We start from the raw sequence: 60,948 nt of genomic DNA on the forward strand, positions 1-60,948 counted from the left end.
GCCTCAGCCTTCCAAGTCCTAGGATTACAGACCTGTACCATACCCAGCCTGGCCTATTAAAAATACTCTTTTCTAATTCTCCATGACAGTTTCCAAGTCTTTTATCGGGAATGGGGGTAGAAGAGACTTATTTTTAGATAGTAATTTTCAGTGACGTAATGGGCTTTTTAGAGAGCAAGCTTTACTTATTGTTTGCAAAGCCTTGGGGGAATCCTAAATTACATGTATTCTTGTATTTTTTCCTCTACCTAATCTCAATCTGCACTTTGTTGAACTCCCAGAATATGATTAGCGTTACTCAAGTGGGTCGATGAACTCCTACTATTCTTTTTAGGAGCTTGACTATCCAGTTAGTTTCTTAACTTTCTAATCCTCAATTTCAGGGATTTGGAAAATAGAGATCTCTTTACTTCTTTGGAGTTTAATGAGTGTGATTTTCAGATGACCTATCTTTCATTATGAAAAACCATTAAAGGGAGTGGTTGGCTGTGTCAGCAGATATTACAGCTCTTGAATGGCATGACCACAGGCCCAAGACATGGTTGTCAAGAGTTTTTAGTTTGGTAATACTTCTCTGGAGTATGATTAAACTCTGGGCATTGAATTTTACTAAGCTCACAGGAGATTGATAATCAGACTTCTGAACTTTCACTGAGGTCAGTGATTATTAGCACCAAAATACTCAGCTGGTTAGAGTAATTTTGTTTACCATTATTCTACTTGAAACAAGCTAATGACTGGATGGTTGCTTTGTAAACAGAATCTGGTTAGAGTAACGGCATTTGTGGAATGTTGTCATCAAGCTCTGGTAGCTTCACACAACATTTTATATTTCCTAGGCTATATTAATGGTATATTCATGATCTTCAGAAAGGGTTTATTGCAGATTCTTTTGTAGATGGAAAAAACTTAATTGGTCTTTACTGTTCAACTTTTTCAGTATAGGATATTTTCTTTCAGTCATTTATTTCATTCTATACTGAAGAAATGTTAAGAGAACAGTTTTGCTTTGAGTATATCAGAATCATGTTTTAGATGTGTTATTTCCTGTGCAGATAATTAGTCTCAACCATTTATATTCTTATTATTTCAGGCAACTTTTTAAGGATTACTTCCTTCTATGCTTTTGACTAAACAGTCAAATCATATTTTTGTTTGAAAAAATAGTTCTACTCTCATCAGCAGAGAGGCAGTGTAGCATAATTAAATACAGCATAGTTAAGTACTTTAACTTTTAATCAGATGCACTCAAAGCCTAACTCTGTTACTTCCCAGCCTATAACTCTGGGAAAATTGCACAAACCTTTTTGGGGCTTTGATTTTCTTTGTTAAGTGGAGATAATGTCTTTTTTTTTTTTTTTTAATATGTGTGTGTATCTGGTACTGGGGATTGAACACAGGAGCATTCTACCTCCTAGATACACCCCCAGCCCTATTTTTATTTTTATTTTTATTTTGAAACAGGATCTCCTATGTTGATGAGAGTCACTTACTGAGGCTGGCCTCAAAATTGCGATCCTCCTGTCTCAAGTCTCCCAAGTACTGGTATTATAAGTATGCGCCACCATGCCCAGCCAAATGGAGAAAATTTCAACTCTGTAGGGAGAACTAGTAAAATACTAAATTTAGAGAACTGATAGTCTGAAAATAAGAGAAATCTGAGATAAGAGAAAAATAATTTGGAAGCCAAGTGAAATAAGTGTTTCTAGGAGGGAGTGACCATCCGCATGTGAAACAGATCATAAAACTAGCAAAAAACGATAAATGACCCTCCAGTATAAAAATGTGAGGTCAGTGGGTTTTTTGGTAGAATGTTTAAAAACACTAATCTGGGTTTAACTGGGAAGAGACATAGAATATACACAACTCTTGAGGATTGTTGTTGTAGAGTGAATGAGAGAAGGCTAGCAGCTGGAGGGGGAAGTAAGCTCAAGCCGTGTGAGTGTGTGTGTGTGTGTGTGTGTGTGTGTGTGTGTGTGAGAGAGAGAGAGAGAGAGAGAGAGAGAGAGAGAGAGAGAGAGAGATATGAGACGAGACATTGAACCCAGGGTTATTCTATCTCCAAGGTTCACTCCCGTCCTTCTTACCATTTTTGTTTGGAAATAGGGTCTCAGTCGGTTGCTGAGAGAGTCTTATGTTGCTAAAGCTGTCCTTGAATTTGCAAATCCCCTGTCTCAGCCTCCCAAGTACTAGGATTATAGGTGCACACCACTATGCTAGGCAAGACTGTTTTGTTTTTTAATAGCAGAAACAATACTAGGTGTATGTGTGCTGATACTTACACATAGGATATGTAATGATCCAGTAGACAGAAATGATGTGATGAGAGAAGAGAATGCGAGAGTGATGTCCTCGAATAGGCAGGATGATGAGTGGGTTTAAGTTGCACTAGTAGATTGAGTGCTAAGAGGGCTGGCAGTTTGTCTACAGTAAAAGATACAGGAATAAGTGAGAGTTCAGAGAATGGACTCTAATGCCTTTTTCTGTCTCACTGAGAAAATAGAAGTAAGACCATCAACTGAGAGCTAATATAGAGGAGTGTTAGAAGCTTGAAGAGAAAAGCCATGTAGAAGTGGGAGATAGATTAGGAATTTCCAGTATAATTTCTAGGCAGCATGAAATGTCCATTTGAGGTGATTGCTGACTGGTTCACTTTAAATTCAGATGGTCATAGGTTTTTCTTTAGCTATGCTTAGCTGTGTAGATGTGTTTAGAATAGGTACAGAGTTTGTTAAACAAGGATTACAGTGTATCCAGAAGAATAAGATAAAGAATTTCAGAGACTATGCATAGGAATGATAGTTCACCTAAGTATTTCAGAATGTATCATATACCAAATAAGGATTTAAAAAAATCAAAAGCAAACTGAGCAATACTCCGTTAATATTAACTAATATTTAGTCCATCCTTAGGTTTCTCCTATTCTCAAAAAATAGTCTTTTTAAATTTAATTTGTTCTTATTGGAACCAAATGAGGTCTGCACATTGCACTTGATTGCTGTGCTTGTTAGATCATATATTCCATTATCAGCTTCCTCTCATTCCTCTTTCCATGCCATTAATTTGAAGAAATTTGGTCTTTTATTATGTAGGATTTTCCATATTCTGCATTTGCTGGCTGTATTCTTGTGGTGTCATGTGTGTGTATATACACACACATATACATATGTATACATATATACATATATATACACAAGCACTGGGATTGCAAGCATGTGTCAACAATGCCTGTCTTTTCAAAAAAGTCTTTAGAGTTTTGAGGTGGACATGGTGGTGCACGCTTGTAATCCCAGTGCTTCAGAGGCTGAGGCAGGAGGATCACACAGGTTCGAAGCCAGCCTCAGCTACTTAGTGAGGCTCTCAGCAATTTAGTGAGACCCTGTTTCCAAATAAAGCTCAGAGGTTGAAAAATCCCTGGGTTCCACCCCCAGTGCCAAAAAAAAAAGTTTTTTATAGCTTTTAACTGCTAAAACACACATATCCTAAAACTTAACATCATAACCAAGTATACAATTCTGTTTAAATTTATTCACACTATTTTTTATCCAAATGCCTTTTTTTTTTTTTTTTTTGCGGGTTTCTGGATGGAACCCTGGGGCATTTGACCTCCGAGCTAATCCCCTGCCCCCCTTTTTTTTTTTTTTTTTTTTACTACTTTATTTTGAAACAGGGTCTCACTAAGTAGCTGAGGCTGTCTGCGAACCATGATCCTCTGGTCTCAGCCTCCTGAATGCTGGGATTATAAGCGTGCACCACCACGCCCAGCTTGCAGGTACCATTTTTAACATGTTTTCGGTATTCTTTCCTTTCTGTGAACTTTCTGAGGCACCAGATCTAGAGAGGATTGATGGGATTCAAGTTCAATTTTTAATTTTTTTTAGTGAGGGGGCAAGTTCACAAGTAGATATGTCCTTCCTGTGAATACAAGACATACAATGGCTGTTGTTCTGAAGATGAGATTGATTATTGTGCTTAGGTCTTACTGTAGCTATTTAAAATTTTTCATTTTTCCCCCTTTGTGGTTTTATTAATTATTATCATTGCCTACATTATTTTATTAGATGTTTTTATGATTTTCTAAATATGTAACTCATTTTGCATGTTTTAGCTGGAATACTATTAAGAATTTACTTATCTTTCTGCCAGAAATGCATAATAAATGCTTGATTCTTTAATTTTCTAATTTTCAGATAACTATGGTTTTTTCTTAGTTAAAATTATGAATTCATGTAAATCATACTGAATCAGTTGTCATTCTTGTGATGTTCAACAGTGGAACCCTCTTCAGGTTGTACCCCTCCACAACTTTTGCATCCTTCGTAGTGTATAGATTTGTTTGCATATATTTTATCCTGGATCTGAAATCATCTGTTTCTCCAAGGAACTCCTAGTTTCTTTTAGTGGGAAATTGTACTTACAGATCATAAAATGGTTGTCTTCTTTAAAAGAATATTGTTATTTTTATTTGTTTGGTTCTTCAGAATACTGATTGGTTTCTTTTCTTTATTAACAGGCATGCCCAAAGAAAAATACGAGTCCCCTGACCCCCGGAGGATGTACACAATTATGTCCTCTGAGGAAGCAGCAAACGGAAAGAAATCACATTGGGCAGAACTTGAAATAAGTGGTAAGACATGAAAGCGTGAACCTAGGGCATAAAATTAAGTTTTCTAGTGCTAGTGCACAAGAGGCAACTGTTTATTTTTGGGTAATGGGGATTGAACCCAGGAGGTTTCTACCTCTGAACTACATCCCCAGCCCTATTTTATTTTTCTTTTTGAAAGAAAAGGTCTCACTGAGTTGCTGAGGCTGGCTGTAAACCTGCAATCCTCCTGTCTCAGCCTCCCAAGTACTGGGATTTAAGCATGTGTCACCACTCCTGGTCAATGATTGTATTTTACTTAATTCTCTTATAAAATAGGATTGAGCTTTTGCATTTTAAAATAATAGATTTTCAGTTGGGTAGGAAATGGCTGTTATGAATAGAAGTAACAGCCTTATTTCTCCTTAATCATTTGCATTTTAGTCCCAGTGTCTAAGGATAGCATTTTTCAGAAATAAAATCTTAAGTATTTGCATCATGGCTAGATGAGGTGGCACACACCCATAGTTCCATTATATGGGAGGCTGAAACAGGAGGGTTATAAGTTTCAGACCAGCACACCAGAACTTAGACCATTTCAAAATAAAATAGGGCTAGGGTGTAGTTCAGAGATAGACCATCCCTGGGATTAGTCCCGAGTACCACAAAAAAAAAAAAAAAAACTGCATCAGATTTCAAAATTCCCTTCAATCTTTAGTGCAGTCTTGATGTATTCAAAAGAATATATGAGCTACTGAAAATATTCTTTCTTCAGTGGCATACAGCCTCTTCTTAATATTTAAGGTGGTGAGGGGACTGTGTGGGTGTGTGCGTGGTGGGTGGTATTCCAAGCTATACCTGCAGCCCTTTTTATTTTTTATTCTGAAGCAGGGTCTCCCTAAATTGTTGAGGCTGGCCAAGCATGATCCACCATGCCTGGTACATTGTTACTTCTCAGGGCAACCAGTGTTGGTGAAATTTTGTGTTAATATTGGCCTAATGTGTTTCACCATACTTTGTTTCCAGTGTGTCCTGATTTTTGCCTACAGAAATATATAGGATATTCTGTTCCTTACCCCCTGACTCCCCTTGTGTATTTTAATGCAACAAACATACAAAGCAGGTGCTGTGTGTAAAATCATTTTACTTGGCACTATCCTTAGCATTTAGAAGATAAAAAGATAGAAAAAAACACAGTCCTTGTGCTTAATAATTTATGACATATTAGGAAGTGAGAGGGAGTACATAAGTATAATAACTAGTAGACAAAGTATAACTACCAAATTTAGGTATAAAAGTGCTTTCCAGGAAGAAAAAAGAAAGTAATTATAAGAATACTCTTCCTTTGTAAGTTCAAAATTTCTGATTAACCTACTGAGTAAACATAGCATTCTCTGCTGCCATGGTAGAGCTTGGTACCCACATGAGTGCCTTCTCAGTGTGTACCCTTTTCTGATTTCTAGAGTGCTACATTTAATTAAAACAAGTTCAGATCAATAATGTAGATAAAGGTAATGGAAAGTGAAATTTCTCTCTTCTTTCCTGGTTTTTTGTCATTTGGCTTTTTGTGTCAGGGAAGCTCAAAGAGAAATATGCTGCCTTACTTAACAATTACTGTCAAAGCACAGGTAGTCATTATTACTGTTTAATTTCCATAGCATTAGTGTTTAACTGTATTTTTGTTTCCTTTTTCAGTTTGTCTTAGCAGTTTTGGGATTACAAACAAATTATTTGCTTAGTAGGGAAGTTCCCTCCATTTTAGAACATCAGGGTAAGCTACAAAATACTCACTTTGGCCACTGAGTATGTCTCTGAGGTTGAGGGGGATTCTCTTCTATTCCTCCTTCCACCTCATGCTGGGAATCAGAATCATTTTGAATTATCTTTTTTTTTCCATTTCCTGAGCTATATTTGTAAAAAGTTTTTTGCATTTACTGTTTGATTACCTGATGTACAATTTGTATAGGAAAGGGAAGAATGCTTGTTTTTTTCCCTTTTATTTACTATTTTTCAAGATAAACAGTCATCCTTTAAGGTTACCAGTTAAGTTTTTGTAAAGTACTAGTATAAACTAGTGTATTTTAAACATTTGGGGTTTGAACATTTTTAGTAAGTTGCAATTATAACTAAATTGATACTAAAATTGTCCTACTCTTGGCTAAGGGAGAACCTCGTTAGATGACTTCTGAGTTATTGACACAAGCTTAGTTGCTTTTGTTAGCTTCCTTGCTATCTGATATGACAAGATTTTCTTGACTCATATTTTTTACCTCAAATCTAAAATAAGTCACTTTTCCCAAGAAATCTGGTTTTGTTATTTCAAGACCATAAGCTAGGAAATAGGTTTTCTCTCCCCTCCCTTTCTGTATATACATGTGCACACACATGTATTCAAATAACATTTATGAATAAATGTTACATACTACTAAAAGGATGAAGTATGTTGACATATACATACTTATATGGTAAATATGACAAGATATTTTTAGAATTAAAATATATCTTGTATATTTAAAGTTAAAATAGAAAAATATTCTGATACTTTGGATTTAAATTTAGGATAATAAGGTTTTTTATTAACTTCTATAATTATATGTCTCCTTTCATATTAAACGTCTTAGTTCTTAGGGATATGGGATGATAGAATTTGAGTATCCCATAATACTTATTTGCATTATCCCATATTAAACACACAACAGTCTCAGAATAACAATGCTAATAATAACTTGAAGGGTTCCAGGGGAGGAAGGAGACAGGAGACAGCCAACAGCAGTACAGGCTTTATTGGGTAAAACCTATAGAGAGAATCTCCAGGAAAGGTTGGAGCCTGTGTTCACTTACAGACTATAGGCTTATATAGGTTATTTAAGGGGAGCTTCTATGGGACAGGAGTAGTGGTGGCTGTGGTGGTAAGTCATTGCTAGGGGGGCTGTTAAGGGGAATTAGTTGTGTTGTTAGAACTGGGTTAATCATGATAATGGGAATTTTTTGTAAGCAGAGGGATGATACCATAAGCAAAAGGCTTGTCGGGCACATGTTAGACATGATGTTGGGGACATTTAGGTAAGTAGGGAAATGGGTGTATTTGAGTAAGATTTGGGGCTTTTCTGGTCAGCAAAGAGGCCTGCAAAATGACGCATATTCACAAGATGTGGCCACTTTAGTTCAAGACTCTAAAAATAACCACCACCATTATAATTACTGAGAGCTGATAAAATTTTACTGCATGTTTACCTGTCTGTGCACACCTTGCTTTTTTAATAGTTGTACTATGTCTATACTGTTGGAGTATGGTATATATCAGCTTTCCCATTTAACCTGCATAAACCCGTATTTAAACTTAGTATTACATTATACATGAAATTGCCCAGCTCACATGTCTCTAATCATTTTGGTTATCTGGAAGCTTATTCTCTAGATTCTTTAGAAAGGGTCTTTTTGCATATTAATGATTTGTGCCCTTTAATTTTAAAAATCATTTTGCTGAATGTAAAATCCTTGACTCATACATTCTTTCCTTAAATATCTTAAATACATGTTACTCCATTTTTTTTCTTTTCAATACAACATAATGCTTTACTGTAGGTCTTAGGACATTGTAGTTTTCTTTCTTTTTTGTTATTTGCTCTTTTTTGCCTAGATGCCTAGAGGATCTAAATTTTTATCTTAGAATCAGTAAGTTTATTACACTATCTAATGTTGGCTTTTCTACATTATATTCTCAGGTGTGTAGTGTGTAGAATGTGGTGCATGTGAATATATAGATGACTAGATGAGGGAGTACTGGGGCTTAGATCCAGGGAGCATCCTGCCTCTAAACTACACCCCCATGCCGGGCGTGGTGGCGCACGCTTGTAATCCCCGCGCTTGGGAGGCGGAGACAGGAGGATCGCGCAGGTTCGAAGCCAGCTGCGCTGGCGTAAGAGACCCTGTTTCAAAAATATAAAATAGGTCTGGGAGTGTAGCCCGGAGGAAGGAGGGCTTCCAGGAACCCCAGTACCACCAAAAAAAAAAAATAAATAAAAAAAAATAAAAAAAAATAAATAAACTACACCCCCAGCCCTTTTCATTTTTTTCTTTGAGACCTTGTTTCAGGGTCTTATTAGGTTGCTGAGAGTCTCACTACATTGTTGAGGCTGTCCTGGAACCTGCATTCCTCCTCTCTCAGCCTCCTGAGTACTGGGATTACAGGTGTGTACCACCATGCCCAGTTTCCCCCTCTCCCAATATGCAGCTTGAGGGTTATTTTTTTAATGCAGGAAATTTTCCTTGAAGTATCATTTTTGGCATTCTAATCCCTTTGGTTTTCTTCAGTGGTCTATTCTCTAAATATTTATTGCATATTTCTTACTCTCTTTAAAATTTTCTCCTTTAAAAACTAAAATAGCTGAGACAGGAGGATTGCAGTTCTCAGACAGCCTCAGCTAGTACTTAGTTGAGGCCCTTTGCAACTCATTAAGACACTGTTTCAAAATTAAGAATAAAAAAATAGGGCTGGGGATATAGCTCAGAAGTAGAATGCCCCCTGGGTTCCATTCCCAGTACTGCAAAAACAAACAAACAAACAAACAAACAAACAAACAGTAAAAAATAGCCAGGCATGGTGGCACACATAATCCCAGCGCTTGGGAGGCTGAGACAGGAGGATCGTGCAGGTTTGAAGCCAGCCTCTGGTTTAAGAGACCCTGTTTCCAAATAAAATAGGTCTGGAAGTGTAGCCTGGAGGTAGAAGGCCCCTGGGTTCCATCCCCAGTACAAAAAAAAAAACAGTAAAAAATAAAAATACCTAAAATATAATTTACATATAGTGAGACTTTATGATTCTTTTACACATAGTTCTCTTCTACCACATTACAATACAGAGCAGTGTCATTACCCCTCAAAACTTTTCTGTTCCCCTTTGTTGTCAAACACCCATTCTACCCCTAGATCCTAGAAACTACTGGCCTGTTTTATTCTCTTATTTATTTATTTATTTATTTATTTATTTATTTATTTATTTATTTTTGTGTGTCTGAGGATGGAACCCAGGAGCATTTGACCTCTGAACTACACCCCCAGCCCTATTTTTTATTCTTTATTTTGAAACAGGGTCTCACTAAGTTGCGGAGGGCATTACTGAAGTAGCTGAGGCTGTCCACAAACCGCGATCCTCTGGTCTCAGCCTCCCGAATGCTGAGATTAAAAGCATGCACCACCATGCCTGGCTTGTTTGTTTGTTTTTGCTTTTAAAACATTTTTTAGCCGAGCGTGGTTCAAAAATAAAAAGACTAAAAAAAAAAAAAAAAAAAAAAAAAAGGGCTGAGTGTCGATTGGAGGTACAGTGTCTCTGGGTTCCATCCCATCCCTAGTATTGCAACAAACATACAAAAAAACAACAGATTTTTATTTTTTGGAGCAGCTTTATTTTTACAGTAAAATTGAGTGGAAAGTAGAGAGTCCCATATACCACTAATCCCTACCCTTCCCCCTGCCTGGCCCTCCCACACTATCAGCATCCTGTTACCCTTAATACATTTATACAACTGAGAAACCTCCATTGACACATCATCCACAACCCATATATTGCTATAGGGTTCACTCTGTTCTGTTTTCTATAGGTTTTAACAAATATATAATGGCATGAATCCACTATTACAGTACACAGAGTAGTTTCTACATTGTAAAAACCCTCTATTTTAGCCGGGTGTGGTGGCGCATACTTGTAATCCCAGCATTTGAGAGGCTGAGACAGGAGGATCACAGTTCAAAGACAGCCTCAGCTACATAGTGAGGCCCTTTGCAACTCAGTGAGACCCTGTTTCAAACTAAAGAATAAAAAATAGGGCTGGAGGTGTAGGTTAGGTCAGAGTTAGAATGCCCTTGGGTTCCATCCCCGGTACCTCAAAAAATTTTAAAAAACCCTTTGCCAGGTGTGGTGGTGCCCACTTGTAATCCTAGCTTGGGAGGCCAAGGCAGGAGGATTGCACAGGTTCGACGCCAGCCTCAGCTACTTAGGCTCTCAGCAACTTAGTGAGACCCTGTTTCCAAATAAATAATAATAAAAAAATAGATCTGGGAGTATAGCCTGGATGTAGATAAGCCCCTGGGTTCCACCCCCAGTAACACACACACACACACACACACACACACACACACACACCCACCCCTCTATTCTGCCTGGTCATTTCTCCTATCCCCCAGCCCCTAACAACCATTGAGGTTTTTACTCATTCCATACTTTTGCCTTTTCAGAATATGATATAGTTGCAATCATACAGCATATGGCCCTGTCAAATTGGCTTGTTTCACTTTAATAATAGGCATTTAAGGCTCCTCTATCTTTTTTATGGCTCACTAGCTAGTTTCTTTATCTCATTGTCTGTATTTACCACGGTGGTTTGACTGCTGATGCAGTTTTCTAATGGGGTATGATATGGAGCATCTTTTCATATACTTACTTGCCATTTGTATGTCTTCTTTGATGAAGAATCTGTTCGGATCTTTTGCCCAGCACCATAAAAAAAGGATATATTTGACAAAGGACTGTTATTCAATTTATAAAAAATCTCTAAAACAACGAAAAAACAAAAACACTATTTAAAAACATGAGGCAGATCTATATATTTTGAATAACAGTCCTTTGTCATATATATCCTTTTTTTTTTTTTTTTTTTTAATGGTGCTGTCACAGAGCCCGGTCCCCAGTTAGATGTGTTCTTGTGGGAATATTTTCTCCCAGTCTGACTTGTCTTCTCATTTTCTTGACTGTATAGGGCAGAAAATTTTAATTTAAATGGGATTTTTACTTAATTGGTCTTGCATTAAGTTGGGAAGAGCTGACATCTTGACAGGAATGGAGTCTTTATTCATTAATGTGTATTACCTCTCCATATATTCTTTGATTTCTTTTATCAGATACTATAAAGAAGTACAAAGTTTTTTTCTGTCAAACAGGTTGGCCAGACTGCAGCCATTTTATTTTATTTTTTTTATTTTTTTTTTTTATTTTTTATTTTTTTTAACTTTTATTTTTATTGGTGCACTGTATTCATACATCATAGTAGGATACATACTTTTGTAGACATACATGCACACTTTTCCCAGTCAGCCCCCACCCAATCCCCACCCCATTCTCTCCCTATCCCTCCCTCCCATGCTTGGCTTAGTAGTTGACATCTAGTATTATGGCAATTTATCTAAAATTAAAAATGATAATCTCACATAACAGTTTCATTTGTCTGATACCAAGCTTTTGATGACTTAAAGATAATATTTCAATATTTCTTTTTGCTTTCTTTCTTACCAGAGAATATTTTTTTTCTATTTTTTAGGTGAAACTATCATATATTTATATATTTATTTTTCAGAAAAAAATCTATCCTAATATGGAATATGGACTCTAGGTACCCAAAACGATCTTGAAAAAGAACAAAGCTAGAAGATATATATTTTCTGATTTCAAACCATATAAAGCTACAATAATTGAAACAGTGTAGTACTATTCTAAAGGCAGATATATAAACCATTGGAGTTAAATAAAAGCCTAGAGCTAAATTCTTCCCTATATTGTCAAGTTATTTTTGACAAGGTTTCCACGAACATTTGGTGGTGGAAATATTAATCTTTTAACTAAATATTGTTAAAAAAATAATTACATGGAAAAGAATAAAATTGGACCCTTACCTAATCCCATATACAAATATTAACTCAAAATAGATAATAGACCTAAATATAAATCTTAAGACTATAAACTTTTAGGAGAAAATCTGGGTCATTAAACCTCACAACATTGAAATTGGCAGTGATTTCTTGGTTATGATTTCAAAGGCACAGGCAACAGAGGAGTATACAAACTCCCTAAAAAAAATTGTATATCCAAAGACAATGTAAACAGAGTTAACAGTTACTAATAGAATGGGATAAAATATTTCCAAATGCTATATCTGAAGGTATATTAATATTCCAACTAGGAATCCTAGAAATTAACAACAATAAAGGCAAACAATACCCTTTAGAGATAGGTAAAAGACTAACATAAATAATGAATCTCCACAGATAACCAATCTTAGTTGTTTGTTGGATGGAAAATCTTGTTTCTCTAGTTCTGGAGTGTGTTACCTATTTCTTCTTTGTAGTTAATCTCTTTGAGTATTTTCTCTAGTGCTGGTTTTGAAGACATAAATTCCTTCAGTTTCTGTTTGTCATGGAAGCTTCTTATTTCTCCATCTAATTTGATAGAAAGTTTTGCTGGGTAGGACATTTTTGGCTGGAAGTTGTTTTCTTTCAGAGTTTGGAATATGTTACTCCAAGCCCTTCTGGCTCTCATAACTTGGTTTGGGAAGTCTGGAGTGATTCTAATTGGTTTGTCTCTGAATGTCACTTGGCCCTTTGCTTTTGTTGCCTTTAAGATTCTCTGCTTGGCTTCCACATTGGTCATTTTGACAATTATGTGGCGTGGGGATCCTCTTCTCCGATCCTGTCTAAAGGGAGTTCTATAAGTTTCCTGGACCTGTGTATCGACCTCTTGCTCTATGTCTGGAAAATTTTCTGCTATTACTTCCTTGAAGAGATTGTTGATCCCTTTGGTTTCACTTTCTTTTCCCTCCTCTATTCCAATTATTCTTAGGTTAGCTCTCTTAAAATGGGCCCATATTTCTTCAATATCAGATTCCTGCTGTCGGATATTTTTTTCTAGATTAGAAACTATGTGTTCATTTTTGGATTGCTCATCTTCTAAGAGCGAGATTCTGTTCTCCATGTGTTCTAATCGGTTGTTTATGCTTTGAATTGAGGCCTTTACTTCATTAATTGCATCCTTTATCTCTTTTTGGCTCTCTCTGAGTTCTTTTCGAAGCACCTCTATTATTTCTACAGTTATTTTCCTGATTTGATCTTCTAGAAATCTCTGATTTTCAGTTTTATCGGGTTCTGATGTTGTGGGGTTGTGGGCATTTATTGCTCCAGTATTATTCCTCTTTCCCATGATTTTGGATGTTTGTGCCTTCTCTGGGTTCTTCCCTTGGGTCACTATGACTTCACTTAAGGTGCTCTGGATCTCGAGTCAGTAGTATCTCAGACTCCTTTACTGGGTTGTATCACAGAGTCTCCGACCCAGAGAGTCGATAGAGGCTGCTTTAGACTGTGGGGGGTGCCAGGTTGCACGTTCTCCTATGGTGTGATATCTCTGCCACCGCCCCTCCCCCACTGGGTCAAGTCCCAGGGAGTACAGTACTGGGATTTCTCCTCTGTGGCCCGCAATTTGACTCACTGTTCTTGAGTACGCAGATGTAGCTGTACTGGCCTCGCTGGATTCGGTGCTGCTGCCGCCGGTGGCAATATGACGCCGCTGCTACGCCCTCGGCTGTGGGGCTGGTGTTTTTCTTCTTGGTTTTGGTTTCCACTCTGAATCCCTGCAGCGTGTGCTGAGCTCGGCCACTGGGAACTTTAGATGCTCTCTGCGCGGAGAAATCCCGCCTGGCTGTTTCGCAGTGGCTCACCTCGGCTTGCTGTAGCCGTCCCGTGAATTCGCCGGCAGTATGGCGCTGCTGCCGCCGCGTTTGCCGCGTCCTCGGGCGATAGGCCGGTTATCTCCTCTGTGGCTCTGTTCTCAGTCCGCTTTCTCTCTGGAGCCTGGTGATTTTTTGTTTCACTGGTGATGGTGTTTTCTGGCTATGAAAGGCGCTGATTTTGTGGTAATGGAGGTTTGTTGTTAGCGGGGCTCTTAAGCCCCGCTTTTCTCGGTCGCCATCTTCCCGGAAGTCCAGCCATTTTAATTAAAACCATCATTTTAGTTCATGGAACTTTGTTTCCCAGAATCTTAACAGTTTCTTTGCTAAACCTTGAAAGTTAAAAGCCTGGCCTGTCTTTAAATCAGCCAGTCTTCACAGTCATGACCTCAATCCCTTACCAATCAGGCAAGACTTCATCAAGGATAAAACCCCAGCAACTTCCCCACTCAGTATGCTTGCTCATTAGCTTTTTGGCAGTTGCATACCTTTATGCAGAAGTAAAAATATTTTTGCCTTGCTGATAGACTCTCATTTGCAACATTTACTAGGACTGGTGCCCTCTTAAATATATCATGTTCCTTTTTTTAGTGCACATATAATATTATGTTCTCAAATTCTAGCAATTGATTACTGATATATAAGAGTGTGATTGACTTTTAATCTTTAAACTCATTTATTTATGACTTCAAATTGTGGTCATGTTTGTCTCAAAATACACTTATTTTTTCTTTAAATAGTCAAGCAATAAGAAACATTATTTTTATATGTTTTTCCAATGTTCATTATTTTGTGAGTGCAAGTTTCTGCCTATTACAACTTTCGCTTCTCACTGAAAAATTTGTAATGGAAGTTGTGGGGCAGGGTACTCAGTGAAAGACTCCAGGGATTGGGCAGGGGAGAGGTGTCTTCAGAGCTCTTTTTCTTTCTGTGTAGCTCTCTCCTCTTTGGCACTCTGTCCTATGAACTCTAGCTACCTTGGCCTCTCTAGACTTGTGACTTCATCCCTCTACCCTTAATAAACCACCAACCATCTCTCAGCCCACTGTCAAGAAAATGTCTGGGCAGTATTCTGTGCTGCACCCTCTCCCCTATTGTTTTAGTAAATCTGGTCCACTACTTTATCTTGTTTTTTGTTTTGGGTTTTTTTTTTTTTTTTGGTGGTACTGGGGTTCCTGGAAACCCTTCTTCTACCTCCAGGTTACACTCCCAGACATATTTTATGTATTTTTTTATTTGGAAACAGGGTTTCTTAAGCCAGCAAGGTTGGCTTCGAACCAGCACGATCCTCCTGTCTTCGCCTCCCAATCGCAGGGATTACAAGCCTGCCCCACCACGTCCAGCGTTTTTTTTTTTTTAAGTCTTTGTCTGATAACTTTAATATCTGAGTCTCTGGATTGAGGAAGTTGTTCTTTTATTCTGGTCTTTAGTCCTTTGGTTTGACAATTTTTATTGAATGGTGGAAATGGTAGAATAATTGAGTGAATTTTACTTGTGTGTTTTTCAGATGATTTTAGTAGGGGTGGATGACATTGATCTAATCAGAGATTCATCTGATTTAAAAAGATCTTCAGTGTTTTGTAAGCATTGGCTTATTGATAGGTCTAACCCCCCTACCCCCCATATTTTTAACTTCCAGCTGACATCTTGGTGGTTTAACCAGGGTCGTGGGTCCTAAAAGGCTATTTTGTCTTTGAGGTTATATATGAGTACTTAAAGTCTTGTTTACGCTCCCAGCCTCAGCTTTCAGCTCTTCTCCTTACCTCTTAGCTGCTGCCTGTAATTCTCATGTTATTCTATAGGTAGAATGCTGTGCTAGAAAGTGTCCTGTTTATTACCTCTTTGTATTTCCCTTCTCTCTAGGTTCTTTGTCATGTCTTCACTGCTTTGTAGTTTTCCAGCACCGCTATTAATTAATTAATTAATTTTTTTTTTGGCTATACTGAGGATGCAATCCAGGGGCATTGTGCCTCTGAGCTATACCCCCAGCCCTATTTTTTAGTCTTTTTATTTTTGAAACAGGGTCTCACTGAGTTGCAGCGAGCCTCTCTTAAGTAGCTGAGGCTGTCGATGAACCGCGATCCTCCATTCTCAGCTGCCCGAATGCATGCGCCATCACACCCGGCTCTCCAGCACTTTTAATTTTTTTAAAATTCATTTCATGGTTTTGGTTTGTTTTTGTTTTTTTTGCGGTACTAGGCATTAAGCCTAGGGCATTCTACCTCTAAGCTATACCCCCAGCCTATTTTTTATTCTTTATTTTGAAACAGAGTCTCACTAAGTTGTAGAGGGCATCACTAAGTAGCTGAGGATGGCTGTGAACCTACAATCCTCCTTTCTCAGCCTCCCAAGTACTGGGATTACAAGTGTGCACCACTACGCCCAGCTTGTGGATTTTTTTTAAATGTAATTTTTCTTTCTCCCAGTGGAATAATTGGTCAACAACAAAACAAGTCTTATTACAGGAATTTGAAGCAGATGTTTGAACTTCAAAATTCTGCTTAAGGATCTGAAGATACCAAACAACTCTAATTGTCTTTTTGTTTCTACTGTATGGAGTATGAACTCTGATTCCCTACTTTTGAGATACAGGTGTATTGCTTGCAGGCTCTTGAGATGATCCTGTAGTGCAAGGAGAAGTGTAATAGTAAACCAGAGTCACACTCAGGAAAGAAACTTCAAGCAATTGCAGCTTGGGTTGGAATTTCTGGGTATTTACTAAAAGGTTTTTTAATTGGGTGCCTATGCTGAGGCCACACATTAGTCTTTGTTTACTTTGTGACATTCTTCAACATTTTGAACACTTAAATTGACTGAGGTACATTAGCTATGTTCGGTTATTTTTTCATGGAGATTGATAGATCATGTCTCGTTCTGGACTAGGCTTTCTGATTTTTGGGTTTTTTGCAAGAAAATATTACACATAGCTTTTTGATAGTCATAAGTTTAACTCAGGAATCAGGTAGCTTTCATTATATTATCTTATGAACAAGGAAAACAATCTTTTTTGTTGACAAGATCACACAGAAACTGGCAGGCATCCATTTAGTCTCTATGTTCCACTCCAGGATATACTAGTTTTGTGTTTCTCTTTTTGTAAAATCTGCTCAGTGAAAACTAGCTCTCCAGATTAAATAGTAAAAGCCATCCTCCAACCAAGAGGGAATGGCATAGTGGCCTTTGCATTATAGAATAAAAAGCTGAGTGGACCTTCCCCCTCCCCCAGTGTGCTTGCACCCTTCTGTGTGGAAGTAAATTGCCTTGCTGAGTTACTTATTTTCATGAGTTTTTATTTGTGGCTTCTCTAAAATTGGTTTCTAACAGTTTTGTGCAGCTGCCTGCTCTCTTAATATCTGCTTTATGAAAATTAAAAGTAAAGTGAGTAGAGAGAAGGGAGCCCCAAGTGGAGATACCTAGTGTAGTTCTGAAGCTACCATTTATTCATTGGAACTCCTTTACATTTATTCTGAAACTTCTAATGTGGCAGATGATTAAACAAAGATTTCAAGAATTTCACAGCGTTTATGAGGAGACTCCTACAAGAAGGTATTTGATAAATACACAACAGGAAAGTATGAATTATCTTTTTTTTTTTTTTTTTTTTTCTAAGAAGGGCTTAACCAGCCTTCTAGGATCAGGGAATGCATACTAGAATAGCTGCTTAATGAGTTAATTAAATTAGCTGAGTAAAACTGGAGAAGGGGACACATGGAAATACAAAAAAGAATGTAGTGATAGTTTCTTTTTCTATCTGCTGTTACACCTCCTAGCATGTATGTGTCTGTGTACATGCATACACATAGTGATTTCTTTTGCATGCTTCTGGAGTTTCTTATATAAATATAGATTATCTGCATATTTTTAATACAAAAGTAGTACATATATTTCTGCATTGTCCTTTTATCACTTAGAAGTACTTATTGATCTTCAATCTGACAAATAGTGCTGCAATAGATTACTTACATCTCTCCTGATATGTCTCTGGGAAAAAGTATTATATGCATTTGTAATTTTCACATTTGATACTTGGCTATTTTCTTCTATTTAAAATAAAATTCAGAATTATCTGGTCTTTTTTAAAATTATGTTATAAGTTAACATGATTTATGGTATGTCCTTCTATTTTTTTCTTTTGTATCCCACAGACTAATATACTTATTGCTCCAAGGGATTTTACTTTCTTTGTTTGTTTGGTTGGTTTTTCTTTTATACTGAAATTAAACTCCAGGGACTTGCATGAACTAGGCAAGCACTCTTACCACTTAGCTGCATTCCCAGCCCTTTTTATTTTGAGACAAATCTTGTTAAATTGCCTAGCCTGGCCCAAACTTCCTGTCCTCCTGCCTCAGCCTCCTGAGTGGTTGGGATTACAGGCATGCACCCCTGCACCCAGCTGTATGACTGACTTGGTTATTATAAGTATATACAAATTGTTTTCTTTATGTTAATGTATTTTATATGTTAACTTAGTGACATTCTTCTTTATGCCATGTATCTTTTCTGTAGTTTTATTGAGAGAAAGCCCATTGTGTATACAATTTATTCATTTGTTTGTTTGTGGTAATGGAGATGGAACATAGAGGTATTCTGCCTCCAAGTTATACCCCCAGCCCTGTTTTTTATTCTTTATTTTGAAACAATGTCTGACTAAGTTGTAGAGGGCCTCACTAGGTAACTGAGGCTGTCCGATATCCTCCTGCCTCAGCCTCTCAACACAATTCACTAATAGGTAAAGTTAAATGGATTTGTCTATTCACAAAGCTGTGCCACCATACTAGTAATCTACTTTCTACATCTATAGATTTGCCTCTTGAATGAGATCATACAATAAAAGGTCTTTGGGACTGTCTTTTCACTCAGCATGTTTTCAAAGTTCATCCATGTTATACCATGTATCAGTACTTTGTTCCCTTTTTTTTTTTTTTTTTTCCTGGCAGTACAGAGGATGGAACCCAGGGGAATTCTACCTCTGAGCTACACCCCCAGCCCTATTTTTTTATTCTTTATTTTGAAACAAGGCCTCACTGTTTCAAATATATACATGGTTACTGTATATGCTTTCAAATATATACATTAATATATACATGGTTATTTGAAATGATGTATTGACATTTACATTTGGGTTATAAGATTTTGGTATTTCCAAACAAAGCTGGATTATTTAATAAGCATGTTCATTTGAAAATTGTTTGCTGGGCTTTTTCTTTTTTTTGTACTGGCGATTGAACCCTGGGGCATTCTACCCCCTGAGCTACACCCCCAACCTTCCAAGCCTGTTTTATTTTTATTTTGAAACAGGATCTCACTAAATTGCTGAGGCTGGCCTTTAACCTGTAATCCTCCTGTCTCAACCTCCCAAGTACTGAGATTACAGGCATGCACCACCACATCTGGATTGCTAAGCTTTTAAAAAAGGTGTCGGAAGGTATAACTGGTTTAGATTCATTATTCATTTTGGAATAAAAAATTTATTTTCCTAAGATTAAATAGTTACTTAATGGAGGAACTGCTTCATAGTGAAACACAGATAACCTGTGTTCTACCTGCCATGACTGAGAATATCATTCTTCTGTATCATTGCAGTATTTATTTATTTATTTACTTATTTATTTAGCAAAGGTCTTGCTATACTTCCAGGCTGGCCTTGAATTCCTGGGCTCAAGCATTTCTCTTGGGTCTACCTCCTAAGTAGCTGGGACTACAGATGTGAGCCTCCATATTCAGCTGTTGTGCTCATTAATTAATTTATATATATTTTTTGTGGTACTGGGGGTGGAACCCAGGGGCTTTTCTACCTCCGGGCTGTACACCCAGACCTATTTTATACTTTATTTGGAAACGAGGTCTCACTAAGTTGCTGAGATCCTCACTAAGTAGCTGAGGCTGGCTTCGAACCTGTGCGAGATCCTCCTGTCTCAGCTCCCAAGCATTGGGATTACAAGTATGCGCAACCACGCCCGGCGTGCTCATTAATTTTGAGCATAATATTCTTTTCTCTCTTTTTGTCCTTTTCCTAAAACTTTTGATCTTATTGTTTTCTGGTGTTATAACAAAATACTTGGAAACTGGGTAATTTATTAAGAATAGAGGTTGATTATCACTCCTGGTTCTGGAGACTGGGATGTTCAAGTGCATGGCTCTGGCATCTGCTTAGTTCTTGGTTAAGACCTTCTTGATGTATTATGGTACAGGTTATCATATGGAGTCAGACATAAGAAGCCACATTCCAGCCATGGAGGCCTCACCCTGAGGACTTTAATCCTAATGTTACCTCACCAAAAAAAAACCCCCACTTCCATATACCATCAACATATAAATTGGGGGTTGTTTTTTCAGCACATGAAATTTGGGGGACAATTGAAACCATAGATCTTAAATAATCCTTTTATTCTCAGATTCTGGGCTTCCTAATTTTAGTTCTAACTTTTTTTTAATTTAAATTAGTTCTGTTTGACCAGGTGTGATGGTGCTTGTCTGTAATCCTAGTACTTGGAAGAGCGAGACAGAAGGATCACAGCAATTTAGGAGACTATTTCAGAATAAAATAGGGCTAGAAGTGTAGCTTAGAGGTAGAACACCCCTGGTTCATTCCCCAGTATTACCAAAAGAAATTAGATCTGTTTGATTAGAAGAAGTTGTATCCTTCCGTAGGACAGTTCTTCCCAACCAAAATTCATATGCCTTTACCATTGTATTTGCCTTTCAGGACTGACACACCATTTGTTAATTGGTATGCTTTGGTACATTAAGTATGTTTCCTCCCCCATCAACTTTACTATTTTAAGTTAAACTTTATTGTGACATTTAGTCTGCCTCTTGATCCAGTTTGCAAATCACATGAGAGTCTTTCATGAGGATGCAGTTTCCCTTGCTAAGAATTTGAAGTTCTAATCCTTTACTTCATCAGGAATTATGATTTAGGGAAAGTGCAGTTTACCACATTTTCCAATTATCATTTATTTTAATTATTTATGGTAGTTGGGGCCATTGTTAAGATTTTTATTAACTGATCAGTAATACGCTTGTTTTATACATGTTTCTGTTTAAAGGTCCTTTATTTAATATATATTAATTGGCTCATTAGCATTGAACTTGTGACCAGCAAGCAGCACTATAATTCATATCTGGAAGAAGTTTATGTAACAAGTGTATTTTCTTAGTAATAATCATTACAACTTTCTCATGTTTAAGAACTGCAGACCTGCCGGAGGTGGTGGCGCATGCTTGTAATCCCAGTACTTGGGAGGCTGAGACAGAAGAATTGCGCGAGTTCGAAGCCAGCCTCAGCTACTTAGGCTCTCAGCAACTTAGTGAGACCCTGTTTCCAAATGAAATATAAAATAGGTCTAGGAGTGTAGCATGGAGGTAGAAGGCCCCTGGGTTTCATCTCCAGTACCACAAAAAATAAAAATAAAAAAAGAACTAGAATTCAGCGTTATGCTTATAGGCCATCATAAATAGCAGAATTACCAACAAAATACAAAAACATTTCATAATGAAATGAAATGGCAAAAGGGACACTTGTTTATAGTATAAGAGCTGAAACAAAGACAGTGTCACCTTGTTGGACCTCAATTGGGAATATATGCACTGGGAAACTAATTTTTTCTTTAATTTTCTTTAATATTTTTCTCATGTCTATGAATGAATGATTTGGGAGTACAAATATAAACTTGAAAGAATTGGCAAACAGCAAAGATCAACTGTTTCTTCTAAAATGTCAGAGCTTTAGGTTTCCAAATATTTTTATTCATATATATATATATATATATATATATATATATATATATATATATACATATATATATATATTCTGTCTACTGGTGTTTAGCAGTAAAATGTTTTGGAAAATCATTTATTAAAATGGGGCTTATTTATGCCTATAATCCCGGTACTTGGGAGGTTGAGATGGAAGGATTGTAGGTTTGAGACCAGTGCAAGGCAATTTAATGAAACTCTCTCTAAAAAAAATTTATAAAGGGCTGGGGTTGTAGCTCAGAGGTATTATGCCGTGTGTTCAATCTTCAGTACCATAATGAATAAATGAATTAATTAACTAAAGTAGACCAGGATAATCACAGCCATATTTAGGTCCTGGACTATATATAGATGATGGTGGTTCCTACGATTATATCACCTAGTGACACTGTATCCCTCTTGATTTAAATAAGTACACTCTGTGATGTCGCACAAGAGCAAAACCACCTAACAACAAATTTCCCAAAACATACCCATTGTTGAGCAACATATGACCTAAATGTACAACTTTATCGGGTAGGTAGATAGCATCAAGTTTTGAAGAGACTTTTTGCTCATTATCCTTTTCCAAGTTAGTAAACTTAATTTCTTGGTTTCACCAATAGTAATTTATCTCTCTTTAATATATTACATTCTTTTGTTTTTATAACTGATATTTTAAATTATTGTTTTTACACAAATATAGTGCTATAATTTTTTTAAATTGGCTTTTTTTTTTTTCTCTCTTGCTTTTGTTTTGGTGGTACCGGGGTTCCTGGAAACCCTTCTACCTCCAGGCTACACTCCCAGACCTATTTTTTTATACTTTTTAAATTTGGAAACAGGGTCTCTTAAGCCAGCGTGGCTGGCTTCGAACCTGTGCGATCTTCCTGTCTCTGCCTCCCAAGCGCAGGGATTACAAGTGTGCGCCACCACGCTCAGCTCTTGCTTTATTTTTGAGAGCATCTTTGATATCATATTTAACTCTTCATTCTGAAAGGTAATGGGTATAGAATATCTTGTGAATGAATCATTATCTCCTATTAATGATCATTGGTATAATTTTTAATTTTCCCCTCTACCAGTAACATATATTGGCATGCTTGAACAAGTATTTTTGTAAGACAATTGTGGAATTGTGATGGGGCAAAGGAGTACAGATCTAAAATTTTAGTAAAATAATACATTATAAGATTGGCTTCAAAATATACTTCTATTTTCCCATAATGAATGAGTGTGTTTGTTTCCTATTTAGCATTGTCATTATTGGATATTAACATTTTTATTTTGGTATTTGCAACAATAGAAATGAATAGTCAGCCCTTGTATTCTGGGGTTCAGCATTCATGCCTTCAGCCAGTTGAAAAATAAAAATATTCAGGGGGAAAATTATACCTGTACTGAACATGTACAGACTTTTTTCTTATCATTATCCCCTAAGCAATACAGTGTAACAGTCATTTATATTGTATTTATGTTGTATTAGGTATTTAAGTAATCCAGACAGATTTAAAGTAGAGGGGAGAATGTTTGTAGGTTATAGGCAATTACTGTGCTGCTTTTTTTTTTTTTTTTTTTTTTTTTGCAGGTCTGAGTATGGAGCCCAGGGGTATTCGACTTCTGAGCTACACCCCCTGTCCCATTTTTATTCTTTATTTTGAAGCAGGTCTCACTAAATTGCGGAGGGCCTCACTAAGTAGCTAAGGCTGTCCATGAACCACGATCCTCCTGTCTCAGGCTCCCAAATGCTGTGATTACAAGCATGCACCACCATGCCTGGCTATACTGTGTCATTTTATCTAAGGGACTTGAGTGCTTATGGAGTTTGGTATTTTCAAGAGTGTTTGGAACCAATACCCCAAGGATGTTGCAGGGTGTCTGTTCTTTAAATCTGTATATATTTTATTAATGGCAATGTATACTTTTTCATATGGCTGGTCCTGTTTCTTTCCCTTTTTCCCAGAGGTATTTATTTATTTATTTATTTATTTATTTATTTATTGCAGGTGTGGGGATGGAACCCAGTGGCATTTGACCTCTGAGCTACACCCCCTGCCCTGTTTTTTATTCTTTTATTTTGAAACAGGGTCTCACTAGGTTGTGGAGGGCCTCACTAAGTAGCTGAGGCTGTTCGCAAACCGCAATTCTCCGGTCTCAGCCTCCCAAATGCTGGGATTACAAGCATGTGCCACCATGCCCGGCTTATTTATTTAATTCTTTTATAGCAGTTGCTTAGGAACCAACACATTGCTCCGTGTATGTGAGGCAAGCAGTCTTATCACAAACCTACATCCCAGCCCACCCTTTTTTGGGGGGGAGGGTGGTACTGGGGTTCCTGGAAACCCTTCTACCTCCGGGCTACACTCCCAGACCTATTTTATATTTTTATTTGGAAACAGGGTCTCTTAAGCCAGCACAGCTGGCTTCGAACCTGCTCGATCCTCCTGTCTCCACCTTCCAAGCGTGGGGATTACAAGCGTGCACCACCACGCCTGGTGCACCCATTGTTTTTTATGTAACTGCCTATAATTTTACATTGTTCATCTTTCTGTTGGTTGTCTTATTTTCAGTTTTCTTTAATCCTTCATTATAGACCTCATAAAAAATTATGAGGGCAGGGATATATTTAGATTCCATTGTATTCCACATGAGCATGGTAGATGCTGAAAGTTGATTGGATTAATGGATCTCTCTGGCTTCTCTACATGTTGGTATCTGCCATACATAAGTTTTAAATTTTAATGAATTCAAATTGACATATTTTTAGATCTTAGGATTTGAATTACACTTAGAGATAATTCTCTTCCATTACTTTTCTCTCTCTCTCTCTGTGTGTGTGTGTGTGTTTCATAATTTATTTCTTTTTTATCTTACCAGAGTATGGTAGAAAATCCAAGTCATCTTGGTTCATCCTTTGAACCCATTTATGATTGATTGATTTATACATGAAGCCTTGAATATGAGGGCTGAAACATACAGAACGTGGTAGAAACTTAATAGTTTTTTGCAGTAAATAGTTTCTTTATTCATAATTATTATTTTCAGTTATATGAACTGGTGATTAAGTGAATAAATTTTATTTTACAAATAGTATATGCTGTAGGCTCTACTCTATTATTATTTATTATTATTTTCCGTACTAAGGGTGGAACCCAGGGCACTCTACCTCTGAGCTACACCCCAGACCTATTTTTTATTCTTTATTTTGAAACAGGGTCTCATTAAGTTGCCGGAGGCCCTCACTAAGTAGCTGAGTAGCTCCTTCCTGTCTCAGCCTCCCAAATGCTGGGATTACAAGCATGTGCCACCATGCCCAGCTTCTCTAATTATTAATTATTAGGTACAGATACATTCTTGGATCAAGATAGCCTTTATTACACAGTATTATTAAGGTATAGTTGAGACGCAAAAATCAGCATATAAATAATTTGTGTGTGTGTGTGTGTGTGTGTGTGTGTGTGTACACTGAGGATTGAACGCAGGGACATTCTACCTCTGAGCTATAGCCTCAGCCCTTTTTATTCTTTTATTTTGAAACAGGGTCTTGCTAAATTGATAAAGCAGGCCTCAAATTTGCAATTCTCCAACCTCTACTTCTCAAGTACTGGGATTACAGGTGTATGCAACAATGCCCATCTAATGTGAACTATTTTGATATATGTGTACACCTGGAAACCATCACCCTTATCAAGAATGAACATATTCATTATTCCTGAAAGTCTGTGATTCTTCCTTCACCCCTCTCCCATCTTTTCAATTTCTTTCCCCATTCCCAGGCAACCATTGTTTCTTTTTCTATAGTAGATTTGTTTGCATTTTGTAGAATTTTACTCTAAAGGGCACCATACAGTACGCACCTTCATGTTTTTTAGTCGACTCTTACTCTATATACTTTGAGGTTAATTCATGTTATTGGTTCTTAGTTCATTTTTTAGATGTGCTTAAATTTGTTTATTCATTTCCCTGTTGAATATATTTCGATTTTGACAGTATTTGACTTTTATAAATTAGCTCTGAATGTTCTTTGTGTGGGCACAGCTTTTCTCTTGGATAAATATTTAAAAATAGAATTGGTCCTATGGTACATGTGGTGGTGAGTTTGTTTTGGTATTGGTAATTGAACCCAGAGTGTTCTACCTTCAAGCTATACCCCAACCTGTTTTATTTGTTATTTGAAAAAGATCCTATTATGTTGTTGAGGCTGAGTATCCTCTTAGCCTCCCAAATACTGGGATTACAGGTGGGCACAACTACACTTGGCTGTATGTTTAACTTTTTAATACACTGAAACTGTTTTGGGAAGGGATTTTGTTTTACATTCCTGCTAGATACCTTTGATTCATACCCTCACCAGCACTTGACATGGAGAATATTTTTTGTGTGTGTGGCACTGGGGATTGAGCCCAGGGGCGTTCTACCTTGAACTACACTTCCAACCCTGTTTTATTTTTATTTTGAAACGGTCTCACTAAGTTACTGAGGTCCCCACTAAATTGCTGAGACTGGCCATGAACCTGCAATCTTCCTGTCTCAGCCTCCCAAGTACTGGGATTACAAGTGTTGCCCACCATGCCTGGCTTCCTGTGGTTTAAATTTGTATGTCCCTAATGACTGCTTGTGCTGAGTATCTTTTCATGTGATTATTTACCTGTGATTTGTATGTCTTTAGTGAAGGGTCTTTTCAGATGGTTTTTACCTATTTTAAAAATTGTTTTAGTGCTGGGCGTGGTGGCGCACGCTTGTAATCCCCACGCTTGGGAGGCGGAGACAGGAGGATCGCGCTGGTTTGGAGCCAGCCTAGCTGGCTTAAGAGACCCTGCTTCCAAATAAAAATAGGTCTGGGAATGTAGCCCGGACGTAAAAGGGCTTCCAGGAACCCCAGTACCACCAAAAAAAATTATATTTTGAAAATTTATTATTTTAGTCTGCTTTATACTGCTTTAACAGAATAACCCAGACTAGATAATTTATAAGGAAAAGATTACTTGACTCATGGTTCCAGAGGCTACAGTCTAAGATCAAGGGGGGTTGGGCTATATCTGATGAGGATATTCTTGCTGTGCATAACGAGATAGAAAACATCATATGGCAAGAGGGCACATGCTTTGGGGCAAGAGAGAACCACAGTACCTTTTATATAAATCCACTCTCAAACTAACATTAAGCCAGGTGCAGTGGCACACACACCTGTAATCCGGGTACTTGGAAAGTTAAGACAGGAGGATCACAGGTTCAAGACCAGCCTCATAATCTCAGCAAGGTCCTTAGCAACTTAGACCCTGTTTCAGAATAAAAATACAGGACTGTGGATGTAGCTCCACTGTAGGATGCCCCTGGGTTCGATTTCCAGTACACCTCTACACACATACTCAAAGTTAACATTTATCACATAAATTAATAAACACCTTTCATTAGGCCCCACCTCTCACCACTGTTGCATTGGGTATTAAGTCTACTTTGGGGACACATCGAAGCATAATGTTTATAATTCTTAAGTAAGGTAGTGTTAGCCCTCTAGTTTTGTTCTCTTTCAACTGGGGATTGAACTCTTGTTAAGTATACATTCTACTACTGAACTACATCTCTAGTTCTACTACTTAACTACATCTCTAGTTCTTCTGTATGAATTTTGTAATCTGTTGGACATTTTTAAGCTTGCTGTCATTTTTTATTTGGATTGTGTTACCGCTAGACCATTTGTGGAGATATGATATTTTAGAAATATTCTTAGTTCTCTGATCTCCATAGCACTTATTTAGGACTTGAATTTTTTTCAGAATTATTTGGTAGTTTTCAGTGTACAGGTCCTGTACGTATTTTGTCAAATTTACCACTAAGTAATTTATAATTTTGATGTGGTAAATGGTGTTATTTTAAAATTTTGACTTCTGATTGTTCATTGCTAATATTTAGAAATACAACACTTCTTTGTATATTGATCTTGTATCCTTTGACCTTGGAAAACTCACTTGGTGGGATTCCTGTCCATGCCCTGTTGATGTCTTGACTTCTTTATCTTGGGATGCCTTTTTTTTTATTATTATTAATTCCTGGTAATTTTTGTTTGTTTGTTTTTTGCGGTACTGGGGTTCCTGGAAGCCCTTCTACCTCCGGGCTACACTCCCAGACCTATTTTATATTTTTTATTTGGAAACAGAGTCTCTTAAGCCAGCGCCGCTGGCTCCGAACCAGCGCGATCCTCCTGTTTAATGCTTTCTCTTTTTTATTTTGAATAGTGTCTCTTGCTATGTTTTCAAGTTAACTAATTTTCTGTAGTGTCTAATATGCTGTTAATCCCTCTGGAGTTTTTCATTTTACATCTTGGGTTACCTTTAGAAGTCAGTTTGTGTGTCTAGAATATCTATAATTTTTTATCTCTAATTAACATGGTTAGTCTTCTAGCTGCTTGTCCATACAGAGTACAGTTGTATATTATCTGCTTATTTTGTTATTATCTCTTCTTGACTAGTTTTGATTTTTTATGGATTTTATTTTTCTGTTTACATGCTTGGCTTTTATTATTGTTGTTGTTGATTTGTTTGATGCAAGAGATTGAACCCGAGGATATTTTACCTCCAAATTAGACTACCAATACCTCTTCCTTTTTTTTTTTTTTAACTTATTGTTTTTGGTGGTACTGGGAATGGAACCCAGGGGCCTTCTACCTCCGGGCTACACTCTCAGACCTATTTTATATTTTATTTGGAAACAGGGTCTCTTAAGCCAGCTAAGGCTGGCTTCGAACCTGCGCAATCCTCCTGTCTCAGCCTCCCAAGCGCGGGGATTACAAGCATGCGCCACCACGCCTGGCTTTTTTTTTTTTTTTTTTTTAATAGAGTCTCATTAAGTGTTTGAAGCTGGACTTAAACCTGTGATCCTCCCAGGCTCTCAAAGTACTGGGATTATGGGCCAGGGCCAGGCTTATACCAACACACTCAGCCTGAGGGTGTGTGTTCGTGTGTGTGTGTGTGTGTGTGTGTGTGTGTGTGTGTGTGTGTGTTTTATTCAGTGTGAATTATTCTTTGTTGAGTAATGCATACTTTCTCTATTTCTATAACTAATCTTGAGTATTGTTAGGCTATGCAATTAAGTTATTAAAAATAGTTTGGAAAATAAAAGTAAAAAACCAGTTTGATTCTTTTAAGGCTTGGTCTGAAACTTTGCTTGGGAAGACTAGAGCAGCCATTAGCCTAAGGCTAATTTTGCATGAATAATAAGGCCAGATGCCTTGTATATTGAGAGATTTTTTTTTCCCTCTGACAATTGAGAACATTTTCTAGCCTTGTTGTCTAAATATCTGGGTGTTTTTTTTGCCCTCTTGACTCAAGCAGTTTCTCCCATATTTTTTCTGATCAGTTCTTTAGAGGTAACTTTCAACTAACAGACCTTTGTTCATTTCTGTCTAGTCCTCTGCCTACTTGAATTCTAGTCCCCTTTATTTCCCTAGACCGTCTCTCTTTCTCAAGAATTCAGGAATGATCACTGTTCCAACAAGTATCCCCCTCTCTGCTCTGCTTCTTGCAAGAGGTTTCCAGGAAATAAACTGAGAGATTGGGAGGTGTACTTTGTTGGTGTCTGATGCATTTGTTGCAGGTGGGATGATAAATGTAGCTTCTGTTACCTGTATATCTTGATTTGAAGTAAAAGTCCCAAGGTTGCTTTTTCAGCCTTTAGAAGATTAATCAATTTTCAAAGACTGATCTATTTCCATTACATCTCTTTTGTTTTTATTCTCAGATTAGATCCTGAACCATTAAGATTATGGAGACAAGTTCTTAGATCTTATGAACTCTTGTCCTCTTTTTCAAGAAATGCCAAAGTACATATTTAATATTGCATTAAAAATATTCTGTCCTTAGCTACTGAATCCTGTCTACTACTCTTTGATTATGTAGTTAAAAATTACCTGAAATGTTTCTGAGCAAGTATTTTTACTTATACTTACGGAGGACAGATTTTGCTTATTTACTTGGTTCTTGTTGCAGTTATCACTTGGACACTCTGGACTTAAACTCAGCTAAATGAGAATATCTTGTTCTTGTTTTGCATAAATCTAAATCGATGATGTTGGAATATTGGATATATTTTTATTGTAAATTATTCATACTTTTCCACTAATCATATATGGTCATTTTATAGAATAAATTCTTCTTTGTGCTTTTAATAAATAAAGGTAGTCTAAGTATTGGTACATTACTTTAAATTTTTTTTAATCTGCTACGTAGAGAGTTTATGACTTTATATAACAGTGAATTGTTGTAGAATAGATAACTATTTCTTCTGTTAACACCTGCCCATAATTTTTAGGGTTATAATTTAAATTGACCAAAACATCTAAATCTTACCACAGACCAAGTTGTATGGATCAACTGTATAATCCTTGAAACCTTTTTCTCTTTTACAGGAAAAGTAAAAAGCTTAAGCTCATCTTTGTGGTCACTAACTCACTTGACAGCTTTGCATCTGAGTGACAATTCTCTGTGCCGCATTCCTTCAGACATTGCCAAGCTTCATAATCTGGTGTATCTGGATCTGTCCTCTAATAAAATCCGTAGTTTACCAGCAGAACTCGGAAACATGGTATCACTCAGGTATGCCAATTTTTTAAATAGACATAAACTATATACCCAGTGAAACAAAATATAGCATTTGCTATATATCCATTAGATGGTATTCAAAGAAAAGTGAACATAACTATATCTTTTATTGAAAGGTTTTGGGGGGGGATTGAATGGTGACTAATACATAATTTAGTAGATCCATTGATTGAATTTTCTTTGCTATTTTGTGTAGTATGATTTTTTTTTTTTTTTTTTTTTTTTTTTTTTTTTGTGGGGTTCCTGGAAGCCCTTCTACCTCCGGGCTACACTCCCAGACCTATTTTTACATTTTCATTTTGGAAACAGGGTCTCCTAAGCCAGCGCGCACGGCTGGCTTCAAACCTGCGCGATCCTCCTGTCTCTGCCTCCCAAGCGCGGGGATTACAAGCGTGCGCCACCACGCCCGGCGTGTAGTATAATTTTTAGACAGAGTGGAGGTAAACAGCTATGAGGCGCTTGCACTGTCCCATATACTCACCTATGACAAACATCTCTAACATTAGGTCCAGGAAACTGATTGGTGAGACCGTTTTTTTGCCATCCCAGGGCAAAGCCTAAACATGAAAGAAGCTAATAGTTACTAAATTTGGAGTCCTTACAGTATAGTGCATAGGATTTGGAGTCACACAATATTTAGATTGGATTTTTTTTTTTTTTTTTTTTTAAGTAAAGCCTCACTAGGTTTTGAGTCACTATGTTGCTGAGCCTGGTCTTGAACCTACAATCCTCCTGTCTAAACTTCTAAGTACTGGGATTGCAAGTGTGCACCACCATGGCCAGCTCAAGTTGAAATCTTGACTTTGCCATTGTGAGTTGTGTGCTCTTGGGCAAGATTCTTAACCTAGGTTAGGAATAAAAATGAGTAAAAAGCTACTAGCACCCTGCCTGGCACATAATGGTAATTAAAATTTTATTTTCCTCTCTTTTTTTTGTGGCTGAATTCCTTTTTTTTAAAGGCAGAGCAAATCTGCTTAAGTTAAATATAAAACCAAATTCCAACTATTATGTTAATCCCAAATCATGTGCCTTTCTCCTTGGTTTCAGTGGCTTTTCTGCTGCCTTCAAGTAAAAAGGAATCCTTATTCCTTATATAAGTTTCTGTGCTTCTGTTGCTCCTATGCCAGTCTTTTGACGTTTTTCTAAATTTGATTATTGATTAATCCCCTGAAACAACAGGATCTCTTTTCCCTTGTAATATATTTGGAAATAACCTAATTATTAAAAATTACCTTGCTCAGTTTATGGCCTCATGAACCTTTGGTTTGCCCAGCAGTAATCAGTGTTCATTTAAATTTTAACAAGGAATACATAAGTAGCTCTTCACACTTAAATTTTCATAAATGAAATTTAATATAGGAAGTTACCAGTATCTCAGTGGGAGTCTTTTTTTTTGTCTTGAAGATACTTATATTGTGGTTATCTATACAGATCATTAAAATAATAATTAATAGGCTAATAATAATGCTCTAATTTCTAAGTGAAACTTTAGTAAAAAACTTAGAGAAATAACTATAAACTTTAGTGAGTAGCTATCACTGAGCTCTTTTGAGTTGGCACTAAATGATCATTTTAAATTTTATCTTAACAATTCATGTGTTAGGCCTAATTGATTCCATTGTGTTACGTATATAGTAGAGCACATGTGTGCTGGACCGGTGCTGCTTCTTGTGGTCTGTGGACTGGTGCCAGTTTGCAAGCTGTGTGCTTCACACACAGTGAGAAAAAAATACTGCAATTAAGAGTAATATATCTATTGACTTTAACAATTTCTAAAATTGAAGCTTATATTTTGTCTTTCATTTTTTCAAGTAATTCTTCTTTTCCTATATTTTAAAAAAGTATTGGTCTGTAGCAGTTTGTGATTCTGTGTTTGTATATGTATCTGTGTTTTATCTACAAATAGTTTGAGAAGTCCAGTGCTAGATATTGGAATATAATATAAAACTTTGTCATTCTTAGGTACTTAGATTCCTAGAAATTATATTGTTGATTTAAACTATTAAAGGCTAATATATCTTATGTCTTCCTGGAATTTTACAACAGGGAGCTCCATTTAAATGACAACCAGTTACGAGTTCTACCTTTTGAGCTGGGAAAACTTTTTCAGTTGCAAACTTTGGGCCTGAAAGGTATGACTTCCATATTTGTGTTCCTTTTAGTTTCATTTATGTCTTTTAATATAAAAAAGCTAATACAAGAGAATTCTTTTACCTATCAGGGCTTTTTTTTTTTTTAATGCAGGTTCAGTTTTCCCCAAACTTTATCAGTTTCTTAGATAATATCCTAATGGCCTTCTCACTTGTCTGTTCAGCTGTATATTAGTCTTTGTATTCCTTTTTGCTCCTGGCCTACGCTTGCTCTTGTGGCCTATGTTTTAATGAACTCCGTGTCCTGGTGATACATTCCCAAGGCCATACTTTTTTATTTTATCATATCATAAACAGCTTTTCAAAGTTATGTTCAAACCAAGCATATGGTGCATGCTTCTGATGGTGGTACCTGGGAGGCTGAGACTGGAGGATTGCAGGTTCTTGGCCAACCTCTGCTACTTAATGAGGCACTCAACAACTTAGTGAGACCCTGTGAGGGCTGGGGCGGAGCTCAGAAGTAGAATGCCCTGGAGTCCGATCCCTCGTACAGCAAAATAATAATAGCTGGGTGTGGTAGCGCACGCTTGTAATCCCCACGCTTGGGAGGCGGAGACAGGAGGATGACACAGGTTTGAAGCCAGCCACTCTGGCTTAAGAAACCCTGTTTCCAAATAAAAATATAAAAAAATAGGTCTGGGGTGTAACCCGAAGGTAGAAGGGCTTCCAGGAACCTCAGTACCACCAAAAAACAAACAAAAATAAATAAAAATTAATAATAATAATAATAATAATAAAGTTCAAATCTCATAAAATGGAGATGATAAAGTACTACAGAAAAAAATAAGAAAATTTTAATCCATTGGGACCAAATCAAAACAGTATTTGAGGCTTTTTTTTTTTTTTCAAAACTTGATTTTTGAAGACTTGATTAATATGTTAGAAACTGGGGGCATAATTGACCCCAGTAACTTAAATAGTAAGAACTAGTGTGTGTGTGTGTGTGTGTGTGTGTGTGTGTGTGTGTGTGTGTGTGTGTGTGTGTAATACTGAGGGTTGAACCTTATGGGCATTCTACCTCTGGGCTATACTCCCAGCCCAATTTTATTTTTTGTTATGAAATAGGGTCTCACTAGGTTACCAATGCTATCTTTGATCCTGTGAGCCTCTTATCTCAGCCTTCCTAGTACTGGGATTACAGATGTTTGCTATCATGCCTAGCTACAAAAGATTTTAAACCAGCAATATTAAAAGTTATACTTTAACAATATGTCAAGACCTGTACAAAATTTTTTGATCACATTAAATCACTCTTCACTAATCTTAGGCACATGTATAATTACTTCCTAAAACAAAGGCCTCTAGATAAAGTTTTCAAGAGTTGTACTCGTAGTTCTTAAAAATATAATTATAAAATGAGGTTTAATTCTGATAGGTCCATTTTGTATGTCATAAAAATAATTGTATTCAGAAATATAAGTGAAAAATAAAAATATACATGATATCATAGTAAATATCAGCTATGTAAATGGTTCTTTGGGAGAGTTCTTTGTGTGTGGACTGGACTGGCTCAGGTTTTTTAAGATAGGCTAGTGAAATATAAGTTGAAGGTGCCTTTTTCTCTTCTTTCTCCCGGCCTATCTCTTTCTTTAGCCTTGCTTTATTTCTACCCACAAACTTTGATTCGTTATCATTTTCACTAGCTCAGTGCACGTGCATGTGTCTGTTTACTGGGGATTGAACTCAGGAGCATTCTACCTTCAAGCTTCATCCCCTAGTCCCAGTCCTTTTTTGTGGGGTGGGGGTGGTGCTAGAGATTGAACCTAGGGGCATTCTAACTACAAACTACACTCCCAGTCCAATTTTTTATTCTTTATTTTGAAACAGGGTCTTACTAAGTTGCAGAGGACCTCACTAAGTAGCTATGGTTGGCCTTAAACCCATATCCTCCTGTCTCAGCATCCCAAGAACTGGGATTACAAGCATGGACCACCAAACCCATCTTATTTTTTATTTTTGAAACAGTGTCTCATCCCTAAGTTGATGAGAGCCTCACTAAATTGCTGAGGCTGTCCTGAAACTTCCATCCTCCTATCTCAGCCTCCCAAGTACTGGGATTATAAGTGTGAGCCACCACACCTGGCTAGCTCAGTACATTTTAAGATTTTTCTTAAGACTTCCACTCTGATCCATGGAGATTATTTAAAGTTTCCAAGAATTTGGTGATTTTCCCATTGTCTTCAAGTTACTAAGTATTTTCTTATTTTTTTATACTTTTACTTGGTGTGGTATAATTATACATCATATTGACATTCAAAGTGATAAACTCATATATGCACTGTAGGTCTTAGTTTATTTCCCTTCCATCCTACCCTGCTTCCACTCCTTCCTTGCCCTGTATGTTAGTGAGATTGATAGTGATACCTTTGTATATGGAGATAAAATTTAACTGTTCTCTTCCTCAAAGCTCATTTCTCCCTTCCCCACCTTAACCCCAGTTCTCTTCCACTATTTTACTAGTGGTCTCTCTCTTCATTTATCCCCTTTCTTTTCTCTGTTTTCTCTTTACCTTCCACATAATCACCCTTGACTTTCTGAAACTGGCTGATCACTTAGCACAATATTCTTTAGTTTTTCCATTTTCCTGCAAGTGGCATGTTTTTTTATGTGTGTGGTACTAGCAGTTGAACCTAGGGGAGTACTGGGATTACAAGGCAGTGCCACTATGCCTAGCTACATTTGTTTTTCTTTATGGCTGAGTTAAATTCCATTATGTGTCTATCTACCACATACTCTATCCATTCATCTGTTGATAGACACCTAGGTTGGTTCCATAATTTGGCCTTTGTAAAAACATGAATGTATGTGTGTATTATTATTGTATTTTAACTTTAATTCCTTTGAAAAGGTACTGACAAGTGGTATAACTGGGTCATATAGTGGTTCATTCCTATTTTTTTGAGAAATCTTCATAATAATCTCCCATAGTGCTTGTACTAATATATAATTCCACCAACAGTGCATGAATTCCTATTACCTTATCCTCGTCGGCATTTATTATTGTTTGTATTCTTAATGATTGTCATTCTAACTGGACCAAGATGGACTCTGCAGCGTAATTTTGATTTACATTTCCCTTATTGCTAGTGGTGTTAAACATTTGTTTCATATATTTGCTGGCCATTTGTTTGCCTTTTGCCTTTTGAGAAGTATCTATCCATTCATTTGCCCTAGGTTTTTTGTTTTTTCTTTTTCTTTTTTGAGGTACTGAGGATGAAACCCAGGGACATTCTACCTCCAAGCTACACCCTCAGCCATATTTTTTATTCTTTATTTTGAAACAGGGTCTCATTGAGTTGAAAAGGGCCTCAACTAAGTAGCTGAGACTGTCCTCAAACCACAATCCTCCTGTTTTAGACTTCTAAATGCTGGAATTACAAGCATGTGCCACCATGCCCGGCTCCAGGTTTTTTTTTTTTTTTAATGTAAAGTTTTTATAAATTCTAGATCTTAGTCCTCTTTCAGAGGAGTGGAATAGTTGGCCAAGATTTTCTCCCATTCTGTAGATTCTCTCTTTATATCCTGAATTCTTTCCATTGCTGTACAGAAGCTTTTTAAATTTAAGCCATCCACTTATTGATTCTCGGCTTTATTTCTTGAGCTTTAGGGTTATTGAAAGAAGTCTATACAGTGCCTACATGTTGCAGAATTATCCTTATTTCATCTTCTATTAATTGTGAAGTTTCCAAATTAATTTCTACGTCTTTAAGCCATTTTTTTGGGTACTGGTGATTAAACTCAGGAGCATTCTACCTCTGCTAACACCCCCAGGTTTATTTCTTTTGAAATGAAGTAAGTTGCTGAGGGCCTTGCTATGTTGCTGAGGCTGGCTTTTAACCTATGAGCCTCTCATCTTTTCCTCCCAAGTACTAGGGTTACAGATGTGCACCACTATGCCCTACTTCTGTGATCCATCTTGAGTTGACTTTTCTGCAGGATGGGATCTAATTTCATTCTCTTTATCAATATCCAGTTTTGCCAGCACCATTTGTTGAAAAGGTTGTCTTTTCCCAACTTATGTTTTTGGCACCTTTATCAAAAATCAACTGGCTATGTATGTGGATTTGCCTCAATGTCTTCTATTTCATTGAAATATGCATCTGTTTTGATGCCAGTACCATTTGTTTTTCTTACTGTGGCTCTATCGTATAATTTTAAATTAGGTATTGTGATGCCTCTAGCATGGCTTTATTGCTCAGGATTGCTTTGGCTATTCTTGGTCTTTTGTTTTTCCATATGAATTTTAGGACCATTTTTTCTAGCTATGTGAAGAATGATATTTTCGTTTTTGGTTTTGGTTTTGGTGTTTTTTTTTGTTTTGTTTTGTTTTGTTTTGGTGGTACTGGGGTTCTGGGAAACCCTTCTACCTCCAGGCTACACTCCCAGGCCTATTTTTATATTTTTATTTGGAAACAGGGTCTCTTAAGCCAGCAAGGCTGGCTTCAAACCTGTGTGATACTCCTGTCTCCGCCTCCCAAGCGCGGGGATTACAAGCGTGCGCCACCACGCCCGGCATGACATTGGTATTGTGATAGGAATTACATTGAAACTGTCGGTAGTTTTTGGTAATACGGTCATTTTGAAAATATTTATTCTGCCAATCCAAGCACATAGGATGTCTTTCCATCTTCTGAGGTTTTCTTTATTTTTTCAGTGTTTCCAATAATTTTCATTATAGGGGTTTTTTATTTCCTTGGTTAGATTTACTCCTGAGATTTATTTACCTACTTTTTTTTTTTTTTTTGTGGTACTGGTGATTGGACCCAGGAGCATTCTGCAAGCTACATCCCAACCCTATTTTTTATTCTTTATTTTGAAACAGGGTCTCACTGAGTGTCACTGAGTGTCAGAGGGCCTCAAGAAGTAGCTGAGGCTGGCTGCAAACCTGTGATCCTACTGTCTCAGCCTCCCAAGTACTGGAAATAAAGGCATAAACCACCACACCTTTAAGATTCCTTTAAGATATGGTCTCTTAGTTCATCATTGAGAGAAAGTCTGTATTTCTCCTTCATTCCTGAAGGATTTTTTCCACTGAGGATAAGATTCTGAGTTGACAGTTTTTGTTTTGTTTGTTTGTTTTCTTCCTATACTTGAAAAATATTGTGCCACTTCATTCTGACCACCATAATTTATGAGAAATCTGTAATTCAATATCTGCCTCCCAGTAGCTAAGGTGTTTTTCTTTAGCTACTTTCAAGATTTTTTTCTTTGTCTTTTCAGAAGTTTATTTATGATGTATTTTGGTGTGGATTCCTTGGATTTGTCCTCTTTCGAGATTGTTCAGCTTCTTAAATCTATAGGTTTGTGTTTCTTATCAAATTTGGAATTTTTAGCCATTTGTTTGAGTACTTCAAGTACTTCTTCAAGCCTTATTCTCCTTCCAAAATTAATGACCTGGTGATTTTTTTGGGGGGGAATTCATACTTAATTGCTTATTAGTTATGTCATTGCACACATTTTTAAGAAACAGACTGAGTATTGACTGTTAACAGATGATGGCCATATTGATGAAAATGTTCCAAGTATATCACACAAGGTAACAAGAGGCACCACTGCCACCATGACCCCTAGGCATTTGTATAATCATAAAAAGAGTAAAAATAGTTCACTAACATTTAACTAGCATTATTCTTTTTAACCTGAACCATGAAAAGTCTGAACAATTTCAGAATCTTCAGAGCAAAACAAAATATTTTTAATTACTAGATGTGTCTAAAAAATATAAGCAAAGATACCAGTATAATAAAAAGTTACATACACTACCCTGAAAATACAAGCTGGCATATTTTATTAATTTGAATACTAATTTTTTAAAAATGGAATTTAGCTTTTGAAAATAATATTAAACTCTTTCACTGTTATTATGCTTACTTTATAATTAATTTTGTAAAAACCATAGAAACATCTAAAATTACTCTTATGCTAAGGTAACTTCTTTAAAAGTTATTCTTTAAAACCTCATAAAAAGCTACCCAGGTATAACTTGACATACTAACAACCCTTCGAGCAATAGTTCTTAAAGCTTGAGAGCATATACAAAGTCACTGTAAATTACACATCAACACCAGTGACTTTTCCTAGTAAAACTATATCAGTAGTTTTCTCTATTAATGAAGAAAAAAAATCAAGCACATATAACAGTTCAGCATTTGAAAGACTTCTGTTTATTTTACTAAAGAGGCTGAGAAATACATTTGAATACTTGAAGGCACTATAAAACTAAATGTAGTTTTGTATTAAACCCATTTAAACAATTCATTTATCCAACAAAACATCACAATAGCAAATAAATAGGAGTTTATTAAAATTATTGTCTCCAACAATACAAAAATTAAGGCATCTTCTGTTCTCATCCTGGTATATGCAGCAAAGAGAAAATTTTTAATTAAGAGCCAGCATATACTCAAATGGTTTCCAATGTATTTGGCAGATTTATTTTAATCTTCTCCTATCACATTTTTTTTTTTTTTAAGTAGTACTGGGGATGGAACCCTTCTTCCTCCAGGTTACACTCCCAGACCTATTTTATATTTTATTTGGAAACAGGGTCTCTTAAGCCAGTGAGGCTGGCTTCGAACTTGCGCGATCCTCCTGTCTCGCCTCCCAGCCGCGGGGATTACAAGTGTGTGCCACCAGCCCGGCCGTGACACATCTTTTTGCTAAAAGCATTCAAGATCAAACATGTTGATCCAAATCAAGAGAAAAGTTTAAATAGATCAGTTTATTAAAGAGAAGCAGTTCACCACTGAAAAATAAAAGGAGCTATAAAGAATATCATATAAAGTTCAAATACCTGTGTTTAAATTTTTGTGAAGCAATTTATGCTTCAGTAATTAAGCAAAAGAAAGATTTAAAAATGAGAATTAATATTAATTATGCTATCTAATAACCATACACTTAACATTTTGCTCTATTGGGATGGCAGTTTGAAAAGGGCTTTATATTCCTTTAAAAACTGTTACATCCACTAGAATAAGATTATATAAATTAACACTGTTATTCCTCATATTTGTCCATATATATATATAGCTCAATAGGCTCCATAAAGTATACTAAACAGTAACATTTATACCTTTTATTAGGGCAAATTTGTGAAAATAATTCTTTTTATGATCTTACTACTGACAGTTTTTATGTTAGAAACATACAGAAAGACTACATTTTGTAAATAGCCACCTCAATACCAGAAAACAGTAATGAAAGTTAATGAACTTTTTTTTTTTTTTTTTTTGGTGGTACTGGGGTTCCTGGAAGCCCTTCTACCTCCGGGCTACACTCTCAGACCTATTTTATATTTTTGAAACAGGGTCTCTTAAGCCAGCGCGCTGGCTTCGAACCTACGTCATCCTCCTGTCTCCGCCTCCCAAGCGCAGGTATTACAAGCATGCGCCACCATGCCGAGCGATGAACTTTTTAAGAATACTCTTTGTTTCAAAATATACCACATGCTATTCATCTTCTTTAGAGCCAGTTTTGCTTAAATGCTTCACAGCATCACATCATCCCAGTTTCAGTCTTGAAGTTCCCTTTTATGATCTGTTTTCTCAGCCAACTTCCATTTCTGGGCTTTTGAAAGTTATTCTTTTGTGCCTTTTTTTCTTACTTAATGGGGGTGTACTCTACTAGGAGTTTCAACTGAGATGATATTGTTTAGGGATGTTGTAGAATTAATGGGATGGTGATTCTCCATGAACTGTTCTTTATTGTCCTTGGCATATTCAAACAATGTAGAGGTCACAGCAGTTCTAAGCAGCAGATTAACTTCCACTGCTTCCTGTAACTTGTCTAATACACATTACTTTACAGTTCATGATGTGGCATTATTAAAGCATTCATAGATATAATTGGAGGTGTTTGGGGATATGTTTCTGTCCAGAAAATCTCTGTTAAGGCTTTGAGATCACTGTTTTCACCTATCCTATATTGTAGCAGATTAACTTCCGCTGCTTCCTGTAACTTGTCTAATATACATTACTTTACAGTTCATGATGTGGCATTATTAAAGCATTCATAGATATAATTGGAGATGTTTAGGGATATGTTTCTGTCCAGAAAATCTCTATTAAGAAGGCTTTGGGATCACTATTTTCACCTATCCTATAGTAAAGTGAAACTGAATTCCTAGAAGCTTTCATCTCCTTCATAAATAGAACATAATGCTTCTGACTCCATCTCCTGGTCCTCATTGACACTCATCACATTGGACACCTCCCGGATGAACAAAATTCAGGACAGCCAAGAGAAAATGAGGGCAGTGGCCCCAAAGGCTGGGGTGATTCCACTGCAGGGCTGGGAGTACAGTCTTCACAGCCATACACAGTAGTTCTCACACACATACCAGCCCTTGGCAGAGCCCAGAAGGGAGTGATAGGGTATGGGCTGGGAGCCTGAGCTGCAGTAGGCTAAGCTACATGGTATTTTGGGATAGTCTGTCTCAGGTCCTTCAGAATCTGTTCATCTGTTTTCTTTTTGTTCACATTAGGTCATTTCTGGTCTGTCTTCTAATTCACTCATTTTCATTTGTCCTACTATTCAGCTCTTGAATATATGCACTGAGCTTTTATTTTTAATCTCTCAGTTCTAATATTTTCATGTGGTTCCTTAAATGGTTTATTACAACACTTGCTTTTGCTAAATCCTTTTTCATTTATTTTTGCATGTTTATAATTTTCTCATTGAAGCGTTTGTCTTAAGACTGCTTTATCTTTCTCATATAAACCTACCATTTATTATTAATCATGGTGTTGGAATCTTGTTTATCTTTTTTCCATTTGAATCTTTCTGATTATCGATGTGATAAGTGATTTTCATTTGGAAATTAGACTTAATTATAATCCAGCCATGCATGATGATACACACCTAGTATCCCAGTACAGGGAGGGTTGAGACAGGAGAATTGTAGGTTCAAGGCTGGCATCAGTAACTTAGCAAGACCCTGTTTCAAAAAAATAAAAAGTAAAAGTGGGGGGATAGAAGATCTAGATCAGAGGTACAAAGACTCAGGATTCAATTTCTAGTACAAAAACAAAAAAGAGAAAGACTCTGGATCGTAATTAAACCTTTTAGCTGGCTTCTAACATTGTTTTTGGCAAGGGAAGCAGGGGCACTATCTTCCTTCCTACAAGAGGAAGAATAAATTCAGATTCCAAATAGCATCTGTTTACACCTGGGAGTAGGAACTCCTTGTTGCTGCTGAGCATAGGTAGTAGTTTTGGCTCTCCATGTGATTTCTACAGACACTGCATTGGTGTGGCTTTATTACTGCAGGGAGATGGTGAAAGTGCTTGCTCTACTTGGTTTCCTCTGACACCACTCCCAGAAGGGAATGAGAGGGAAGCCTCATTACTGATGGAGGAAGAGGGTACCAGGATGGGATGAAAGTCTTGGCTCTGACACTACTCCATCAGAAGTACTGGGGCATCTCCTGCTTTCTCCATGAACGTAGAAATCTAAGTTCCCCACTTGGTCTTTGCTGGCATGGGACAGAGAGAGAGAGAGAGAGCGAGAGAGCGAGAGCGAGAGCGAGAGAGAGAGAGAGAGAGAGAGAGAGAGAGAGTGTGTGTGTGTGTGTGTGTGTGTGTGTGTGTGTGTGTGTATTGGTGTACTGTAATTGTGTACCATAGTGAGATTCAAAATAAGTAAAAAGCTGAGATTCATAGTGATACATTATATATGCACACAAGTTTTATGTGGTCTGTTTCCCTCCCCAAGCTTTTCTACTCCCTTTTATTGCTTAAATTTAAGGGAATGCCATAAAAGTGAGGCAAATACACTAAAGTAAACCTTTAATCCCAGCTACTCAGGATGCTGAGGCAGGAAGATGCCCAGTTCAGTACCAGCTTGGGCAATAGTGAGATCCTGTCTCAAAATAAAATTTAAAAAACATATAGGGAAATAGTTTGGCATGCAAGACCCTGGGCTTAATCTCCAGTACTGCAAAAAAAAAAAAAAAAAAAAAAAAAAAGCCAGGCTTGGTGACACACGCTTGTAATCCCAGCGCTTGAGAGGCTGAGACAGAAGGATCACATAGGTTCAAAGCCAGCCTCAGCTACTTAGTGAGACCCTGTTTTAAAATAAAGTATAAAATAAGTGAGGGAATAGAGCCTGGAGTTAGAAAAGCCCCTGGGTTCCATGAACCCCTAGTACCACCAAAATTTAAAACTTAAAAAAAAAAAAAAGGAATTACAGCGCTGGGCATGGTAGTGCACTCTTATAATCCCAGGGCTTGGGAGGCAGAAACAGGAGGATCATGCAGGTTCGAAGCCAGCCTCGCTGGCTTTAGAGACCCTGTTTCCAAATAAAAATATAAAAATGGGTCTGGGGGTGTAATCCAGAGGAAGAAGGGTTTCCAGGAACCCCAGTACCACACACACACAAAAAAAGGAATTCCAAAAAGCAAATAGAGCTGGGCATGGTGGCGCATGTTTGTAATCCCTGCGCTTGGGAGGCAGAGACAGGAGGATGACGTAGGTTCGAAGCCAGCGCGCTGGCTTAAGAGACCCTGTTTCCAAAAATAAACTAAGTCTGGGAGTGTAGCCCAGAGGTAGAAGGGCTTCCAGGAACCCCGGTACCACCAAAAAGAACAAAAGAAAATAGATATGGGGAAAAATACATAATTGGGCTCTAATTGCATTTGTTAGAGTCTTAAAAGATACTTCTGTTTGGGGATAGTTGGATAGTTTTTATTTTTATTTATTTGTTTGTTTTTACTTTTTTTTTTTTTTTTGCAGTTCTGGGGATGAAACCCAGGGGCATTCGACCTCCGAGCAACACACCCTGTCCTGTTTTTTTTTTTTTTTTTTGGTGGTACATGGGTTCCTGGAAGCCCTTCTACCTCTGGGCTACACTCCCAGACTCCCAGACCTATTTTATACTTAAAAAAAAATTTTTTTTTTGAAACAGGGTCTCTTAAGCCAGCATGGCTGCCTTCGAACCTGCGCGATCCTCCTGTCTCCACCTCCCAAGTGCAGGGATTACAAGTGTGCGCCACCACACCCAGCCCCTGTCCTGTTTTTTATTCTTTATTTTGAAACAGGGTCTTACTAAGTTGCAGAGTGTCCCGTCTCTAAGGCTCCGACCAGCAGAGCCTAGGGAAGAAACACACGAACGCCGACTCGGTTGATGATGTTTCCTCTTTAATGCTTCTCCCTCAATGCACACAGCAGGCAAATATATATCAGTCTCCTAACCCCACCCTCATCACTCCACCAACCCCAAGTTTCCCACAGCTAGGGCATGCACATTTCTAACTCTCTCATAGGCGGGCTGGTGGTAGCATGAGGCGCTGCATCACTGATCATCCGTAGGATGCCTGATAGGGCTCACTGCGCAGGCTCAGGGCACCGCCAGCCTCGTGAGCCTCGTGACATGGCAACATGCCTAGGCGCCATCTTGAGCCACCGCCCTATCCCGGTCTAGCCAAGCAGGCCCCGACAGCAGAGTGCCTCACTAAGTAGCTGAGGCTGTCCTGTGAACCACGATCCTCCTGTCTCAGCCTCCCGAATGCTGGGATTACAAGTGTGTGTCACCATGCCCTGCTTAGTTGAATAGTTTTTAAAAGAAACATCTCAGAAGCAATGATCATAAGAATTTAGTGGTCACCTCTCTTTTTTTAATTTTTTTTTTCATTAGTAGTAAAAAGTGGTGTGGGGTGGTGCACGCTTGTAATCCCAATGCTTGGGAGGTTGAGATAGGAAGAATGCACAGGTTCAAAAGCAGCCTCAGCCTCCGAGGCCAGGATCAGAGCCTGCCGAGGGGTTAGGCCTGTGCTGGGGCCAGCGAGGCCGGCATCGGAGTCTGCCCTGAGGCAAGGCTGCTGCTGGGGCCTCCGAAGCCAGGATAAGAGCCTGCCGAGGGGTTAGGCTGGTGCCGGTGCCAGTGGCCGGCATCGGAGCCTGCCGTGAGGCAAGGCCGCAACTGGGCCCTCTGAGGCTGGGATTGGAGCCTGCCAAGGGGTTAGGCCAATGCCGGGGCCAGCGGCCGGCATCGGAGCCTGCCGTGAGGCAAGGCCGGTGCTGGGGCCTCCGAGGCTGGGATCAGAGCCTGCCGAGGGGTTAGGCAGGTGCCGGGGCCAATGGCTGGCATCGGAGCCTTCCATGAGGCAAGGCTGCTACTGAGGCCTCCGAGGCCAGGATCGGATTCTGCCAAGGGGTTAGACCTCTACTGGGGCCTCCGAGGCTGGGATCGGAGCCTGCCAAGGGGTTAGGCCTGTGCTGGGGCCAGTGAGGCCGGCATTGGAGCCTGCCGCGAGGCAAGGCTGGTGCTGGGGCCTCCGAGGCCAGGATAAGAGCCTGATGAGGGGTTAGCTCGGTGCCGGGGCCAATGGCCGGCATCGGAGCCTGCCGTGAGGCAAGGCCGCTACTGAGGCCTCCGAGGCCGGGATCAGAGCCTGCTGAGGGGTTAGACCGGTGCTGGGGCCAGCGAGGCCGGCATAGGAGCCTGCTGTGAGGCAAGGCCGTGCTGGGGCCTCCGAGGCTGGGATCGGAGCCTGCCGAGGGGTTAGGCCGGTGCCAGGGCCATTGTGGCCGGGATCGGAGCTCACCGTGAGGCAAGGCTGTTGCTGGGGCCTCCGAGGCCTGGAGCGGAGCCTGCCAAGCGGTTAGGCTGGTGCCAGAGCCAGCGGCTGGCATCGGAGCTCACCGTGAGGCAAGGCCGGTGCTGGGGCCTACGAGGCTGGGATTGGAGCCTGCTGAGGGGTTAGGCCGGTACTGGGGCATCTGAGGCCAGGATAAGAGCCTGCTGTGAAGCAAGGCCGCTACTGGGGCCTCCGAGGCTGGGATCCGAGCCTGCCAAGGGGTTAGGCCGATGCCAGGGCCAGCGGCCAGCAACGGAGCCTGCCGTGAGGCAAGGCCGGTGCTGGGGCTTCTGAGGCTGCGATAACAGCCTGCCGAGGGGTTAGGCCGGTGCCGGGGCCAGTGGCCGGCATTGGAGCCTGCTGTGAGGCCAGGCTGGTATTGAGGCTGGGATCGGAGCTTGCTGAGGGGTTAGGCCGGTGCCGGGACCAGCAGCCAGCATTGGAGCCTTCTGTGAGGCAAGGCCGCTACTGAGGCCTCCGAGGCCGGATCGGAGCCTGCCGAGGGGTTTGACCAGGGCTGGGCCAGCGAGGCCGTCATCGGAGCCTGCCATAAGGCAAGGCTGGTGCTGGGGCCTCTGAGGCCGGGATCGGAGCCAGCTGAGGGGTTAGGCTGGTGTCATGGCTGCTGCTTGAGCCAGCGATTTCTGGATCAGTCCCCCAGGTAGCCAGGCCACTACTGGTGCTGTCAAGAGTGGGATCGGTACTTGCAACACAAGCATGCACAGAGAAATATCGCAGAAAATAAAAATCAGATGCTTCCCCTAATCCGCAAAAACTAGGAGGAAAGGGGCAACAGGAAGAGGTCGAGCTATAGAAAGGGCCCTATAGTATGGAATAGGGGAGGATGGAGCCTCTTTAAAAGTCAGGAGGTACATAAACAAATGTATCAAAGTTAATCACCAAACAAGCATGGGATCAAGGGAGGGGGAGGGAATAGGATGGGGCCTGGATGAGGGCTAATTGGATGCTGTGTGCTTGTATATCCTCTCAAGTCTTATACTCCAATGTGATATATGATTACAAGGCACCAATTAAAAAAAAAATTTAAAAAACCAGCCTCAGCTACTTAGTGAGGCTCTTAACAATTTAGTGAGACCCTGTTTCTGAATAAAGTATAAAACTAGGTCTGGGAGTATAGCCCAGAGGTAGAAAAGCCCCTGGGTTCCACCCCGAGTACCAGAAAAAAAAGGAAAGAAAGAAAGTAGTAAAAGACAGCATCAGTTTAAGTCTGGCTAAAATGTAGTGCTTATCTGTTACTTACTTGGCATTTTGGGTTGCTAAAATTTTCTCAAGATATGCTTAACATTTACAGGTTATGTCTGTACATATCTCCAGGACTATAATTAAAAAGGCTGTGGTAGAAATGAAGATCTGTGTAAATGTGAGAACACAACTCTTATAACTTATCTTCTTGCAAAGACACATTTTGTACTTACAGTAGCACATTTTTACATTTATAATTCTTAAAATTCTGTATTAAAACTGAAAAAGATCTTAAAAGTCAAGTAACTTTGCTGTTTTTCCTATCCATGTAATGGCTATCCACGTAATAACTTCTTTGAAGGATGCTCCACTACCTCACAGTGTGTTGGCATTACACTTTAGATACTTCTAATATTTATTAGCATCTTCTGAGTTGGCCATTCCTATCAGATCCTGTTAACTTGTCCTCATTTTGTCTTTTGGGCTTATCACAGGAGAATAAAGGGAGAAAGTGCTTATATCCTTTCATTTTTCTTTGCTTGGTTTGGTTAAGATTTTTCACCATTTTATCTGCCGTCTTCAATCCATAGACTTTCTCTATAGTCTTTCTTAAATGGGGCTTTCTTAAATGTGGCATTCCCAGTAACAACTTGTGTGGCATGAACAGGCACCTGGCTGTTTGAAACACCACACTGTGCTTATTCCTCATTTATGCATAAGAAGTCCTTCTGAGAATTACTTGAAAATCTTGATTGTATTTGTAAGTCATTATATTTGCTTTTATTTTTAGCATTTATGTAACAGCTGTTGAGTTTGCCTTCTACCTTTTAGACAACCCCTGTAAGTTAACTCTTAAACGGTCTTCTTGGTCTTGTTACTTAATTCACTAGTATTCTTTAAAATCCAAATATAAGACTTAGATTTGTCATTAGGATATTTTCTTGTCAGAAAGAAAATGGGCAATTTGTGCTTTTGTGCTTGAATTTTTATTTCTCTGATTCATGATAATGGATTTTTTTTAATCCCAGCCCCCTTCTCCCCACTGTAGTTTTGTTCTCTTGATTATAGCCATCTCTGTTATTGGAAATGTTGGTTTAATGGGCTCACATCAGATATAGAGCACCACTAGAGCAATTCTAGATTGATATCACATCGTTAATATTTTTTCAGAACCTCTATAGCGTGGTATAAATTTTTGTTTTTCACATAAAAAACTGAAAAAATAACATTTTCTGTAGTTTGGCAAATCATTACTAACTATAACATTGTTATAGATGATCTGATAATTTTTAGCTATAGGTGATCTGATAATTTCAGGTTTGAAATATTTTGAAATATTTTAGTACTTACATTGGTTTCACTTACATAGTTTAAACATTTTCAGGAAATCCACTTACCCAGGACATATTGAACCTCTATCAGGAACCAGATGGAACAAGAAGGCTACTGAATTACTTGCTTGATAATTTGTCAGGTACTGCAAAAAGAAGTAAGTGGTCATTTGTTTAAGCCTTTTTATTAGGAAGATCTGTAAGCATATTGCTTAATTATATGTTTTCTATATTCAACTAGTTTCAACAGAACAACCACCGCCAAGATCTTGGATTATGTTACAAGAACCAGACAGAACAAGGCCAACTGGTTGGTAGCCTTATTTTTAACTCTTTTTTACTTAGTCTCTACATGCTCAATAGTTTCTTGGTCACCTGCCCTTTGTATGCTAAAATATAGAAAGCAAAGCAGTGCTTCTCAAATGGGAGTAGTTTTATCCTCCAAGAGACATATGACAGTGTCTAGAAATAAATTTGATTATCAGAACTGGGAAAAGTACTACTGGCATCTAGTGGATCAGGCCACAGATGCTGCTAAACATCCTGTAGTGCATAGCCCAGTCCCCTATAGCAAAGAGTCCACCCAAAATGCCAGTGATGCCACCTTTGAGAAACCTTGCCATAAAGTATCAGCGCTCCATTTGTAATAAGTATATAAAAATCTTTCTATATAAGTTTCCAAATCCTACTATATTCCAAACATATTTGACTTAGAAAATTGTAAGATAGTAAGATAGCTAAACCTATGATTCTACTGTCTCAGCTTCCCAAGAACTAGAATCAAAGGGATGTACCACCACATCCAGCAAGGTCTTAGTTTTAGCTTCCAAACTTTCTATGTGTACCTCTATAGCAAGTAACAAACACATTTTATTCTAACTTCTATCAGTCCTTTCATTTTCTATCTTTCTTCATTTCCCTCATCTTTGGCATATAGTAGCTTTTCAGTGAATATAGCTTGGAATAAATAAAGTCAAACTTAACATTTAAGTGAAAACTATTACTGAAATTAATTCTGTTGTTTTTTTTTCCGCCACGTGTGTGAATAAGTAAAGTTATCTTTCCTACAGCCTTGTTTTCTGTCATGTGCTATAATGTTCTTTGTGATAAATATGCGACCCGGCAGTTATACGGCTACTGTCCATCATGGGCACTAAATTGGGACTACAGGAAAAAGGCCATTATTCAAGAAATCTTGAGCTGCAATGCTGATATTATAAGTCTTCAGGTAAGTCATATAGAAGAGTTTTTAAATTGCAAGAATTCCCTAGCATTGACAAAGGAGGGACCAACTATAGTTTAATCATTACACCAACACATTTTAAATCCTAGCTTTAGCAGTTTTTAAAAGACTGGCTTTTTAAAATTTTAGTAAATTCTAAGAGCACTACCTACTTGACTTTGCAGCACTGTGCTGCCAAATTAAACAAGTAGATTAAGCTGCATTATAAGTATATGCAGCGACAGTTAAATATTCATCTTTCAGCCAAGTGTGGTGGCTCACACTTGTAATCCTAGTAATTTGGAAGCTTATCACAGGTTCATGGCCAGCCCCGGCTACTTGATGAGGCCCTTCTCAGATTAGTGAGAGAAACCCTGTTTCCTTCCTTCCTTCCTTCCTTCCTTTTTCTTTCTTTCCCTTCTTTCCTTCCCTCCTTCCTTCCCCTCCCTCCTCCCTCTGTCTGTCTGTCTGTCTGTCCTGAACCCAGAGGCATTCTACCTCCACACTACAACCCCAGCCTGATCTTCATTTCTTATTTGGAAACAAGGTCTCGGTTGCTAAGAACTTCACAAAGTTGCTGAGACTGGATTTGAACTTACGATCCTCCTCTCTCAGCTTCCCAAGTACTGGGATTACAAGCGTGCGCCACCATACCCATCTGATCATATTTGAAAATAAAGAATAAAAATAGGGCTGCAGGTATAGCTTAGAGGTAGAATGCCCTGAGTTCAATCCTCAGTACCAATAAATAAATATTCATCTACCTCTACATTGTCCTTGCACATTCTTTTTTATTTGGGTGGAAAAGTTACTGAAATTATGGCATTGCCTAGATAAAATTTTGCTTTACTGCCAATGTTACCAGACCTTTTTTTTTTTGGGGGGGGGGTACTGGGGGTGGAACCCAGAGGCTTTCTATCTCTAGGCTATACTCCCAGACCTATTTTATATTTTATTTGGAAACAGGGTCTCACTAAGTTGCTGAGAGCCTCACTGAGTAGCTGAGGCTGGCTTCAAACCTATGCGATCCTCCTGTTTCAGCCTCCCAAACCCTGGGATAACAAGCATGCACCACCACGCCCAGCAATGTTACTAGAATTATTAGGGCACAATGTATGAATGTTATGTATTATAACTTTGCCTTCTCCATCCAACTGTCAAATTTATACATAATCTTGGGCAAGTCACTTTCTCCTTGTGGCTCTGAAATTACTGTCTGTGTAGTTCCTTCTATTTTCTTTTTGTGTCTTCCATTCATTTCTCCTAAACAACAAAAAATTATCTTGGCAATTTATGCCTATAAATGATGAATCAGTGTTACAGTTGGTTTCAGGTAACTAACATTGAAAAAATGATACAGATTTTAATCTGCAGTTCAGTTCTTTGAAGATTTGAGTTTTCAAACTATACATACAGAGGTAATAGGTAGGACTAATTTTTGTCTTGTGAAGTAACTGCTATTTACAATTTTTTCAGGAGGTTGAAACAGAACAATATTACAGTTTTTTTCTGGTAGAACTGAAAGAACGTGGCTATAATGGATTCTTTAGTCCTAAATCTCGAGCTAGGACAATGTCAGAACAAGAAAGAAAACATGTTGATGGCTGTGCAATATTCTTCAAGACAGAAAAGTAAGTCCATTTTATTCCTTAAAAAGAAAAATGTTACCAGTATTTGCAGGGTAGTGGGCAAGTCTCTAAAAACTAATCAGCAGGTAAGAGAATGAGGCACTATGAGTCCAGGAAACAATATTCTTGACTTGGGAGGTTTTGTTTGTTTTTAGTCATCATAAATAACTTTGTTTTACAGACATACTTACAGTGCTGCTGTTTCTTCAGGTGTTTACTAGGGCTTTAACTCCAATTGTTAATTAAAATACTATGTACTTAACCTTCCCTCTAGGATGGTAGAGGGATTCTTAAACCCATGCTTTGCAAAAGAATTACTTAAAAATTACAAGATGGGAATATTCCAACATTCTAAACGAAAGATGACTGCATTACATTAACTTGTAACAGTACTTTAAGATGTTATATGTATCAGCAATAGACTGAAAACAACTTTAAATGGACCTGGGAAGCTTTGTGCTAAGTGTGGAGTATTTTCCATAATGTGATTTAAGTGCCATATCTGTTTAGGAAGTTTGGGAGAGCTATATTTCCCACAAAGCTATTATCTTGATATTCCCAATTCTATGTTTGTGTGTGTGTTTTTGTTTTTGTTTTAGATTTACTTTGGTTCAGAAACACACTGTTGAATTTAATCAGCTAGCAATGGCAAATTCAGAAGGGTCTGAAGCTATGCTGAACAGAGTCATGACAAAAGATAACATTGGCGTTGCAGTTCTGCTAGAACTTCGAAAGGAATTGATTGAAATGTCATGTGAGTGACCTTTTCACTTCCTGTAAAATTGACCTCCAAAATTTAATAGTTCTGATTAGATATCTTCAAAAGGAATTATAGCAGAAATCTCATTATGTATTAATGGTCTTATCCAACACCTGAAGAAACTCAGTGAGAATTTATCTTTTCTAAAATACCACAAAGCTTAAGACAAGAAAGCATTGCCCAGAAAAGTATCACAAAGCTTGAAAAGGTATAAAGCTTTAGAAAATAAATAAAAGTAAATTTCTTTCCTTCAAGAATTTTTCACGTAAAAGAAATGTTGTATTAGTAGTTAAAATAACTGTTCAGGGATACAAATGCTGTACACTTCCATGATTTCTTATCAGCAAAGAACTTTTTTCCCTGGTTCATTTATAATAATGTTCACGGTCCTGAGCTTTGGGAAATCGTCCAATTATTTCAAATTAGAGTGACTGTCATGCTGAGAATTGAATCTTCTGTCCTTTGAACAGTTAAAATTGGGGGGTTTTAATGTGAAGGGACAGTAATGATGGAAGATAGAACTTAACAGCTGTCTTACATATATCTAAAAAAGAATGTTTATAGATATTTGTTTATTATGGTGTTGAGGATTGAACCTAGGGGACTTCTACCACTGAGTTATACCCCAGCCCTTTTTATTTTGCAATGGGGTCTGACTAAATTACTGCATGCTGGTATCGAATCTTAGATCCTTCCATCAACCTCCCAAGTACTAGGAGTACAGTGTACAACACTACAACCATCACTACTTAGTTTTAATTTGGAGAGGGTAATGTGCATGTATGTCGCTGTGAACATGACTTACATTATGACATGAGACTATAATGCTTCAATAAAAGCGTATTAAAATAACAATTTTGCTGGGTGTGGTGACACACGCTTGTAATCCCCGTGCTCGGGAGGCAGACAGGAGGATCGCACAGGTTCGAAACCAGTCTCGTTGGCTTAAGAGACCCTGTTTCCAAATAAAATATAAAATAGGTCTGGGATTGTAGCCCAGAGGTAGAAGGGTTCCATCCCCAGTACCACCAAAAACATAAAAATAAATAAATAAATTGTTTTTAGGTTTGAAGACAACTGAACTAAGACCAAAAGTTTCAAGGAAAAAGTACTACTTGAAAATTAAGCTGTCCCAAATAGAATGGGTTATTTGTATACAAGTAGTAAATTCCCCTGTGCTGGAAGTATCATCCAGCGGTTTAGATGTATTGCTCAGGTTTATTGTACAGCATAGTGAGTGACCAGAATGGAAACTGTTAGGTAAATTTTAGGGTTCTTTTCTCTTCTGAAACTTTGCAATGTTACTTCCTCAGAATCTATGGGCTGATGGGAGGGCTTTGTCTGTTTCTTTGTTTTCTTTTATTTAATGTAGCTGGAAAGTCACATTTTGGAACAGAAAAACAACTTATTCTTGTGGCAAATGCTCATATGCATTGGGACCCTGAATATTCTGATGTGAAGTTGGTACAAACGATGATGTTCCTCTCAGAAGTGAAGAACATTATTGATAAAGCCTCTCGAAGCCTCAAATCCAATGTATTGGGAGAATTTGGAACTATTCCACTTGTGTTGTGTGCAGATCTTAATTCTTTGCCAGACTCTGGTAAGAAAAAAATATTAGTTCATATAGAATGAGAATGCTTTTGACTTAAAGTAGTTTGTTTCTGGTAATTCTAAATTTAGTCCAAATTAGAATTTAATATGTGGTGGCAGTCATGAGCATATTTTAAATGTTTTGCATTGTGTCAGGTGGGAGACTGTTTTGAAGAGAAAAAAATATGGTATTTGGAAACCCTAAGGAGGAAGGACATTAATCATCTTTGATAAACATGTAAGTTATTTTAGGTTAAGCATCCCTAATCCAAAACTCCAAAATATTCCAAATTCGAAACTTTGAGTGTTGACATGATGCTACAAGGGGATAATTCCACACCATGAGACTTTGTTTCATGCATGAAATTATTTAAACATTACATAAAATTACCTTCATGCTTTTTGTACAAGGTTTACATAAAATATAAGTGAAATTTGTGTTTAGACTTGGATCCTATCCCCAGTATCATTATATAGGTTTAAATATTCCAAAATCTAAAATTTAGAACCTTCTCATCCCAAGCATTTTGGGTAAGGGATACTCAACCTGTTAACTTAAAATAACTTGTTAAAGAGCATAGAGGTTTTAAAATTATTATTATTATTATTATTATTATTATTATTATCCTCAAGTCATATATAATTCCAACTACTGAAAGGTTATCATGACAACTTCTTTAGGATTCTGACATGAGGTAATATAATTTGGCCAGCCATATATTATAGACTCTAAAATTTTTGTTTCTTTTGCTGACTTGTTTAGAAAAATATGCCTTGGGTGGAAATTGAAATTCTCATTTTCACAGATCTGGCAACTGATTTTAACCAAAAAAAAAAAAAAGAAGAAGAAGAAGGAAAGAAAGAAAAAAAAAAATCTTGGCTCTTTATCATAAAGTAGAATGCAGAAAGCTTGACCATGAACAAATACTATTCTGAAGATAGTAGAGAGAATAGACCATACCCCTTGTAATAGCATGCTATAATCGAAGTCTGAAATATACTGAAAGTCTTACAAACTCCAGCTGCAATGGGAAGAACAGAATGAGATATGGAAGGATCACCCCCCAGGGTGGTTGGTTTTCTTATTCCCCCACCCCCCAGTACTGGGGATTAAACCCAGGGGCATTCTACCTCTGAGCTACACCAGCCCTATTTTTTATTCTTTATTTTTGAAACAGGGTCTCACTAAAGAGCAGAGGGCCCCACTAAGTAGCTGAGGCTGGCTGTGAACCTGCAATCTTCCTGTCTCAGCCTCCCAAGTATTGGGATTACAAGCATGCGTCACCACACCTGGCTTACTTGTAGTTTTAGGTTTAAAAGTGCCTATGAGAGTGGTCTGATGCCTTACACAAATTATACCTTTGATTTCAAGGTGTGTGTCTCAATTCATAAAGCGTGGTGGTGGGGGGGGTATTGGGGATTGAATCCAAAGGCATTCTACCTTCTAGCCACACACCCAGCCCTATTTTATTATTATTTTGAAACAAGGTCTCACTAAGTTGCAGAGGGCCTTGCTAAGTAGCTGGGCTGGCCACAAACCTGTGATCCTCCTGTCTCAGCCTCCCAAGTACTGGGATTGTCCACCATCATGCCCAGTGAATTATGGCCTTCTAAAAATCTCTTAACAGCTCCCAGTGTTCAGAAGGCTGAGACCAGAGGATCCTGGTTCGTGGACAGCCTCAGCTACTTAGTGAGGCCCTTCGCAATTCAGTGATATACCCTGTTTCAAAAATAAAGACAAAAAAATAGGGCTGGGAGTGTAGCTCAGAGGTAGAATGCCCCCCTTAGTCCTATCCCCAGTACAAAAACAAACAAACAAAAAAACCCTAACACCAGGTCTTCAGAACTTCAATAAAGCTTTAAAATGTGGATATGTGAGCTGAGCATAGTGGCACATGCCTTTAATCCCAGTACTTGGGAGTCATACAGAAGGATCATGATTAATTTTTTTGTGTTTTCACTCCTTGTTTATACTCTATACATATAAGATTGCTTTTCTTTGGATTTTCTTGCATGAACACACATATTATATACATTTGTAGTAGATAAATTTGTTAGGACATAATTGCCATCACAATAAGATAAGAGCCATTATGAAGAAAAACTTTTAAAATCTGTTTTCAGGAAAAATAATTCTGTAATTCTTTAATCCTTCTAATCGAGCTGTTTGGGAGTTACTGCTACTGAAGGAGTTGAAGATTATTCTGTGGCCATTTCTTAATTTTCTCCCCCTTCCCTCCCTCCTGCTTGCTTTCTTTCTCTCTCTCTCCTCCCCCTTCTCTCTCTCTCTTTTTTTTTTTTTTTTTCTCTTTCTCTTTTTTCTCTTTGTGGTACTGGGGATTGAACCCAGGGGTATTTTGCCTCCAAGCTACACCCCAGCCCTTTTTATTTTTGAAATGGGGACTCACTAAATTGCTGAGTCACACTATTAGCTGAGGCTGTCCTTAAACTCTCAATCCTCCTTTCTCAACCTCCCAGGTACTGGGATTACAGGCATGTACCACCACTCCTGGCTGGCAATTTCTTTACATGCTTTCTACCCCTTGTATAGCTAGAAAGTAACTGAGGGTCAAGAGAAAAAAGCGTATAGTATTTAAGTAGCATACATTTGGGAAAATGCCCAATCTTGCTAACTAATTAAGTGAAAGTTAATATATTTATTTACAGAGCCCATATTATGCTGGGAAAATGTTTGCGGGGTACTTACCTCCATATTTGGCAGTATATAAAATAACACAAAATCTCAAGATTTGCCTGATGTGGTGGCACGTGCCTTTAATCTCAGTACTTGAGAGGTTAAGATAGGAGGATCACAAGTTAGTGGCTGGCATCAGCAAATTAGTAAGGCCTTGTTTAAATTTAAAAAAAAAAAACAGGGTTTAGGGTATAGCAGTCTCTGGAGATTTAGTCCTTAGTAAACTCATGTGCTCACGCGCGCGCGCACACACACACACACACACACGATTAGAGCTTAAAATGCCTTGAAAGAATTCAGCATAAGCAGAAATTTACATACTAAGATGGTATTATCTTTAATTTTGTGTGTGTGTGTGTGGTACTGGGGTTTCTGGAAGCCCTTCTACCTCGGGGCTACACTCCCAGACCTATTTTATTTTTTTTTTTATTTGGAAACAGGGTCTCTTCAGTCAGCAAGGCTGGCTCTGAACCAGCGTGATCCTCCTGTCTCTGCCTCCCAAGCGTAGGGATTACAAGCGTGCGCCACCACGCCCAGCTCTTTAATTCTTTTTTGAAAGTGGAAACAATGAGCCTGACATGGTGGCACATACTTATAACCCCAGTACTTAGGAGGCTGAGACAAGGAGGATCATAGGTTTGCAGCCAGCCTCAGCAGCTTAGTGAGGCCCTTTGCATATTAGTGAGACCCTGTTTCAAAACCAAGAATAAAATAGGGCTGTGGGTATAGTTCAGAGGTAGAGTGCCCCTAGGTTTCAATCCTAGTAACACACACACACACACACACACACACACACACACACACACACACACACACACAGAAACAACAAACTAGTTTAGCATATATACTCTGGCCCATTAATGAAAGGTATTAGGAAGACATGTTTGTGAGCTGTGGTTTTAAATGAATATAGGGTAAGTATAAAATAATTTACAGTGATAACTATATAAAATTGGAATTAGGACAAGGTCTGGAAAATCTTAATGGAACATTTTAGAAAGTGGGAATATATGTGGTTTTTAAAATTATTTACTATTGCACAATCTTTACGATTTGATCATTATATATTCTTGACAATGATGAAAGTATGTTTCTCTTCATTTAGGTGTTGTAGAATATTTAAGTACTGGTGGAGTTGAAACAAATCATAAAGACTTTAAGGAACTGAGATATAATGAAAGTCTTACAAACTTCAGCTGTAACGGGAAGAATGGAATGACCAATGGAAGGATCACCCATGGTTTTAAGTTAAAGAGTGCCTATGAGAGTGGCCTGATGCCTTACACAAATTACACATTTGATTTCAAGGTGTGTCTTGATTCATAGGCTTTTAAAAATCCCCATTGAACAGCAAATCTTTAAAACTTCCATAGTTCTTTAAAATGTGGGTATGTGCAAAGTAGTTCAGCCACAATTGAGATCAGTATGGAGATTCCTTAGAAAACTGGGAATGGATCCACTGTATGATCTGGCTATACCACTCCTGGGTATCTTTCCAAAGGGGCTGAAATCAGAGAACTACTTTAACATATGCATACCTATGTTCATAGCAGCACAGTTTGTAATAGCCAAAATATGGAACCAACCTAGATCTCCATCAACAGATGCAAAATTATGGGAAATACACACAATGGAATTCTATTCTGCTATAAAGAAAAATAAAATAATAGCATTTGCAAGAAGATGGAAGGAACTAGAGAACATTATGTTAAGTGAGATTAGTCAAGAACAGAAAGAGAAGGGACATATGTTTTCTCTAATATGTCCAAGCTAGGGAGTAGTGGTAATACCAGAGGGACTCCAGATGATGGAGGGGAAATCTCAGCAAAGCTTGAACGGAAGGATAGGAGAGGAAGAAAGCTGAGGTTGTTCAATGGAGGAGCTACATATGAATATGTGTAATAGCATAAATACAACACGATTAACCTGGACACTCTCTATTGGGGGGAGGAGAGAGGGCATGAAGCACAATCTAAAATGTACACCACTCTTAATATGTTCCACTTATAAAAAATAAAAATTAAATAAAAAAATTAAAAAATAAAAATAAAATGTGGGTATGTAAGCCAGTCCTAGTGGGTGACACCTGTTCCCAGTATTTGGGAGGCTGAGACAGAAGGATTGCAGGTTGGAGGCCAGCCTCAGCAGCTTAGTTAGTGTGAGACCCTATTTCAAAATAAGAAATAAAATAGAGTGGGAGCTATAGCTCAGAGGTAGAACACTACTGGGTTTAGTCCCCGGTACCACAACAATTAAAAATAAAAGGCAGGTCTTAATCCCACACAAGAGTATGTGATTACACATTTAACAAGGGAAGAGAGTCAGTGGTTGAAGTGTTAAGTAGGTGGGAGCAGGATTCAGGGATATCTTTAGAAAATGTTATTAACCTTACATTTAAAGGTTGAGAGGATTTAACCAATGACAAGTAGAAGGAAGTGTTCCAGAAATGATAGCACCTGTGCAGACCATGAGGCAGGAAAATGCTTATCATCCACAAAATGCTTTCCTCCCCCCTCCCAGCACCACCAAAAGGCTAGTATGACAGAATGCAAGTTAAATGGCACAAATGAAGTTAGAAAAGAGAAACAGAGGTAATATCATGAAGGGCCTTTTAGGTCTCATTAGAGATATAGTAAAAATCCAGAGAGGAAGAATACATCATTATGTTAAATTTGACATTTGTGGAACCATTAATTTCTATAGTACTACCTACCAGCTAGTAAGTTTTGTTTCTTTTGTTTACCAAACATGAATGTAAGGATATGTCTTGAAAACACTCAGTATTTCAGTGTTATCTTATGTGGGGCCTTGTCTTTTTCTATTCTTGTTTTTCAGGGTATAATTGACTATATCTTCTATTCTAAACCTCAGCTGAATACTTTAGGCATCTTGGGACCTCTGGACCACCATTGGCTAGTTGAGAATAATATCAGTGGCTGCCCACACCCACTCATCCCTTCAGACCACTTCTCACTTTTTGCACAGCTGGAGCTCTTGCTGCCTTTCCTGCCCCAAGTTAATGGCATTCATCTTCCCAGCAGGAGGTAGTCAAGTACCTTCAGAAGATAACCTCAGTTTTACTTGCAAACTTGTGAAAATCTGAATATAGGGGAGTGAGGTATGGCCATTAAGGAATTTTAATGATGATTTGAATTTTCAATCTGATTATTTGATATAAGGACAAAGTATGAAAGCCAGGTGCTAGTAACATATTCTGAGCCCAATATGCTTTATATACTGCTAGACAGGGATTGGTGCATTTGCACCTATCTTTAATATGTTATGTAATTTTCCTGTTTCTTCTATCCAATATAATATTTTCATGCCTTGAAATAGGAAAATGTTTGAACAACATATTCTCTTTGCACAGAAATCCTGTAGCACTACTTTTTTGAGGCCAGTAGAAACATCCAGAGACCATTCCTCCAGACTTTACTCCTTCCGTTTTCAGACTTGTTTGTAAAATATAGAATTTGAATTTAGCCTTTACTATTGTATATGATCCACAGAAGGCCTGATTTATGAAATTTTGTACTAAAAATTGATTTGAGAACGATTGTATTATAAACTAAGGCTATTTTTTTTAACCTATTTCCTGTGTTCTGAAGGCCAGCTTGTAAAAGAGTTGCAACAGACTTTCTCTGCAATGATTTGCACTGTTAGGGTTTTCTTAGCCCTTTTGTACTACTTTATTTTTAAATTGAGAACATTGTTCTTTAAATCTAAGTCTGATTAAACCATAGGACATTTTCTTGGACCAGAGGCAACTTGCTCATGAATTAATGAATTTTTACAAAAACTATCTACCAGAAAGATAAGCTGAACAATGTATGACCTAAAGGCATTTATGGACTGAATGTGATAGTTGGTATATGTACATTCTGATATTTTTAAACCTTTAACTTTTTTAATTTAAAAAATTATAGGTGCTTAGGTACAGCTTCTTAACTCCTTTTCAAGACACTTCCTGTACTATCTCCACTGTGCCTGCCTAAGTTTTTCTCACCAAGCACTGCCTGTGCATGCAGAGAAAATCTGTGCATCTTCTTTTTTATTTTTAAAATACTTGTTTAACATTTGTGAGAATTTTATGGAAGTGCTTTTGTATGAGCTGTGGCTTTTTTTTCCACATTGTGAAGCATTGAATATCACATTTTGGAACATGTTCATAGGGTGGGTGCCTGGGTCTTTGCACATCAGACCCAAACACTGCTTCTGGTGTTGCACAGTGCTGATTGTCACCCAGAATACTACTATCATGTAAATTCTTTTTGGTTATCCATGTATTCCTTATTTTATTTTTTAAAAATCATTCATTTTTAAGAAAAAGTAATTTTCCATTTATGAAGCAGTATGAATTAGATGCATTTTCCAAACAGGTCCCTAAGACAATTCTTCAGATCATTTTTAAAGTGACTAAGTCATTTTAATATATCAACTAAGATAAAAGTTTATTGTATTTTGTTTTTGCCCATAGTGCCATTAGTAGATTAGAGATTACAGCCAGCTTTAACTTTGCAGACTTAAATTGTGTATGTTCTGTTTTCATTCGGTCATTCTTTTCTCATTCAAATGAATTCAGACAGCTTGGTCTACTGCTTTTGTTTCAACTGCAGGCAGGGGAGCAAAAGGATACCATACCATATGAGCATTAGAAAAAATGTTGAATGTTGTTAACAGTTTTTATACAGAGATAAGTCATTTTGGATGATGACTTAAAATTTTATGAAAAATGTTCAGCACTTAAACGTGCTTAGTGTGTTTTTAAGAGAAAATAAAATTGCATTGCATACTGTTTAAATGATTTTTTTTTAAATTCTCCAAAAGGTTTCCATTTTATTTTTCTTATTAAGATTTTGTCGTGATGGATTTTTGTGTTTTGTTTCTTTTGGTTTGAGTTGTGCTGACACCAAACACATCCAGTTTATAATCAGTACATTGGAAGCTGGTATCATTGATATAGAACCAGTACCTAATTTTTTATGGTGTTTTAATTTTTTTGTAAAGTGTGAATAAAAGGTATGTTTGCTCATTTTTCCTAAACACTGTGTTGGTAATGTGCATCATGACAATTTCCAGTGAGGGTGAGCTGGAGCTGGTGGCCTGCATTATGTAATCACAGGTCCAGAGAGCTGTGTATGAAGGGAGGAGCACTTAACCATTTTTTATTTGTTAATGGAAGATGTATTCTTTTCATAGATGCTGGAACTAGAGTGCACTTGTTAAATGCTAAAGGTTTGAGCTTTACACAAAATGTTTTCATCTGTATTTGTTGTCTACAATATATTTGAATTTTGGGGCAGCATACTAAGATATAATGGCCTGTTATATCTTGAAAATACTTGTTTTCGCCTCCGGGCGTACTGCATTCTGTTGGTCAATTTGAAC

At 37.9% G+C, this 60,948-nt stretch overlaps 1 protein-coding gene and 1 pseudogene across 5 annotated transcripts; one reads left to right on the top strand and one right to left on the bottom strand.

Annotated features, from left to right (window-relative positions):
- Positions 1-4,515: 4,515 nt before the first annotated feature.
- Positions 4,516-58,608, top strand: CNOT6 (CCR4-NOT transcription complex subunit 6; the record flags this gene model as incomplete). Of its 4 annotated transcripts, none has more annotated exons than XM_080698814.1 (11): positions 4,516-4,627; positions 30,212-30,398; positions 32,451-32,536; positions 47,716-47,820; positions 47,904-47,972; positions 48,718-48,890; positions 50,361-50,515; positions 51,112-51,266; positions 52,645-52,875; positions 56,666-56,868; positions 58,396-58,608. In XM_080698814.1, 11 exons carry the CDS (start codon positions 4,516-4,518, stop codon positions 58,606-58,608), a joined length of 1,689 nt encoding a protein of 562 aa, XP_080554940.1. The 4 variants fall into 4 exon arrangements, with proteins under 4 accessions (XP_080554940.1, XP_080554941.1, XP_080554942.1 ...); XM_080698815.1 differs by having other exon boundaries at positions 48,733-48,890; XM_080698816.1 differs by having other exon boundaries at positions 47,716-47,805.
- On the bottom strand, positions 40,003-40,750 carry LOC308265255 (RWD domain-containing protein 4-like; annotated as a pseudogene). The gene is made up of 2 exons: positions 40,612-40,750; positions 40,003-40,435 (listed from the first exon to the last, which is right to left on the bottom strand). The product of its transcript is annotated as an RWD domain-containing protein 4-like (transcript).
- Positions 58,609-60,948: the final 2,340 nt, after the last annotated feature.

This window comes from Muscardinus avellanarius, assembly GCF_963383645.1.
Source record: "Muscardinus avellanarius genome assembly, chromosome: 7".
Taxonomy (NCBI): domain Eukaryota; kingdom Metazoa; phylum Chordata; class Mammalia; order Rodentia; family Gliridae; genus Muscardinus; species Muscardinus avellanarius.